The 72089-nt window shown below is 40.7% G+C and overlaps 1 protein-coding gene across 2 annotated transcripts; it reads left to right on the top strand.

Moving 5' to 3' along the window:
- Positions 1 to 11909: 11909 nt before the first annotated feature.
- On the top strand, positions 11910 to 32238 carry SDR16C5 (short chain dehydrogenase/reductase family 16C member 5). 2 transcript variants are annotated; one of them, XM_055284817.2, is made up of 7 exons: positions 11910 to 12382; positions 16074 to 16420; positions 20130 to 20261; positions 23200 to 23299; positions 25426 to 25570; positions 26527 to 26652; positions 30668 to 32238. In XM_055284817.2, exons 2-7 carry the CDS (start codon positions 16088 to 16090, stop codon positions 30759 to 30761), a joined length of 930 nt encoding a protein of 309 aa, XP_055140792.1. In that variant the 5' UTR covers positions 11910 to 12382; positions 16074 to 16087; the 3' UTR covers positions 30762 to 32238. The 2 variants fall into 2 exon arrangements, with proteins under 2 accessions (XP_055140792.1, XP_055140793.1); XM_055284818.2 differs by lacking the exon at positions 20130 to 20261.
- The last annotated feature ends 39851 nt before the right edge of the window (positions 32239 to 72089 follow it).

A 72089-nucleotide genomic window follows, 5' to 3' on the forward strand; every position in this document is an offset into this window, starting at 1 on the left:
ACAAAAAAATTAGCCAGGTGTGGTGGCGGGCACCTGTAGTCCCAGCTATTCAGGAGGCTGAGGCAGGAGAATCCCTTGAATTCAGGAGGCAGAAGTTGCAGTGAGCCAAGATTGTGCCACTGCACTCCAGCCTGGGTGACAGAGTGAGACTCCATCTAAAAAACAAAAAAAAAGAAAAAAAACAGTCAAAAATTCAGGAAACTTTGGACACACTTTTAGAAATGCGAAATGCTCTGGAAAGTCTCAGCAACAGAATTGAACAAGTAGAAGAAAGAAATTCAGAGCTCAAAGACAAGGTCTTTGAATTAACCCAATCCAACAAAGACAAAGAAAACAGAGTAAGAAAACGTGAACAAAGCTTCCAAGAAGTCTGGGGTTATGTTAAATGACCAAACCTAAGAATAATCAGTGTTCCTGAGGAAGAAGAGAATTCTGAAAACTTGGAAAACATATTTGGGGGAATAATAGAGGAAAACTTCCCCAGCCTTGCCAGAGAGACCTAGACGTGCAAATACAAGAAGCACAAAGAACACGTGGGAAATTCATTGCAAAAAGATCTTCACCTAGGCACATTATCATCAGGTTATCCAAAGTTAAGACAAAGGAAAGAATCTTAAAAGCTATGAGCCAGAAGCACCAGGTAACCTATAAAGGAAAGTCTATCAGATTAACAGCAGACTTCTCAGCAGAAACCCTACAAGGTAGAAGGGATTGGGGACCTATCTTCAGTCTCCTCAAACAAAACAATTATCACCCAAGAATTTTGTATCCAGTGAAACTAAGCATCAAATATGAAGGAAAGATACTGTTCTTTTCAGACAAGCCACCACTACAAGAACTGCTAAAAGGAGCTCTAAATATTGAAACAAATCCTGGAAACACATCAAAAGAGAACCTCTTTAAAGCATAAATCACACAGGACCTATAAAACAAAAATTAAGTTAAAAAGCAAAAGCAAAAAAAACAAAAAAAGTCTAAGTACACAGGCAACAAATAGCACGATGAATGCAACAGTACCTCACATTTCAACACTAACATTGAATGTAAATGGCCTAAATGCTCCACGTGAAAGATACGGAACCACAGAATGGATAAGAAGTCACCAACCGACTATATACTGCCTTCAGGAGACTCACCTAACACATAAGGACTCACATAAACTTAAAATAAAGGGGTAGAAAAAGGCATTTCATGTAAATGGACACCAAAATTGAGCAGGGGTAGCTATTCTTATATCAGACAAAACAAACTTTAATGCAACAGCAGTTAAAAGAGACAAAGAGGCACATTATATAATGGTAAAAGGTAAAATATCACAATCCTAAACATATATGCACTTAACACTGGAGCTACCAAATGTATAAACAATTACTAACAGACCTAAGAAATGAGATACAGAGCAACACAGGAATAATGGTGGACTTTGATACTCCATTGACAGCACTAGACAAGACATCAAGACAGAAAGTCAGCAAAGAAACAATGAATTTAAACTATACCTTGGAACAAATTGACTTAATAGATACATACAGAACATTTCCTCCAACAACTACAGAATACACGTTCTATTCAAAGTGCCTGGAACTTTCTCTCCAAAATAGACCATATGATAGGCTATTAAATGAGACTCAATAAATTTAAGAAACTTGAAATTATATCAAGCACTCTCTCAGACCACAGTGTAATAAAACTGGAAATCAACTCTAAAAGGAAACTTCAAAACCATGAAAAAACATGGAAATTAAATAACCTGCTCGTGAATGAGCATTGGTCAAAAACAAAATCAAGATGGAAACTGAAAAATTCTTTGAACTGAATTACAATAATGACACAATCTATCAAAACCTCTGGAATACAGCAAAGGCAGTTCTAAGAGGAAAGCTCATAGCCCTAAACACCTACATCAAACAGTCTGAAAGAGCATGAACAGACAATCTAAGGTCACACCTCAAGGAACTAGAGAAACAAGAACAAGCCAAACCCAAGCCCAGCAGAAGAAAGGAAATAATCAAGATCAGAGCAGAACTAAAGGAAATTGAAACAGAAAAATAATACAAAAGATAAATGAATCAAAAAGCTGGTTCTTTGACAAGATAAATAAAATTGATAGACCATTACCAAGATTAACCAAGAAAAGAAGAGAGAAAACCCAAATAACCTCACTAATAAATGAAACAGGAGATATTACAACTGACACCACTGAAATACAAAAGATCAGTCAAGGCTATTATGAACACCTTTATGCACATAAACTAGAAAACCTGGAAGAGATGGATAAATTCTTGGAAAAATACAACTCTCCTAGCTTAAATCAGGAAGAATTAGATACCCTGAACAGACTAATAAGCAGCAAGATTGAAATGGTAATTAAGAAATTACCAACAAAAAAATAGTTCTGGACCAGACAGATTCACAGCAAAATTCTACTAGACATTCAAAGAATTGGGACCAATCCTTTTGACACTATTCCACAAGACAGAGAAGGAAGGAATCTCCCCAATTCATTCTATGAAGCCAGCATGACCCTAATACCAAAACCAGGAAATGACAGAACCAGAAAAGAAAACTACAGACCGATATCCTTGATAAACATAGGTACTAAAGTCCTTAACAAAATACTAGCTAACTTAATCCAATGACATATCAAAAAGATAATCCACCATGATCAACTGGTCTCATACCAGGGATGCAGCAATGGTTTAACATAAGCAAGTCAATAAATGTGATACACCACATAAAAAGAATTGCTGATGACATGATCGTTTACCTTGAAAACCCTAAGGATTCCTCCAGAATGCTCCTAGAACTGATAAAAGAATTCAGCAAAGTTTCTGGATACAAGATTAATGTACACAAATCAGTAGCTTTTCTATACACCAACAGCAATCAAGTGGAGAATCAAATCAAGAACTCAAACCCTTTTACAATAGCTGCAAAATAAATAAATAAATAAATACTTAGGAATACACCTAACCAAGGAGGTAAAAGACCTCTACAAGGAAAACTACAAAACACTGCTGAAAGAAATCATAGATGACACAAAGAAATGGAAACACATCCCATGCTCATGGATGAGTAGAATCAATATTGTGAAAATGACCATACTGCCAAAAGCCATCCACAAATTCAATGCAATTCCCATCAAAATACTACCATCATTTTTCACAGAATTAGAAAACACAAATCTAAAATTCATATGGAACCAAAAAAGAGCCTGCATAAGCAAAGCAAGACTAAGTGAGAAGAACAAATCTGGAGGCATCACTCTACCTGATTTCAAACTATACTATAAGGCCATTGTCACCAAAACAGCATGGTACTGATATAAAAATAGGCACATAGGCCAATGGAACAGAATAGAGAGCCCAGAAATAAACCCAAATACTTAACAGCCAACTGGTCTTTGACAAAGCAAACAAAAACATAAAGTGGGGAAAGGACACCCTTTTCAACAAATGGTGCTGTGATAATTGGCTAGCCACATATAGGAGAGTGAAACTGGATCCTCATCTCTCAGCTTATATAAAAATCAACTCAAGATGGATTAAGAATTTAAACCTAAGACCTGAAACTATAAAAATTCTAGAAGATAACACTGGAAAACCCCTTCTAGACATTGGCTTAGGCAAGGATTTCATGACCAAGAACCCAAAAGCAAATGCAGTAAAAACAAAGATAAATAACTGGGACCTAATTAAACTAAAGAGCTTTTGCACTGCAAAAGGAACAGTCAGCAGAGTAAACAGACAACCCACAGAATGGGAGAAAATCTTCACAATCTATACATTTGACAAAGGACTAATATCCAGAATCTACAATGAACTCAAACAAATCAGTAAGAAAAAACCAAACAATTCCATCAAAAAGTGGGCTAAGGGCATAAATAGACAATTTTCAAAAGAAGATCTACAAATGGCCAACAAACATATGAAAAAAAATGGTCAACATCACTAATGATCAGGGAAATGCAAATCAAAACCACAATGTGATACCACCTCACTCCTGCAAGAATGGCCATAATCAAAAAATCGAAAAACAGTAGATGTTGGCAAGGATGCAGTGAACATGGAATGCTTCTGCACTGCTGATGGGAATGTAAACTACTACAGCCACTATGGAAAAGAGTGGAGATTCCTTAAAGAACTAAAAGTAGAACTACCATTTGATCCAGAAATCCCACTACTGGGTATCCGCCCAGAGCAAAAGAACTCATTATTCGAAAAAGATACTTGCACATACATGTTTATAGCAGCACAGTTCACAATTGCAAAATTGTGGAACCAACCCAAATGGCCATCTATCAATGAGTGGATAAAGAAACTGTGATATATATATATTTATATGTATTTTTATATATAATATTTATATATATTTATATATATATTTTTATATATTTATATATATTTAAATATATATTTATATATATTTATATATATATAAATATATATTTATATATATTTATATATTTATATATATTTATATATATTTATATATTTAAATATATATTTATATATATATTTATATATTTAAATATATATTTATATATATATTTATATATAAATATATATTTATATATTTAAATATATATTTATATATATATTTATATATAAATATATATTTATATATATATTTATATATTTATATATATTTATATATATAAATATATATTTATATATTTTCATATATTTATATATATTTAAATATATATTTATATATATTTAAATATATATTTATGTGTATTTTTATATATTTCTATATATTTAAATTTATATTTATATATTTTTATATATTTATATATATTTAAATATATATTTATACATATATTTATATTTTTATATAGGATGGAATTCTACGCAGCCATAAATAGGAATGAATTAACAGCATTTCCATTGACCTCGATGAGATCTGAGACTATTATTCTAAGTGAAGTAACTCAGGAATGGAAAACCAAATATTGTATGTTCTCACTGATATGTGGGACCCAAGCTATGAGGACACAAATGCATTAGAATGATACAATGGACTTTGGGGACTTGGGAGGAAGAGTGGGACGGGGGTGAGGGATAAAAGACTAAAAATATGGTGCAGTGTATAATGCTCGGGTAATGGGTGCACCAAAATCTCACAAATCACCACTAAAAAACTTACTCATGCAACCAAATACCACCTGTACCCCAATAACTTATGGGAAAAAAAAGAAAGAAAATGAATATAGTAGCTCAAGGAAAAACAAAAACAAAAAGATAAGTTCAATGGTCCTAGCCTTTCACTCTTTCTGTACATAATATCTGACAGGATTGACGATTACACCTCTGTAATCTATAACCAGATGTACTCTTGCACCCAAACTTTGATGAAATTTTGCTGTAATGTAACTTCGTAGCACATGCAGAATCTCCACCACCTAATACACAAGCTATGGACTGAAACACTGGTTTGGAGCCACGTAGAAACCCTCCGTGAAACACTCCTGGGTTGCAGTCCTCAGTAAGACTGAACAAAATGAACTTTAATTGTTTGAAAGCCTGATTTTTTCTTTAGTTCACAGTCAGGGGGCTGGAAGGACTTGGAATATGGGAACTTTTATTGAAATAGAACATACATTCAAACAAAGTGCATAGAAATGTATACAACTAGATACGTTTTTAGATAGTGAACATAACTGTGTAACCACTGCCCAGGTCAAGATGTAGAACATGGATGCCACCGCAGAAACTTCCCATTTACCCTCTCGGTCACAACTCTTCAGAGGTAACCACTGTTCTGACTTTATCACATGGATTATTAGTACTGCTGTTTTTGAACTTTATGTAAGTGCAATCACACAGTATGTACTTAGGTGTGTCTTTTTTTTTTTTGCTCAGTAATATGTTTGTGAGAGTCATCTACAAATTGTGTGTAGCAGTGGCCCATTCCTTTTCATTGCTATATAGTATTCCATTGTGGAAATCTACAACAAGTTATTTGGGTATTCAGTCCAGTTTTGGGCCATTACAAATAATGCCAAAATTAGCACTTTGTATAAGTCATTCAAATGAAGTGGACCTTGAATTACTAAAGCCTCCTTCAACTCAGAACTAATTTCTAACCATAGCTTTATTGTATTTGGCAACTGGATAGGCCCTCTGCTAATTTTTTTTCACAGTTTCCGGCTAGGTGAAAAAGTTTTGCAGAATAAGAACTGTCTCTATAACAAATAAAACAAAAACTCAAAGAAAATGTTTACAAAGATGACTAAGATGACAGCCATTTCTGGCTGTAGGAATTACTAGATGTTCAGAGAAAGTGTTTCAGTATAGATCTAAAAATTATGCATAAGAATTTTTGTTTAATCCTCTAAAGTAATCAATTAACTGTTGGGGAAAGAAGTAAGATCTGTACCCTAGATAATAAGAAACTAAAAATCCTGAGAGTTAATCCTGAAAGTTAAGGCATTATTAGCTAATGCCAGATTGCCATCCGTATAGGACACACCTCCTCATTGTCAGGAGGTAGTGACAGGGGGTATATTTTTTATCCCAGATGCTCATGTGATGGGGAGAACAGACAAAAACATGAAGCCAAGAGGATGGACTGGAAAACCACATGACACCAGAATCCCAGAAAGGTTGCACTGTCAGAGGCTTGACCTGGGAAGTGGTGGTAAGTGAGGGCAGGAAGGAGGGTTCTAGAGAAAACAATGGAGAAACTTACTAATCATCTTTAGATCTAAATAAAAAATAAAAATGAGAGGTGGGAATCCTTGGAGAATACCTAACCACAAGTTTGTTACCACATGGGTTGGGGCCATGGGGGCCATGAGTGGGGCTATCTCCACTCTCCAATAAATCTAAGTCAAATATTTTGTTAAAAATATTCCCAGGCGTGATGGAAGCATTCTGAAACTGGAATAAAGTAATGCACAACTGCACAACTCTGTAAATTTACTACAACACAGACTATACACTTAAAATGGGTACATTACAGCATATAAATTATACTTCAGTAAAACAGAGTAAGGGAGAGAGTATGCCTGTCATACTCCTCATCCTAATCATGTATCCACCAAAAGTTTTTTTCTATAACTGTATAAGCAAAAAATGCCCTTCGCAAATAGTATTTCCACTGATCCAGAGAGAATCAGAAGGGAAGAGAAATTCCTGATGAGAAAAGCAGAACGAAAATGAAAAGAGGAGAAAATTTATCTGGGCCCGTAAGTCTCTGGCTGTAAGTAACCTTGGCACAACAAGCCAGGTCAAATCTACATAAACGAGTGGTAGCTCATGCTATGATTATTCAGGGGAAAAAAATTGTTAGAGGTGATAATGACCATAGGATAAACAGAAGAGCAAGAACAAACATAAAACAACACATCCTTTTGTCTTTTCAGCGAGAGATGGAATGAGGAGTGTCGGGCTTCATGCCCAGTTGTTCTGAAAAATGTAGTAAACAGGGAATTTCAGTAATGTGCCCAGTCCTATCACTGTCTTGCTTGAGTCTTGGCTTTCTGAAACTTTTGCATTTCTTTGGTATGCAGTTACTTTCCCCAACAAAGTGACAGGGCACATGTCCCCTTTCTCCTTCAACTCTTGGATTTATTATCAGTATACATTATTCATCCTGCTCTTTCACATGTTTGTTTACTACTTCTGTTCCAGCCTAACCCTGATGTCTTCCTGTCATTGAACAAATAAGTCTACCTTTACACTAATCAGGTACTTCTCTGAGGATTTCACAATCTCCTTCTGCCAAATAATGCATTTGTTTAAACATATATATTTGTGAAAGTGTCATCTGCTTACTGTACTTATTCTAATATTTTACCAAGTAATCCCCAAAGACAACATGTTCTTTAAACGAGTTTTTTAAAAGTAGGCATTTTTTCATCTTTTTTTGATTTTAATATAACAAAATATTGCATGCCATTTATAAAAAGTCAAATAACACAGAAATATGTATCATAACAGAGGCAACTCTCCTTGCCTCTTACTCAATTCTGTGCCCCTCCAGAGGTAACCACTGCCAACGGTTTGGTGTGTAGCCTTCCAGATCCATTCTTCTGTGCATTTCCATCTGTTTTACACACATGTGAACACACATGCGCATGCACAATGCACAGTAATCATCAATTTAATTTCAGTGGAATAATTCTGTACTTTTTTTTCACTGACCACAGCCTGGAGATTTCTTCCTGCCAGTAAATATATTTCTAACTTCATTCTTTTTTTCAGCTTCAGAGAATTCTATTACATGACTATAGCATGATTAATGGAATAGCTGTGCATTCAAGTAGCTTCTCATTTTTTGCTATCACAAACAATCTTCAATAAAAAAGCGTCAATATTTTTTTTCTTTTTTTTTTTTTTGAGACAGAGTCTCACTCTGTCACCCAGACTGGAGTGCAGTGGCGTGATCTCCGCTCATTGCAACCTCTGCCTCCCGGGTTCAAGCGATTCTCCTGCCTCAGCTTCTTGAGTAGCTGGGACTACAGGTTTGTGCCACCACACACCCAGCTAATTTTTTGTATTTTTAGTAGAGATGGAGTTTCACCATGTTAGCCAGGATGGTGTCGATCTCCTGACCTCATTATCCACTGCTTCAGCCGCCCAGAGTGCTGGAAGTGTCAATATTCTTATGTGATAGATTCCTAGATGTGAAATAGCAGTCAAAAGTTATGATAGCTACTGCCCAATTACTGTCCATAAAAGACTCAAAGACGAATATCCCCACATTGTGTGAGAATGCCTGTGTTCCCACACCCTTGCCAATCCTGAATTCTTTTTTTTTTTTTTCTCCTGAGATGGAATCTTGCTCTGTCACCCAGGCTAGAGTGCAATGGCACGATCTCTGCTCACTGCAACCTCCGCTTCCCGGGTTCAAGCAATTCTCCCTGCCTCAGCCTAGCGAGTAGCTGGGATTACAAGCGCCCGCCACCATCCACAGCTAATTTTGGTATTTTTTAATAGAGACGGGTTTTCGCCATGTTAGCCAGGCTGATCTTGAACTCCTGACCTCAGGTGATCCGCATGCCTTGGCCTCTCAAAGTGTTGGGATTACAGGCATGAGCCACCATGCCCAGCCCCAATCCTGAATTCTTAACTGACTTTTTAACATGTGGATATTAATGAATGAAAAAAAGGTTATTCCTTTTCTAATTTCCTTTTCCTGAATATGAGTGAAATTTAGCATCTTTTTAGGCATTTTCAGTAATTTATATTTATTTGCCTATAAATTTCTTTATCAATTTTTCCCACTGTCTTATTTCAATCAGTTTATAGAAATGCTATATATTATGGCCAATTATCAATGGTCAACTCTTTATGCAAAACTATTTTCTCCTAGTCTGTTGTTTATCATCTTATTTTGCTTATGATATTTCATTGCCTAGTCCCAAATTTCAAAACAATTTTTCAATACTGTATTTCAATACCTTCAGAGTTTTGTTATGTTAACACTCTTATTCCATCTGAGTGTCCCGTGTCCTATTTACACTCTGTGTTTGTTTACTAAATTGTGGTTACTCAGGCTTTCTGTTGGGAAGAATGACTCATTTTTGCAGTACCTTGCGTGTGTCATAGCTTAAGGTATCTTTTGCTCTGGTTTCTGGAAATAGGATCCATCTGCTTAACGAAGTCAACCCTCACTGGTAGCTCCTTTCTTTTTTCTAGCACAAACATGTGTTTATTTGCATTTTTATATTTTCTCTTTTATTTCAATGGAATTTTGGAAGAAAATAGGATATGAATGCATATACTCACTGTGCTATCTGGAATGGAAGCATTTTTGTATGCATGGCCACAGAAACATTTTTATTATGAGATAAAGATATACGCATAATGGAAAATTTGGAAAATACAAAAACATACAAAGAAATAAATTAAATTCAACCAACATTCCACTACTATATTACAAAAAATGTTAAGATGTTGGTGAACTCACTTCCAGTGTTTCTAATGCATGTACATAAAATTTTTGCAGAAATTAGGATCATAGCATATATGTCTAGTCTTGTACCGTGTTTTTTAAACTCATATTCTGTGAAGTGTACTTCATACCCTTGAAAAACATGATTTCATAAAGATGACTGCAGAGTACTCCATCTGCACATGCTTCTTAGGAATTAAAGATCAATTTATTTTGATTAATATACTTATTTCCTAAAAAGGTACCACTTTACATGATTCAGTGGAGTGGAAAGTCTCTTTCCCATCCCTGACTCTCAGTGACCCAGTTTCCCTTCCTGAAAGGCCACAGACAATACCTGGGTATTTGGTAAAGATAAAGGTGGAATTGGGTCAGAGGGTATATCCCTTTCTAATTCCTGATACATATTTGTTTTCCAGAAATGCATAATTTATACCCCAATATGAAGGTATTCTTTTAAAAAAAACTTTCAATTTGCAAAGCAAGAAGTGTTTTAATATGCATCTCTTTGGCTCTAAGATCAAAGAAATTGAGAATAAGATTAAACTTTTCATGTTTATTAGCCCATGACACATGTTCTATCATAAACTGTCCATTCCTAGCCTTTGCCAAAAGAGACCCTTTAGAAATCCTTTCCCAGCTTTCAGGATTATGGTCAGTGCTCTGAGTTTCCCCCACATCAAGTCAAAGCAGGACCCTTTCCAACCAGCAGGGCCTCCGGCTTCTTTCACTGCATCACTGGTGCATCCCCCACTACTCACTCTCATATTTTGTACTGATGAGATTTCTAATAATGCTCCAAATTTCTTTCTTGAGGTCCACCCAGGGCTTCTGACCAGAAAGAAGAGTGACAGCCCAGGATTCTGCTCAGAGAAGCCATGAAGATAATAGGAGGCTGGTGTTTCCCAGTGTCCACTCATATGAACTCTTGCAGGCAGGCTGCACCATCAAGGGCCCATTACCCGACATTTCTCTGCCTCAGTTCACTCTCACTCCCAGGTGCTGCTCACCTCCACACCTTAGCCCATTCTGGAAGGCCCTTTGAGTCCAAATGCCTCTCCTCCTGCAGGCTGGTTGTGGACTCTGGAGGCACCTGGTGTGCATGTCTATCACCTGCACTGTTCATGAATGTATCTCCCTTCTCCCTCAGAAGCCCTGCAACTCCCCAGAGCCCCACACAGCAGAGTCGCTGGATGGTGACGGCTGACCTGAAACCAATGCACACACATTTACCCCACTCACCTTCCCACACGCCTCGCATAGCTTGCTGCAGCTCGCTGCTGCTGCCTAAAGCACATAAGTAACCTCTTAAGTACTGAAAAGACAGTCGAGGGTCTCCCCTGCACCTACTTTTCCAAGCTTATACGACCTGCCTGTTTCTTCTGTCACCCAAATAAAGAACAAATGTGCAGTTCCTCTACTCCAGATCTGCCCCAGATATAGGCTGGCTAACGCTGCTCTTCGACCCCTCGCTACTTTTCCTGTCCTACTCAGACCCAGGATAAATTTCAGACCCAATCTCATCCTGACTCCCCTGTTTTTCTTTCAACATCCCATAATTTATTGTCATTTCTGCTCCTCATTTCCCCCCAGAAAAGTTCACCCTCTATTATTAGCGTCTCAGTGGTGTCTTGCGCTTATCTTAACTCTTTTATTGATTTATTAATGAATGTTTATCCTTTTTTTTTCTTGACAGATATATCATCGCTGTATCTTCTGGATCGCTGTACACCCAGGTGCTTAATATATCTTGATTGGGTCAGAGCGCCTGGTGACTCTTACGCTATCCTCATTTCTCGACTTCATCTTGTTAGAACAAATTTCCTCGCCCTCTTCTTCTAGGCCGCCTGCCAGCGCCGCACCCACTCCCGCCCCTGCCTGCACCCCACCAACTTCCCGGGGACTCCCGAGCCCACGCCCACATCCCTTACCTCCAAGGTGCAAGGAAGCTGTTGACTTAGGATCCCACGTGGAGCAATCAGCTGCTGCTGGAGAACTCCCCGCACTGCAGGCTCCAGACACACGACCTGGCCCCTCCCCCATGGACGCCTACACTGCTGTGTTCTCTAATTCCAAGGTTCCCAGTCTCGGGGTTGTGCCTTGCAAATACCTGGGAAACTTTTCTAGCTAATGCTTAGGCCCCTGCCAACCCAGAAATTCCCATCTAATAATCTGGGATACAGCCTAGGCATTGAAACGTTAAGCCTAAGAGAAATGCGGCGCACGCATCCAGTTTCCACCACCGAATTTCCAGCTTCTTAAATCGGCCGGTCCAGAAAAAGAAGATAGGAGTGCTGCCCACGTCGCGAGCTGGGCTACGGCCGGCCCCACCCCCGGGCGCTGCCACGGCCGTCCCGCCCTTGGACTTGGGCGGCGCCTGGATAAACACCTGAACCTCACTGAGCTCCGAGCCAGGGACTCTGGTGCCTGGGGCAGACGAGGCCGGTTTCTCCGCGGGCAGCTAGGGAGAGTGTCCTGGGTGAGTTGCCGAGGTCGTCGGTCCTGGGCGCTGGCTCCCGGAGGAGGTCGCGCTGGCGGGGGTCGGGCGAGGCGGCCCTTTGGGCTGGTTTCACGCTGGGTCGCGCGCAAGGGGGCGCGGGTCGCTGAGCTGCGGCAGGACCCACCCGCTAGCTGGTGAGAACGCAGCTCCACCAGGTAGCGCACGGCTGCAGCCTTCCGGAAGCTCAGGCTCCCGTGGCTACGGCTAACGCAGACCCCTCGCCCCCGGGGGTGAGCTGCCAGCCTCCCTCCCCACCCGGAGCAGAGGGCAGGATGCCTCCCTGGACCCTCTTCTTCGGTCCGTTCTGCCCAGGTTCCCTGCCCTCTGCCGCTCAGTGCATCCACCTCCCCACCACCCCCATATCACCCCTTTCAACCCAAGCTGTGATTGTCAGTCTGTCTGCCCTCCCGTTTCGTCCGGGTGCCCTCACCAGAGCCGACTTGCTGCCGCGCACTGGCCTGGGAAGCCGAGGGCGCCTGTTTGGATTGGGTAGGCCGCGAGATAGGGACACCTAGAAGCCTTCTGCCAGATTAAATTATATACGCTCCGTAACATTCTAGGAAAGTCTTTGCAGTAAAATGGAAGCGTACATTCACTCTTGTTTGTAAGTATACTATAACCATATTTCATTGGTATAGCCAGGGATTATTAATTCATATGCTTAACAGGAACGCCAGTGGAAGTTCTAGCCATTAATTATTTTGCTGTCATTCTGTGCCTGGCACTTATCTAGAAAGGCCTCCATGTTTTGTGGCTGTGCCACATTATTATGGGGATTGAGGAGCAGAGGGGGAGACATGTAAGCTAGCGGTGTTGAAATCCAAACAGCTCCTCTTGCACCCCTCCCCAACCCTGTGCACCCCGCAGAGGACTTTGTGCAGGGCAATGCCTTTTTTTTTTTTTTTTTCTAATTTGTTCAAAGGTTTCACACAAGCTAGTAGTGACCACATAATGCTCCTTAATACTTTACCTATATAAACTGGTTTAATTCTCACAGCTCCTCTGTGTGATAATAGTACATATTCGTATGTACTATTAGAAACTCTCTTTTTTAGAGGAGGAAACTGAGGCACAAGAGATTAAATCATTTCTACCAAAGTTGCAGGGAAAATCAGTGATATATCTGGAATTCCAACCCAAACTTTAATCTCTAGACCTCATTGCCTATGTGGGTACCCAGCAGGCACCCTAAACTTCAATTGGGGATTGGGGGTAACTCAGGCTGACAAGCTCTTAGAAATCTAGTAAGCATCTGCCAAGACAGGGTTAAAAGGTGGACATATTTTAGGTCTTGCATCAAGCCAACATTGAGACAGTGGAACACTGAAATCTAGAATGTCCTGACATTAAGAGCGTTCATGTCACCCAGGTCAGTGTTGAGACGTCTGGCCACTGCTGAGGTGCTGGAGCCCTGTGATGGGAGAAGTAGACCTCTGTCCCTCTGTGTGAATTCATGTAGTGATATAAAAGGGAGTGTGGTGGTCTGACCAACTACTCCTGGTGTGGATTTTCCAAAGTTGGCGATGCCCAGGTGGCTGTCTGAGAAGGGTGCCTAGGGTTTCCCATTACTGTGTGCACAGTCTGACCCTCATCCTTGCAGATCCACAGGTACAGGCTCCATGGCTGTGTATTTGACATGAGAGTCCTCTTTCAGGACACCTTCTTTCCAAATTCTGCAGTGCCTGGGAGGCCTGATCAATCGCCCAAAAGTTACTCTGTGAATGTAAATCAGAGCAAAGATCACAGAGAGTTGAGGTCTATTTCATCAAAGCATGGATGAAAATGTTCTTCATTTGACCAGAGCGTCCATGTTCCTTAGAGCAAGCATTCTTATTCTCTGGAAAGCCCTGGACACACAGGTCAAACCTGCCTTAAAACAAACAATTTTGTCCCTCTGCCAGGAAAGCTACTGCTCAATATCCCTACCTCCCACCATCATCATTTGGATATCCACTCAAAGGGTTACTTTCTAGCTTCCTCTCCCAAGCCCAATCTGAATCAGCTCTCCCATCATCCTCTCTATAGCACACTGCACTTTTCTTTAGAACACTATGGCTTATAACGATCTATTTATTTGTTGAATATGTCTCTTCAACTAGATTACTTGGCTCACCTGCACAGAGATTATGAGAGGCTGCCCATCCCCTCAGCCCCAGTGCCCAGGTAGAGCCAGCACAGGGTGGATACTCAATAAACATAACACATGAACCAATCTGGCCCGCACCACCTAACCAGCACAGAGACCCTGAAAAAGTCACATACATCTTCTCTCAGATCCTCAGTCTCATCTGTACAATAAACCAGGAACAACAGCCTGGGTCGCATCGACTCTTGACATTTCCTAAGGGTGTGACCACATACCAAGTCCTCCTGTAGATGAATCTATCCACCCTTACTCATTAACCGTAACTAGGCTGACTTCAGCCAAACTGTGAAGACCTGCTGTTTTTTCATTACTACCCTCCCGTCTCCTCACACCTGTGCCTTCGTCTGAGCCCCTCAATTAAACACCCCATTCAGAGAAGGTTCCCACCCCCAGCACAGTATGTTCTCTGCTAAATATGCCTCCTGTTCTCATCCTGAGGGAAATAAGACCTTCCCTTCTTTCTCAGCTAGTGGTTAGTAAAGCACATCTTGTATACTCATTCACACTAAAGTGTGAGTAACTGGTAGCAGGATGTAAGCACTAAGCTTTGTATGAGTTTGTCAAGGGGAGGCCTTTCATTCATTCAGCAGACCTAGTGGATGTCTTCTTGGTGGGCAGCACTATGAATCTGAGAAATGTGATAACGTCTGTAAAGCACTGACTATAAGCCAGGCATTGTGGTCATACGTGGAACATTCTCATTTCATCTGCAAAAACACCCTATGCCATGGGACCAGTATAGATGAAGAGACCAAGGCCCAGTGTAAGGCCAAGAGGCCCCCCCATGGGGTTCACAGGTGGGCAGAGGCAGTGCAGGACAGGAGTCCAGGTCTGCCTCCCCCGTGACCTTTAATCACACAGAGTGGTAAGTGCTATGGAGCTGCTGGTGTGGGGACCTCAGAGCCTAGGGAAGGGCTATCTGGTGCTGATTGCAAATCTGTCGGAAAAGGTCTAGAACACCTGGTTACTTCCTGTCAAATGCTTTCTACAAATAGGACTTTACATTTTCCTCTTCAAATCTCAGGTTTTAAATAGTAATGCAAAATTAACGAGAATGCAAATGAGAAAGCACAAACATCAAAGGAGAGAAACATAAAGCCAGAGAGGTAGTAATGATGTTATAAACATTGTGATGTGGTCAAGACTTTGAACATAAAATCAGCCAACAGGATTCATGATTATTATGAAGAAAGGCTAACTATGAGGAATAATGAACTTATTCTTTGTGTTAAATTTGGGTGTGGTGGTTACAGTTCCTGGTTAACAAACATTTCTGTTGTGTACTGCACATAGCAGGCATGCAGATAACATGCTGAGCTTGGGGCCAAGTAAGAAAGCTGAATAAGTATAGTCCCTGTGGCTTCCTCCTCCCCCTTTCTGAATTTGGAGTCTGCTACCAGGAGAGCTGTTTAAATCTCAGATCTCAGTTACTTTCACTGTTTCAGAAAGTAGGAGCTCCGTGGAGTAAACAACTGAGAGGAAATGGACAAATAAGTCTTCATGTGAATCTGTCTTTTTTCATAGGTGTCAGCCAGAACATGTCTTTCAACCTGCAATCCTCAAAGAAACTGTTCATTTTCTTAGGAAAATCACTGTTTAGTCTTCTGGAGGCTACGATTTTTGCCGTACTCCCAAAGCCACGGAAGAACGTTGCTGGTGAAATAGTCCTCATCACAGGTGCTGGAAGTGGACTCGGAAGGCTCTTAGCCTTGCAGTTTGCCCGGCTGGGATCTTTTCTTGTTCTCTGGGATATCAATAAGGAGGGGAATGAGGAAACATGTAAGATGGCTCGGGAAGCTGGGGCCACAAGAGTGCACGCCTATACCTGCGATTGCAGCCAAAAGGAAGAAGTGTATAGAGTAGCCGATCAGGTAACTGTTGTGTGTTTACTATTATAATTTGACATACATCACGCTCTTTTTCACTTGCCTTTCTCAGTGCCCATTAGCCTGTCTCCAGTGTCCCTTTAATGTAAACAAGATTATGGGAGAATGGGAATTGGGATTTTTGAATCCTTATTGTATGCAAGACACTGTACTAACTACCATGTATGTATTATAACCTTATAAAGTAAAACCCATTATTATCCCCATTTCACAAGTAAGGAGACTAAGGCTTAGGGCAGGTATGTAGCTGCCCTAAGAAACACAGTTAGTAAGCAGCAAGACTATAGCTGCCACTTGCGTCTATTGACACCTGAGTACCTGCTTCTAACATTACACTGCACTGACCATACCGGCCCCTATTACAGTATAAGTTAATGGAGGGATAGAGGCATCGTTCTTTAAGGATAAAGAATCAAGATACAGAGACATTAAATAACCTGTCCAGGGGTCACAGACCTGGTGTGTGATGGAAGCAGGATTTGAATCCATATTCTGTCTGATTTAAATTTAGGCTGTGTCCACTCCATCACAGTACCCTACGTTCGAATGTGTATTGCTCTTAAGTAGTCATAAGACAATCAGAATCTTTTATTAATCCTAAAGACTCAGCTACATTTTCTTCTTTGGGGTTTATACAGATACACACGTAAAGCTTTCAGGAAACCAAAGCTCCGACATGAAGATGGTAGGGATTTTCTTGCCATCATAGAGGCACGTGCCCATCCCTCACAAGGAATTTTTTTTTTTTTTTTGAGATGGAGTTTCACTCTTGTTGCCCAGACTGGAGTGCAATGGCACCATCTTGGCTCACCGCAACCTCTGTCTCCTGGGTTCGAGCGATTCTCTTGCCTCAGCCTCCTGAGTAGCTGGGATTACAGGCGTGTGCCACCGTGCCTGGCTAATTGTTTTGTATTTTTAGTAGAGACGGGGTTTCTCCATGTTGGTCAGGCTGGTCGAACTCCCGACCTCAGGTGATCCACCCACCTCAGCCTCCCAAAGTGCTGGGATTACAGGCATCAGCCACTGTGCCCGGCCTAAGGATTTTTGTGTCCTCACATTGGCTTGAGTACTTCACTCATCACTCTCCTGGGACACTTTGTGCCTCCCAGAATTGCCCAACTTATTGAGAAGGGAAGAACCAACCAAGCCTGCTGTGACCAGCCTGACTACATTGTAAAGTTGCTCCTTAGCTTCTAGGCTCAACCAGGATTTCCTTGCTAAAGTTTGCAGGTCCCTGGCAGGTAAGTTTATGACTTTCAAGTTTGTCTTTACATTTTACCTCTCTGCCACCACCATCTCCAAACACAGGCTGCCCAGTACAGGCTGGAGATCCACACCTGACAAGTTTGCTTGGGCCTACGCTGGGCCCACTCTTCCAAGCACAGCTGATCTCACAAATTCAGCCACTTAGAAGTTAAGCACTGATCACCTGGCATGTTGACTTACACTGACTACAATTTATCTGGCCAGCCTTAAGCAATAACCGGTTGATATTCAAACAATGAAGATTGTTAGCTATGGGATAAACTAGTGTGAAGCACTCTATAAATAATTACTTCCCTTTCCCTTGTAACTGTGATTTAGTTCTGCCCCAGGTGCTTGACTTCAGAAATAGCCACACGTGTCATATTACTAGCTTATTATTCGGGTTTTATCACTGTGGGGTCTTGGAGGGAATTGCTTATGTGCTCCTCTGAATTCAGGGGAAGGAAATTACTCCCCATCTTTATAAACCCACCATTTCCACTTTTTATTCCGGATAGAAAGGAAAGTACCAGATAATTTTTTTTTTTTTTTTGAGACAGAGTCTTGCTCTGTCACCGGGCTGGAGTGCAGTGGCATGATCTTGGCTCACTGCAACCTCCACCTCCTGGGTTCAAGCAGTACTCCTGCCTCAGCCTCCCAAGTAGCTGGGACTACAGGCGCACACTACCACGCCCAGCTAATTTTTGTATTTTTAGTAGAGACAGGGTTTCACCATGTTGGCCAGGATGGTCACCATCTCTTGACCTCATGATCCACCCGCCTTGGCCTCCCAAAGTGCTGGGATTACAGGTGTGAGCTACCGCGCCCGGCCAATACCAGAGAATTTTTAAGAAGTAGCCCTTAGACAAGCAATCAAAGAGAAAGCTTTCAGAGTGATATGACAGCGTTTTGTCTCTGCTGAGTCTCCGATAACTTTGAAAGCTTGTATCCCTAGGCCAGATTTCTTCTCCCTTGGAAAGAAGAAAACCAGCCAGTTGATGAAAACAGGACAGGCAGATTCTAATCTGTGCTGTGTGTTTAAAATATATACAGTCATGCACCATATAATGACATTTTGGTCAATGATGGACCATATACAAAATGGTGGTCCCACATTATGGGACAGATTATTACAGTATTTTTACTGTCCCAATGTTCTATGTTTAGATACACAAATACTTACCAATGTGTTAACAGTTGCCTAGTGTTCAGTGTAGTAACACACTGTACAGGTGGGTAGCCTAGGAGCAATAGGCTCTACCATATGGCCTAAGATGTGTGGTAGGCACACATCTAGGTTTATTAAGTACACTCTGTGATCTTCACATAGCAACCAAGTCACCTAACAATGCACTTCTCAGAATGTATCTCCATTGTTCAGTGATTTATGACTGTATTTTCTCTTTTCCTCCATTTATTCCCTAACCCAGCCCCTTCTCCATGTGTGCAAGGTCTTGATCTATGTCACATTTGGCTATAATGAAGCTATTCTTATGTCCCATCATATTGATTAAAATGAAATGCCACATACAGAGCACAGAACAAAGTTACTAACCATTGAGTAGAAGAACAGCTCTAACTGTAAACAGAAAGTAGCATTTTGAACATGGACTCATTTTAAGAAGAGAAAAATGGGAAAAGCACATCAAAACTTGATCTCTGAAGGCCAGGCGCAGTGGCTCACGCCTGTAATCCCAGCACTTTGGGAGGCCAAGGCGTGTGGATTACGAGGTCAGGAGATCGAGACCATCCTGGCTAACATGGTGAAAACCCGTCTCTACTAAAAATACAAAAACAAAATTAGCCAGGTGTGGTGGCAGGCACCTGTAGTCCCAGCTACTTGGCAGGCTGAGGCGGGAGAATGGTGTGAACCCAGGAGGCAGAGCTTGCAGTGAGCTGAGATTGTGCCACTGCACTCCATCCTGGTCGACAGAGCGAGACTCCATCTCCAAAAAAAAAAAAAAAAAACTTGATCTGTGGTGCATTGTAGACTCAGCAACGGAAATAAACCAAACCGTATTTATTTATTTATTTAGACGCAGTCTTGCTCTGTCACCCAGGCTGGAGTGCAGTGGCATGATCTTGGCTCACTACAACCTCCACCTCCCTGGTTTAAGCAATTCTCCTGCCTCAGCCTCCTGAGTAGCTGGGGCTAGAGGCACGTGTCACCATGCCTGGCTAATTTTTGTAATTTTAATAGAGACAGGATTTTGCCATGTTGGCCAGGCTGATCTCAAACTCCTGTCCTCAAGTCACCCCCCTGCCTCGGCCTGCCAGAGTGCTGGGATTACAGGTGTGAGCCACTGCGCCTGGCCCCAAGCTGTATTTTTAGAGTGCATAAACTCAGTATGAATTAACCAGGATAAAAAAAACATAAAACTCTGGGAAAATAAAACCTAGATCATATAAGGAATTTCTACATTGGTGGTGTTGCTCTTATTCAATTCAGGTTAAAAAAGAAGTCGGCGATGTTTCCATCCTAATCAACAATGCCGGAATCGTAACAGGCAAAAACTTCCTTGACTGTCCAGATGAGCTTATGGAAAAGTCATTTGATGTGAATTTCAAAGCACATTTGTGGGTAATAATTGTTTCTTCTCATCATAAATGTAAAATTACTCTGGCATTTAGAAGTACTTTCCTCTTGCTTTTTTACAATATTATTAGCCTCTAAGTAAAGCAGAGACTTCTCAGTTTTGGACTTGTCCTGGTCTACGCAGTTGTCCTCTTCTGATGCCACTTAATCTACAGTAGCCCCCCGGACCTCTGCTTAGGGAATTCTACAAGGACAGAACTGTCCTCATGATCCTGTTACCATGTATTGATTAGCTGCAAATGTTAGGGAATACTCCAGGTGGCTCACATATTTTCCTTAAAACAGCTCGGTGAGACAAGGGATCATAGAACTTAAAAGATTTGCTCCAGGCTACATAGCGAGTAACTGCACTTAGACAGGACCAGGGTAGCTTTGTAATTTGCCTAAGCTGGGACACTTTTGGAAGTGAAATTCAGCATTATTAATGAGCAAGTGTTAATCAGGTCTGTTATGGGCAAACCAAAACCTATAGTTACCTTAGTTAGTACCCAACCAGAGAAATTAGAGGTTCCACCAGTAACCCGGGTTACCACCTGCTACCAGCGCTAAAAGCACAGTCCTGACTTCTAAAGCCACCCACTCAATTCCAGAAGTTGCATGTTTCTGGCCTTTGCTGAGACCAGCCATCTCAGGCCTCCCCACACTATGCATGCACCCTCTTGCTGCCTCTCCCAGCTTTTATTAAAAGTTGTATTTTTATTTTACTTTATCATTTTATTTTAATTTTTTTGAGACAGAGTCTCATTCTGTCTCCCAGGCTGGAGTTCAGTGGTGCGATCTCAGCTCACTGCAACCTCCAACCTCCTGGATTCAAGCGATTCTCGTGCCTCAGCCATCTGAGTAGCTGGGATTACAGGTGCACGCCACCACACCCAGCTAATTTTTTGTGTTTTTAGTAGAGACGGGGTTTCATGATGTTGGCCAGGCTGGTCTTGAACTCCTGGCCTCATGTGTTCCGCCTGCCTCGGCCTCCCACAGTGCTGGGATCACAGGACTTTTGACCTGTTTGGTTCCAGCCCTGCTCGTAGCTCGTCATTCCTGGGCAAGGCTCTCTCCTGGGAGTCTGCTGGAGATTTCTGAGCTTCTCCTCTGTTCTCCTCACACCTTTCCATCCAACTCTTCTTTAGCAGCCTTCAAATGTAATTTGGAATTTGTAGATTTTCTGTCCTCTATTTTCACCAAAAATGTAATGGTGCTGGTGCTATTCTTGGTGTTTTGTAAAGTTTTCAGGAGAAAAATGGAAAGATTCGGAATTTAGTGGCTACCATGTTCCTACAGGAACTACTGCAAATGATTTTTCTTGTCCCAAATGTCCCTCTCCTTGGTGCTTGCTTATACTCATATATAGTTGGAATGAAGATAAAGACCATGGTCCCTGGAAGTCTCCACTCCCATGGCTTTGTGTTCTTTTTTTTTTTTTTGAGATAGAGTCTCACTTTGCCACCAGGCTGGAGTGCAGTGGCGCAATCTCAGCTCACTGCAACCTCCACCTCCCGGGTTCAAGCAATTCTCCTACCTCAGCCTCCCGGGTATCTGGGACTACAGGCACACGCCACCACACCCAGCTAATTTTTGTATTTTTAAAAGAGATAGGGTTTTGCCATGTTGGCCAGGCTGGTCTCCATCTCTTGGCCTTGTGATCTGCCCGCCTCAGCCTCCCAAAGTGCTGGGATTACAGGTGTGAGCCACTGCGCTCAGCCTGGCTTTGTGTTCTTTTCCTACCTCTGTTTTTCCCCAGGTGCCTTCATGGTATCTGTCTGTATCTCTCTCTCTCTCTCTTTTCTTCTTCTTTTCTTCTTCTTTCTTCTTCTTCCTCCTCCTCTTTCCTCCTTCTCCTCCTTCCTCCTCTTCCCCCTTCTTCTTCTTCCTCCAACTCCAACTCCTCCTCTACCTCCTCTTCCTCTTCCTCCTCCTCCTTCAATGCTGGTGTTTCCGTTGCTCCTACCACTCCTCATGTCATCTCACTCCCTTTACTTCTTCTGGGCAAGTTCATGTACATTCTTTGAGCATCTGCACATTGCCAGGCACAAAGACAGTGACTTAACTGCTAGAGCGTCTGAGAGCTACCTGAAGGCTGGGCTCTCAAAGGCAGTGTCCCTACTGAGAAGTGTCCCAACTCATGGCAGACCCCAGATTGTTCGCTGCACTGCTTCCTTTTGCTTTGCTTTGATTTCCCACCTCTCTCTACCTGTTAGTTTCTCTCTGAGACTTATTGCAATGCAGGCAAACAAGTGAGGTTTGGCCTTTGTAAGAGATCCCTTTTCTCACCTCCCTGTCTTTGGCGTGATTAGTTACTCCTTTGTTGCAGAAGAGATCTTCTTTAAAAGCTCATTTCTGTCTCTTTTACCTTCTTTCTCCAGGCCCCCAATCAAGGGTGAAGGTGTTGGACAATATATAGATGTGCCCTCTTTCTAATAGATATTCTGTTTTACGAAATGGAACAAAAATAAGAGATGAGTTTAAAACAAAGTACTCTTTTAAAATTGAAGTCAACAGCCAGATGTCCTGTGAACAATGTTCAGGGAAAATTTGAAACTCAAAATCAAGCTCAGGAGAGAGAAGGCAATCTAAATCTAAAGCATCATGTTTGTGAGGTTGGGGGTTGTGGCTGCCACAACAAAGATTTACTCCTTCAATTCTTGTCTTAATATTGTGTTGTTAAAAGTCAAATATGAGCAAAAACGTAAGTCTGAATAAATTATTTTAATAATACTGGAATTACCATAAAAAACTGATTTAACAGGTTAAATAAGTTAAACTGATTACTTTCCAGATGTTTAAGTTTTTATATCCCCATACCTTCAGATATTTTACAGGCTGAAAAAAAAAGATTTTTTAATCACAATGAGTTTGTGATTATAAATATCTGAGAAAATTATACAATGTGGCATTAAACATTAAAAGTTTTTCTTTGTATCCTTAGACTTACAAAGCCTTTCTACCTGCTATGATTGCTAATGACCATGGACATTTGGTTTGCATTTCAAGTTCAGCTGGATTAAATGGAGTAAATGGGCTGGCAGGTAAGAAAAACATAGCAATTTACAATTGCAAAATTCCCTATAACTTTAATTTACATAATAGCTCTGAATAATTAGCACTAACTTGATGCCTTAAGATAAAGGATAATAAACTAAAAAGTATAGTCAATAAGTGGTTGATAACTTCATCGTGTCGCAAAACTGCACATCAGATAGACTTACATGAAATTGGACTATGCCCTTTGGAATCATTAGGTCTTATGCAGCCCCCTGTGTTTAAAAGAGAGAGAGGCTGATAAATTTTTTGCACAAGTGATCAACATAACAACTGTCCCCCAAACTTCACACTGACACTGTCACAGAATGGTAAGGAGGATGACCCTGTCTTCCCCTGAAGTTTCCTTTAAGTGGTCTCCCCACTGCTGTGAGTTTGGATAAAGTTTCTACACCTCAAGAAACCTAAAGTTAACTGCTCTGTTTTCCCACTGGTTGAAGACCTGCAGGAAGTGGTGGGCATTTTCATCTCCCTTGCAACAGCCAACTGACTTGACAGTAGCAGTGGGGAGGGGGCAAAGAGATCCTTCAAGACCCTCAACCAAGGAGGCACAACTTGGGAGCTGGCTCTAGAAGGAACAGAAACCTTGACCTAACCTACCACAGCATCCTCTAAAGGAAATGTCCCAGGTCCTGGCTTACAAGGATTGCAAAAACTCATCCAACAGAACTGTAGCAGCAACGTTCGGATAACAGATAAGCCAGTTTGCCAGTTGGGTGGTCCCTAATGCTTTTGAAGCAGAGTGGCGTAGTTCAAGATTCACAAAACCAGTCTTAGCTCAGTATATCTATTACATGAATAGGTTTTTCAGGACCACCAGTCACCACCCCAAATATCACCAGTCTATCTTCCTTATGACCCAGGACTTCCCTTCCTCTCTCCTTCTTAGAACTTATCAGGTATTATTCTTACCTCCCTCTTATATATCTGTGGTCACGGGCCTTTGAAATCATTCAGGTATATTTACAGCTCCTTATCAATCCTTTTCAGACAGAACATTCCTGTCTTGAGATACAGGACTCTCGCACCCGCAGCTCATCTTAGAAACAAGTATAAGCCTTTTGTATTTCCCACCATGTGAGTCTTTACTCCCCATACGTCAGAACCACCAGGGGTGCCAGTTTAGCATGCAGATTCCTTGGGTCATGGGCCATATCTGCTCATCAGAATCTCAAGGATCAAGGGACTCAGCTGCATTTATACCTGATGACTCCAGTGACCCTAGAAGCTGCTCTGGACTCCTCGTCCCCCTTCCCAGTCTCTAGCCTCTGACCCACTGTCTGGACAGCACTAGGGCTGGACAACCCCACGCCTAGCACTTACAAACTGGCTCTTGCCAGTTGCAGTAGCTGCACCATAACATAGCAAGTTTAAATATGCCTCCTCTGAATGTGTGGGACAAAGGAAAGTGTTAATGCACCTCAATGCCATTTCTTCTCCAAACTTTTTCACTTAGTCAACTGAATAGTCAGATGTTTTGTTAAAACAGGTGTGATTAAAGACAAAAAGCTCAAAATGGACACAAATGCTACTTTCCACTCCTCCCTCTGCCCCCACCCTACATTTTCAAGATATTTAAGAGGTGGAGGTTGAAGCTACCAAGCCCTTTGTTTTTTTTGGTTTTTTGGTTTTTTCCTGGAAGTGAAGGAAAGAGTTATAGTTGGAAGAAAACTTGATCTGAGAATCACAACCCATGCTGGCCTCTCTTGCCTAGATTCCTATATCAGCTAGTGTTTTATTTCTTCTTTTGAATGTCTTCATGCCCCAATGGGATTGCAATTTTTTGAGACAAGGCCCCATGTAAGAACTAGCACAGGGGCTCATAATGCATTGACTTGTAAGTAAAGTCCAGCAGTGTGACCTGAGACAGGATCTCTGCAGCCCTTCTTGTGCTGGGCTCTACTTAGTCATTGTCAACTGACCCTGATCTTCAGTTAACCATGTCCCTTCCCACTCCCTGCTCACTTCTTCCAGTGGGAGTAGACCAAGATTACACAAAAGGAGAACTCTGAAATTGTCTTATTTTCTGTTGCTCTTAGCATTATGGGTAAACCTTAATGTAATGCCATTTTAAAACTTTGGAATATACATTATCATGCTTTGTCTTTTTCAGATTATTGTGCAAGTAAATTTGCAGCCTTTGGGTTTGCTGAATCTGTTTTTTTGGAAACATTTGTCCAAAAACAAAAGGGGATCAAAACCACGATTGTGTGCCCCTTTTTTATAAAAACTGGAATGTTTGAAGGTTGTACTACAGGGTAAGTATGTCCTTTAATTTCAAAGAATCTACACTCTTAAAAATGTTTTGCTATTTTGTTTTGTTCTTTTTTTTAAAGTTGTTTAAAATATATTGTTCTGGGATTCAGTATGATCTATAAATGGTTTTAGAATTCTGTCTTTCTTAGTATGTGTTTGTGTGAAGGATACCAAGTTGAATGGGAATGGTTTATCAAGGCAGTGTCTCTCAGCCCCTCAGGCCCTGGATCTGCTCCTCCATTTCCCAGGCTCTCAGGGCCACATCCCCTTCCTGCCATCCAATCCCATTCTGCTCCCTCTCTGATTCCAGGAGGACTAGAGATAATTGGAGAGACATTGTCTTGGTCATATAGAAGGAGCTGCTATAATGAGGTATCGTACACTAGGTGGCTTAAACAAGAAAAATGCCTTTCTCACAGTTCTGGAAGCTAGAAGTCCAAGACCAAAGTACTGATAGGCTTTTCTCAGACAGGCACTAATCCCATTCGTGAGGGCTCCACACTGGTGACCTAGCTACACCTCAAAGGCCCCACCTCCAAATGCCATCACATTGGGAGTTTAGGCTTCAACATGTGAATGTTTGAGGAGACACAAATACCCAGTCCATAGCAGTCACAGATGCCCAATTCTGTATCTCATGGAGACTACAGGCAATGTGTTTTCAACAACTTGCCTTACAAATATTTGGAATATTTGTTTAATATGGTTTCACGTATATGTATATTGTAATATTAGTGTATTAATAAGAATCATTTTTCATTTCATATTTTAGTTATGTTACTACTTACTGCATTGACACATTGATAATAAAGGAGTAAATATAAAAATAAATGAAATTTGAAAGGAAAGAAATAAGTGATAACATCTTAAAACCTTTTATCCCTAATTTGAAAAATTATCTTTATTTGTGAATTTGGCCTTTGGGGTTTCTTTTAATTGTTGTCATTTTATATCCTAGCTGTCCTTCTCTGTTGCCAATTCTGGAACCAAAATATGCAGTTGAAAAAATAGTAGAAGCTATTCTACAAGAAAAAATGTACTTGTATATGCCAAAGTCGTTATACTTCTTGATGTTTCTTAAAAGGTAATTACATCAGCTTCTATTACTTCCCTAACATGCCAGTCTACAGTTTACTCCAAATCCCACCAGGAGAAGCCACTTTAAAAATACCTGATAAATTAAAATTCATTAATTTAATTCTATTAAGTCCTGTTAGTCCTATCATTGTGCCCATTGCTGACACAATACCAAATTTACACAGTTGCAGTGCCCACCGTCAGTCAAGAAAATGGGGTCTAACCCTTCCTGCCACCTTAGTATCGAATTATTCTGAAAAAGAAGTGGATGTAATGATAGATGGAAAGATTGAAATGATTTTTTAGGAGAGATTTTCTTGTGCTCATGATAAAATAATCCTGTTGGAATAGATATTGTATCCATGCCTCCTCAAGTACAGGGTCCCAAAGTCAAGGCCAGACAGTAAGCCAAGTGCTATAGAAATTTGTGGTATGGGTACAATTAACAATACATAATAAATCTGAGCTCTTAGGATGGTTAAAGAATTTGAGGGAAAAAACTTAAAACCACCTCTTAAAAGCAAAAGAACAGGCTGGGAGCAGCGGCTCACGTTTGTAATCCCAGCACTTTGGGAGTCCAAGGTGAGAGGATTGCTTGAGGCCAAGAGTTCAAGACTAGCCTGGGAAACAAAGCAAGACCCCATCTCTCCAAAAATAATAAATAAATAAGCCAGGCATGGTGGTGCACGCCTGTAGTCCCAGCTACTTAGGAGCCTGAGGCAGGAGGATTGGTTGAGCCCAGGAGTTTGAGGCTGGTATACACCTATAGTCCCAGCTAGTCAGGAGGCTGAGGCAGGAGGATTGCTTGAACCCAGGGGTTTGAGGCTGCAGTGAGCCATGATCAGACCACTGCACTCCATCTTGGCAACAGAGTGAGACCCTGTCTCTTAAAAAATAAAAAAAAGCACATGGTGGTGCACACCTGTAATCCCAGCTACTCAGGAGGCTGAGGCAGGAGAATTGCTTGAAACAGGGAGGCAGAGTTTGCAGTGAGCCGAGATCGCGCTATTGCCCTCCAACTTGGGCAACAAGAGCAAAAACTCCGTCTCAAAAAGAAAAAAAAAGTACAAAAAGCATTCTTGTGCACCCTTCCCTGCTCTCTGTGGAGTTTCAGTGCTGAAATTCGTAGGCACTGAATGAACATTTGACCCAGTTACAAGGATAGTGGTGAGCTGCTGATTCCTGTTATCTCAATTCATTTTCTAGACTGTAACAGGTCATCTAATTAAATCTTTCCTCACTGGGCTTTCTGCTATGTGAGGAAGCACCTTGAGTTGAAATCTGCCTCATTTGAACTTCCCCTCATTGGTTTGTGCTTCTCCCCCAGCTCCATGTGCAATTCCATCAGTCTTGCCAATGACAATTCCTAGTTATCTGAAAATAGATATTATACCTCACATCCACTACATGGCCAGCAGCCATTGCCCATCCTGTGTACAGAAATTTCTTTTCTCATTAGCTAATTATATCTACTTTGTGCAATGAACCAAATGTCATTCTTGCATACTATCATTTTTCCAGGCTTCATGTGGCACAGGATGGGTCAGAATGCTTGACTGAGGCTATGTGGGACAGAGCAAAGGATCCTTGACAAGCAATTCGAAATTCAGGCTTATGATCCCACTATTCACTAAGTCTGTGACTCTGAGCATGCCCTTTATTCTCCAGGTCTTGGCTTCTTCATTTACAATGTAGAGACAATGTTTGTCGTAGCTTGTAGATTCGTGTAATGCACTGTTTATTGGGCAGGGTGTGCATTCACAACACACTAAGTTCTTTTTGCTTAATAGATAGCAGATTATAGTATAGTAATGCCAATGGTAAGAACACGGAACTTAATTTTTCTACTTTGAATAACTGTGGAGATTATGTTTAGTTTTATGACATACTAGTTTTGGGACATGTTTTGAGAGAGGGCTAGATAGCTGCTGAGTAAGCTAAAGGCAAAGTGAAGAAGCTCAGTAAAGGCAATCATATCAAACACTCCACCAAACATTCATTCAGCAAATATTCAGAGAGTGCTGTGTGTGTCATGAATCACCCAGCACCCAAGGATCTGCGCTTAAGGTTACAACAAAGAACAAGACAAACAGTGGTCCCTGCCCATGTGGAAATCACTTCCTGTGGGGTGAGGGGGCAGAAAAGAAACAAACAAAAAAGTAAGGTAAAAGAAAAGACCATAAGTGCTCTGAAGAAATATAAAGCAGGAAAGGGAAAAAAGGAAACCCCACAGTGGGAGGTGGATGGGTGCAAGTTGAGTTTTACTTTTGTTTTTCTTTTTTATTTTTTTTAAGATGGAGTTTCGCTCATCACCCAGGCTGGAGTGCAATGGCGCAATCTTGGCTCACTGCAATCTCCGCCTTCCCAGGTTCAAGTGATTCTCCTGTCTCAGCCTCCCAAGTAGCTGGGATTACAGGTGCCCGTCACCATGCCTGGCTAATTTTTGTGTTTTTAGTAGAGATGGGGTTTCACCACATTGGCCAGGCTGGTCTCGAACTCTCGACCTCAGGTCATCCACCCACCTCAGCCTCCCAAAGTGCTGGGATTACAAGCGTGAGCCACCACGCCTGGCCAAGATTTACGTTGTTGTTTCTTTTTTATTTTACTTCTTCAATTTTTTTTGGAGACAAGTTCTTGCTCTGTCACCCAGGCTAGAGTGCAGTGGCATGATCATAGCCCACAGCAGCCTCAAACTCCCAGGCTTAAGCCATCCTCCCACCTCAGCCTCCCAAATAGCTGAGACTATAGTTGTGCACCATTATGCGCAGCTAATTTATTTTTATTTTTTTAGAGATGGGGCCTTGCTATGTTGCCCAGGCTGGTCTCAAATTCCTGGCTTCAAGCAATCCTCCCACCTCAGCCTCCCAAAGCACTGGGATTACAAGCATGAGCCACCACATCTAAGTGAGATTTAATTTTTTTTTTTTTTTTTGAGACAGACTCTTGCTCTGTTGCCCAGGCTGGAGTGCAGTGGCGCGATCATGCCTCACTGCAACCGCCACCTCCCGGGTTCAAGCAATTCTCCTGCCTCAGCCTCCTGAGTAGCTAGGATTACAGGCGTGCGCCACCACACCTGGCTAATTTTTGTATTTTTAGTAGAGATGGGGTTTCACCATGTTGGCTAGGCTGGTCCCAAACTCCTGACCTTGTGATCTGCCCACCTTAGCCTCCTAAAGTGCTGGGATTACAGGCGTGAGCCACTGCGCCCGGCCGGTGAGATTTAATTTTAAGAATGGTGTTTGGTGGGTGGAGGGAATCTCATAAAGAAGGTAGTACTTGACCAGAGACTTGAAGCTGTGGAAGGGATGAACCACCTGGAGATCTTGGGGTGCCCAAACAGGTAAACAAGGAGCATGGGGTCCTTTCCTTTACCCCCACCTTAGGATGAGTCTCAGGTTTCCTGTGCCTGCTTTGTTTCCTTGCTCTGCAGTATTGAATGCAAAGGCCAGTGGCGCAGAGTGCTCTGTTGGGATGATGATCATGCATGTATATGGCTTTGCAGAGGAGCAGGCGTGGATGGAGAGTGTTAGCTGGGTCTTGCCCAAGGTTTGAGGAGCTATTGCATCTCATCCTCACAGTAGTGCCAGAAAGGCAGACTGATGACCTCATTTTACAGCTGAGGAAACTGAGGTCTATGAGCTGAGTCGATTGCCTAAGGTAGCACTGCAAATGACAAAGCTAGGATTCCAGCCAGGCTTATCTGCCCCCAAAGCCCATGCCTACACGACAAGACTTCACTGCTTCCTCTGTGTCATTGTACAGTGGAGCGATGCTTTGGAAACCAAAATGAGAAGTGAATTGAATAACTTAAGCCACAAGACCTGTCAAGGCCCTGGGCAAGTGTCCTCCGATATACTGAACAAGGCCCAGTGACCCTGAGGCGGGTAGCACTCAGGCTGCATAGTGTGTGCATGAGTGAGTGACTTCATCTGCCACGAAAGGTGACACTGCTTTTCAGTAGAGGTGGTAAAGAGGCTTTCACGAATGATAATAAAGAAAGTTTATTCTTGTGTTCTCTTCAGCTTTTTGCCCTTCAAGACAGGACTGCTTATAGCTGACTATTTGGGCATCCTTCATGCAATGGATGGCTTTGCTGACCAAAAGAAGAAACTCTAAAGACCAACTCTATGGCTAAGGTCATCTGATACACAATGTTACATAACGCGTACTTCAGTGAAGAAAAGTATTTTTGTCTGACAGTGGAATATATCTGGAGACCACAAGTACCACTCCTATTCTGTTATCTGGACTAGAATTTTCAACCAATGTGTTTGAAAATAATGTTGCTATCACCTGTTTGGTTGAGTTTTGGTTTTTTCTTTTTCTATTTTTTTCCAAAAATAAAGACAGCCCATTTTTGTCATTTCCATTACCACAGATGTAAGAAAGTGATAAGCCATGGCCACGAGCTGCCCTGAGCTTTGGTCATTGGGGAGGTGGCTCAAATGGAGCCAGCGGCTGTGGTTGACCTGCCTTGGGGAGCAGGGCTGAGGGACAAAGAGGACATGTGGGTATCCAGCCAGAATGCCCTCTCTCCAGAGGACACACAGCTCTGGATCCCTACCCCCTTGCTATCCTCTCTGGCCTTTTTGAACCTGTACCACCTAATGTAGAAAAGGCCCGCCTCCAGTGCCCTTCTTTCCAAAACAGCTACACAAATACTACTGAGTGCCCTGGATACTCAGACCGAGTGGCAGTCTGGCTAAAGGCCCATCCAGCACTGTTGTGCCCAAGAGCCTTACTGGGCATTCCCTGAAGCCCCCTCATAGGCAGTGATTCTAGACCAAACTCTTAAATAGAATCACTTTTGTTTCCTAGAAGAGATCAAAGAGTGGTTGCTTCTTACTTTGAAGATGAAATTCTACCAAGTTAGATTTTTTGCTATCTATTGATCCAAAAAATATATTCGTGCAACTAATGTTAAGTGTTCAACTTAGTATTTCAAGTTGGGATTCAGGTTGAGGCATTTTCCTGCAGAATGGGCAATTTTATGCATTTATATTCATCAGTGCTGCCCTCACTTTGCATCTATTGTATTCTTACAGTTTAATCAACTGGTAAAGTGCTTTCATGCTTTGGAGATTAACTATAAAAGCAAGATTAAGAAAAATATGTTAATTACCATATCCCTGGAACTCCTTCTCAGGCTGGTGGGGGCAGCCTTGCAAGAGAAACAGCAGCCTTTGTCTCTTCTCTCTTGTGGGGAGCAAGGAAGGGATGAGCGGTACCTTGGGAGACCCTGGAAAAGTCTAAAGAATTGAGAATTTGACTATCTTGGGGGTAAGATGCTGTCATAGGGGCAGTGGTCTCAGGCAGTGTAAACTCTGGAATCCACTGTAGTCTGATTTACCTTGAGTGGCCTGCACAAACCTGACAGCCCTGACCTGCATTTCCTTTCCATTCAGAAAGCCTTAAAAAAAAAAAAAACTTGTTTTATGATAATATAACAATCATAACTAACATTTACTGTGCCCGGCAGCAAATTAAGTATTTGACAAACGTTATTTCATTAAACAAACAAGACTGTCAATCATTACTCAAAGAATGATGAAGGTATTTGGTGTATGCCAAAGAATAAAGGCGTTTTATTTCACAGAGTGACATCTTATTCCACTGTAGATGTGTACTGAGAGGATCAAAGGCCCTCTTAGAGTCACCCACTGATGTTCCAAATCCTTGGTTAACAAGGTTAATTAAGAGAGAAGCACAATTTTGCTGTAATATTACAATTCCAGAAGCGTATCTTCTAGGGTCCCGTCTATTTAGTTACAGAATAAAGCTCAGATTCTTCGGCGATTCAGTACAACAAAGGTCCAGGAGCACTGCAGGCATCCGCCACATCATAACAGCATTAATAGCAATTATTTCTAATTGGAGTGCATCTTGGCTGGACTGTGACAAAGTCTTGAAATTCAATTGTGGTTTTACAATACCCATAAAATTGTCTAAACAAATTCAGATTTACTTGAGATGCTTCTATGAGAAGAGACCACATATAAATTAGTGGATTCTAGAGGGCACTAAATAACAAGGTGATTTAATGCCCTGGGGAGCAAGGAGTGCTCTCGGCATGTGTGTCATGCCCGTTTCCATCTGAAATTTAGTCCTAATGAAGCCATGACCAAGAGCCCAACACCTAAGCCAGCCTGAGGAAACGGAAGGACACAGGGCCAGGGCTATGCCCCATGCCTGGGCATTCTGCCCTGCAGGGCACATCTTCCAGTATCTTGTACTCACTGAGCTGCTCCAAAGCAGAGAAGAATTCTTGATGTAAGATGGAGTTTTGCTGGGTAAAAATGTGTGTCATGCCATGTGTGTGTGTATGTGTGTGTGTGTGTGGTTTTACATTGTGATGCTGTCTTAGTCCATTGGGGCCACCATAACAAAATGCCACAAATTGAGTACTTTAAACAACAGAAATTTAATTCTCAGAATTCCGGAAGCTGGCAGTTCAAGATCAAGGTGCCAGCTGATTCATTTTCTGGTGAGGGCTCTCTTGCTAGCTTGTGGACAACTTCTTGCTGTGTCCTCACAGAACCTTTCCTTGGTGTGTGTGTGTGGAGAGAGAGAAAGACCTATTTCTTCTTCTAAGGACACCAGTTCCATCATAAGGGCTCTACTTTCTTGACCTCATCTAACCCTAATTACCTCCCAAAGTCCCACATCATCCCATATGAATTTTGGGGTAACACAGACATGCAGTCCATAACAGATGCCAAGATAGAAAAAGAAACCAGACCACAAATGACATTTACACTCCTTAGAGTCCTCATGCTGAGATGGTCACAGTTCATCAGATGAAATAATTCTGAATCTTGGAGGCAGAGTGAATTGAGAATGCCTGAAAGAAACGAATTCCAACCTCCCAGAGTCAGCACTTGAGAAAAACATGACTGAGAATCTGGGCCACCAGACAAAAACTGTTGTGAAGCTAGACGTCCCGTGCAGAGCAGCTCTGGGATGAACATGTCTGGTGCTAGGCACCCTCAACATTCCAGCCTCATGAACCATGTTGGACCGGGAGCAGGGCTCATGCATGTAATTCCAGCTCTCTGGGAGGCCAAGGCAGGAGGATAGCTTGAGGCCAGGAATTCAAGACCAGCCTGGGCAACACAGCAAGACCCTGTTTCTACAAAAAATTTAAAGATTAGCTGGATGTGGTGGTGCACACTTGTAGTCCCAGCTACTCAGAAGGCTAAGGTAGGAGGATTGCTGGAGCCCAGGAGTTCAAGGCAGCAGTGAGCTATGATCATACCACTGTACCCCAACCTGGGTGACAGAGTGAGACTTTGTCTCTAAAATATTAAATAAAAAATAAGTAAAATGAAGCCCCAGGTAATTTGTCCATCTCTTTGATTCACATTGGCTTCTAAGCCACCCAGCTTTCATGTCTACCATGTCATGGTGATTTTTATGAAAAGATCCCCAGGGATTTCATTCCTCATGAGATTTTATTTCTCACGACTGACATTATTAATTTCTCAACCAGGTGGTCCTGGTGACACCTCTACCTACTGGTCTCTTCTGCTGTTCACTCCTTAAATTGTTTGTGTTCTTCAAGTGTCTATCTTTGGATTTCTTTGACTTTGTAGATTCCTTCCGAGGACTCTTAACCATGCCCATTGCTCCTCCACACCATCCAAGCTAGAAACCCAGGTATAATGCTCTACTTTTACTTTATCTGTCATCTCCTTGTCCAATTAGTAATTAAATCCAGTCTGTGCTACCTCCCAACCTCATTAGCATGTTGTCCTCACCATCCCAACTGCTATTGCCTTAGTTCAGGCTCTCATTGTCAGGTCCCTGCCGGGGCAATAGCTTCCTGGCCACTCTTTCTGCACCAAGGCTTGCTTGCTCTGTCAGCGAGGGTTTCATTCAGCTGGGGTAACTGAAAACTCCAGTGTAATAAAGGCTTGAAGAAAGCAGAAGTGTGTTTCTCCCTGATGTTTAAAAGCCTTGGGATAGCCATTAAGGGTTGGTAGGGTGCTCCACAGAGTCAGGGACCCAAGCTCTTGTGCATTTGCTCGGCTATGCAGGCTCACGTCCTGAACATCAGTGATAAGTGTGGTCTACAGTGACCACTGAAACCTCAGCCATTATGCTCACCTTCCAGCCCACAAGAACCCAGAGGGCGTAAGGCACCCCTGCACTCTTTCAGTACAATCTGTGGGCATTGCACACCCCAAAACACCACATCTTATTGGTCAGAATTCATCACATGACTAAAGTAGCCCTCAAATGATGCTGAGAAATATGGTCTTTATTTTGCACCACCCTGAGCCACCTAAACACCAGGGATCCTATTACTGTGGGAAAAGATAAGTTCCAGATGTTGGATGTTAATTTACAGTTTCTGCCACAGTCTTCCCCATACGTTTATGTATTCTCTTCTAATCAGAGAGAATGCACAGACCCTCTCCACTGTAAAGATCTGCTCAGTCACTGCAGGTCACCAGAAGTCCAGAACCTATGGCACTAGGCAGCACCCTCCATCAGATCCTAATATGACTCCTCATGGTCAAATGACCAAGAAGAGACAAGGTGAGTGATTCACCCCCATCTCACTCTACATACAGTGGTGCATGAGAAGCAGGATAGCCACGATTAGAGTCAGAAATGAGAAGGAAAGGAGACGGGAGGAGAGAGAAAGGGAGGGGAAGGAAGGGGAGGAGAGGGGTAAAAAAAGAGAAAAGAGAAGGGGAGGGGAAAGAAAAGAGGAGAAGACAGGAGGGGATTTGAGGGAAGGGGAGAAGAGGAAAGGGCGGGGGAAGGAAGAGGGAGGGGAGTAGAATGAAGGGAGGCCTTCAAAACCAGGAAGGGGACAGAAGAAACACAGTGATGGTCCACAATGATGGGATTTTGCTGGGCGGGAATCACAAGTGCTTCCTTAAACAGGCAGCCCTGCCTGCTTCTACTCTGTGATATGCCATCTTGTCCATTGTCCTCCATGAACCTAGAGGGTTCTTTGTTGTTTAACATTTTCCCCGCAGCTGAGGTGAGCTTTGCAGACTATATTCTCTCTCAAGGCTACACAGATTGTATAGTCTCAAACTACAGGGAAGAAGAATTATAGCCTGTGTCAAGGCTGTCTTCACTTTTGCAATACAATTGCCTCCAATAACTCAATTGGCTTCTTGTGTATTTATTTCATCCTCCTCATTGGCCGTTTAAACCACTGCCACAGATCTTGCTTGGATGAAGATTAAAGACTGAAAGCCGCTCTGTAACTGGCACCTGTGCTCTGCCCATGCCTGCCTCTGTCTCTGTTTGGTGGATGTGGTGGGAAAGGTTAAGGGGAAAGGCCACACCCATGGTGTGATGTTTATTGCTGACTGGATCCCAGGTCTGGCAGTCAATCCTTAATGGAAGGTGCTGGAGAAAAACTTAGGACCACAGTATTTCTTCCCCTAAGGCCACTGTCTGGGATCTACACTTCTGAGGGCCTCCCATCAGGCACAGAGGGTGTTGGCTGTTTCAACCCTCCAAGGCTCCAAATTGCCATGCTCTCAGTCAACTTGGTTTGCAGGTAGAGAAGGCTGGGTTCCCTCCCTCCTCTGCTCGCACACTATGCTCTCCAGACTTTGCTCCCTTCTGTGAGTCTCTGCTCAAAGCTGAAGAGCACCCAAGCCACAGAAAAATTCTGAATTTGTCTTACCTTTTCCCTTCATGCTACAGTCATACTCAGCAGGTAATACATTTTCCAAGGTAGAGTAGGATCCATCTGAGCCAAATGTTTCCACTGCCAAACAAGTATGCCCAGATTTCTGCAGAATCTGGAAGATTCTGAACACTTACCACCTCTCACCTACGACACGACCTTCATTATATCACATATTTCCATTTCCATTATGGGCAGCACTTCCTGTATGGTACTAAGTTCTATATTCACTATAACTGTGGCCCCAAGTAAACAGCCATGTAAGAGCTATGAAAGTCTGCTCTTGTCAGGTGAAAGTCCAGAGGAAGACAAACCATGTCTTCTATGTTGGTTCTGCTATAAGAAGAAGGAACCCAGGCTACTGACAGCTCCTCGCTCTGCCATCCCAAAAATGTGACCATCATCATTAGGGTCAAGACAGCAGCAGACCTAGGAAGGGATAAAGACGAAAGCAATCAAGGCACCGATTTGCCTTTTAAGAATATTTCTATTCCCTAGAAAGCAGACCCATATTAAAAAAAAAAAAACACACACAATAAAAAGACTATTTCTAGAAGCTCACACAACACTCTCCTCAAATACTATTAGTTGAGATGCAAGGATGCGAGGGAGACGGGCAATTGTAGTCTCTAGAACAGTAGCCATGATTCTGTCCAATGACTGTGAAGATTTCTAAGAGTAGGAAAGCAGGCATCAGTAATCTTGGCCATGGGCTCTCTCAAGTCACAGATGTGGATTCAAATCAGTTTAGCTGCAACTAAACTGATTGAAGTCAAGTGATTTGAACTTTCTGAGACCCTTTTCCCGTATCTGTAATTGGCTGCAGTTCTTCATATGACTGTCCCAAGGATTAAATGAGTTCATAATTGTAAATTGCCAAATGCAGGGTTTGACACATGCTAACACTCAACAGACATCAGTATCTACTGTGTCCCCTAACTAAACTCTGACCTTGAACTTCTGGTATCATTTGAAATCTCTTTATATTAACATTTATATATCTATTCACTTTTTCCCTCTATATGTTAAGAATATTTTGATATTTCACTGTGGGAAGTAGAATTGCTTAAAGCTATGGATTTTAATTCTTTTTAATAGAAAAGTGTTTGCCTCACTCTTTTTTTAGTATGTTTATTTACAAAAGAGAAAATATAATGCCTCACTTTGAACTTCTGCTTATGCTGCTATTCAACATACTCTATGTATGCCATTTATGTTGATATAATTTTTGATAAATTTTGAATCTTGGCCCTCTTTGCCCTTATGCTTCCTATTTTATCTCCATTTCTTCCTCACCTGCTCCCTTCTCACTGCCCTGTCTCTTTTCCTCTCCTTATTTTTCCATTCAAAAATATGCAGTGAGTGCCTGTTATGTTTCAGTCCCTTTACCATGTGTTACATAATAGGTATATAAATATAGGTTACGGGATGTCAAATGGAACTTTTTCGATGTCTTGAAATTTTGGCTGAAGCCACAAAGCTGAGAAAGAATATGGATGGTAAGTACTTTTATGTTCTTAAAAAAAGGTGCTGGCCGGGCACGATGGCTCATGCCTGTAATCCCAGCACTTTGGGAGGCCAAGGCAGATGGATCATGAGGTCAGGAGTTTGAGACCAGCCTGATCAATGTGGTGAAACCCCATCTCTACTAAAAATACAAAAATTAGCCGGGCGTGGTGGCATGTACCTGTAATCCCAGCTACTCGGGAGGCTGAGGCAGGAGAATCGCTTGAACCCAGGAGATGGAGGTTGCCGTGAGCCAAAATCGCGCCACTGCACTCCAGCCTGGGTGACAGAGCAAAAAAAAAAAAAAGTCCTAGACATATCTGTGAAAGGACAATAAAAATCTGAGGACCCCAAACTCTGCCAAAAGGAAAGTGAAGCTTGATAACTGAGTCATGCAAAAACCGTCTTCCTTTTGTTCCCAAACAGCTGTGATTTCACATGCTTACTTTATCTAACCTAAAATATAGATCTACTGAGTGCAAGATGAATGTGTAATTGACACCCCCCTCCCAACTCCGTTCTTTTCACATGTAAACTGTAGGTCCATTGAGTGTTAATCAGAGCCTCACAAGAATGCAATCATTGACGTCATTGCCTACTCACCTCTTTTTTCCTTTCCTCCTTCCCCTCTGCTCACTCTTCCCCCTTTAAATATTGAAGTCCTCAAAACTCTCTTTGGAAAAAGCCCAGGACACAGATTGTGCTGTGTGTGTTTCTTTTTCCTGGTTGCATTCTCAACCTGGGCAGAATAAATTTCTAAATCGACTGAGGTTTGCTTCAGTCACCTTTGGGTTACTTATCTGTGTAGAGCTTGTGAAAAACATATCAAAACCAGACTTCGGATTTCATTTCCAACATGTAAAGGACTTGAAAATCCCACTCCTTTCCTTACAATAATAAAAAGCCGAATAAATGGAAAATAAATCACTTTTCTTGGACCCATCAGAGAATAGAGGCCATAGGACAAACTGCCAACCAAAAAAATCTGGGGAAACAGGCTTGTTTAGAAACACACAGCCAAGATTTGCTCATCTGGAGCAGAAGCTGCCTGGAGCTCTTGACTGGTGGGAGCCTTGACATGAAGATTTCAACAAATTGCTGGAGGAGTGTGAATTAGCATAAGAGTGAGAAGCTCTTGGGGATCAAAGTCTTAGTAGGACCTCCACAAAAATGTGGGCTTCACATCCAGGAATCCCAGCAGGTTCTCACAGGAAAGCTCTGAGAAAGATCCCCTCCTGGCTCTGGAGCAATCACTGTGAAATAGAGCCAGAACCTTCCCCATGCAAAGGTTTACCCTCCAGGAAAAAGGAGTCTGCCAGCCTTAGCCCAGCTGCAGGAAGGGTATTCCTCCCTGCTGGCTCTCTTCAGCCCTGCTGTCTCACCTAAGGGGAAACAAGATTCAAAATGGGCCAGGGCTTCAGGAGAGGAAGAGGAGATGGGAAAAGCTACACACCTGGACAAACACTTGTGAATGTCAGCTCTCAGAAGCAGGGCCTCCAAGGCTAAGGTTTAAACAAAAGATAATACAATATTATCCCTCCCCCTGCACCTTGCCTCTTCACCAACAGAGCTCCAGTATAACAGTGGATCGCAGCTGCAAAAGCTACAAGACATAGGCTCTCTCTGAAAAGAAACACTTATGGAAACCCAAAGACAATACAGTAGGCATAAACAAGCACCCAAGAGGAATTTGAAACCTCTGGCATTTAAAGCTACAGCAAATATTAAATATCGCCCAACTCCTAGCCAGATTAACATAAATCCCCACACCGAGGGCCTATTTACCTCAGTTCCTATAACCCAATAAAACATGTTCAGCTTTCAAGAAAAAGTTACAAAGCATACCAAAACCAAGAAAAAGTACAGCCTCAAGAGATAAATTGTCAGAACCAAACTCAGATATGACACAATTGTTTGATTTGTCAGACAGGAAATTTAAAATAACTATGATTTGTATTTTAAGGACTGTAATGGAAAAAGTAAATAATATTCACAAGCATATGGATAATGAAAACAGGGCAATGGCAATGCTAAGAAAAAAATCTAGAAATCGAAAATGCCATAACAAAAATGAAGAATACCTTTGATGATATTCTCATCAATAGACTAGATACAGCTGAGGAAAAATTTTAAACTCAGTGAGAGTGAAGACAGGTCAATAGAAATTTCCCAGAGTGAAACACAAGAGAAAAACATAGTGAAATTTTTTTTTAAAAGCAGCAGAACAGAACATCTAAGAACTGTACTTCAAAAGCTGTGTCAGATGTGTAATTAGAATATCAAAAGATAAAATAAGGCAGAAGGAAGCAGAAGAAATACTTAAAGTAATTATAGCTGAGAACTTTCCAAAATTAATGGCATACACCAAATCCTTACTACAGTAGAAGTGGACTAGAAACAAATAACAGAAAAATAGCTGGAAAGACCCTAAATATTTGGAAGTTAGCCTCACACTTCTAAATAACCGATGGATCAAAGACCTCTCAAAAGAAACTTAAAAATATTTCAAACTAAATAAAAATGGAAATACAACTTACCAAAATGTATGAAATCCAAGAAAAGCAGTGCTTAAAAGGAAATTTATCTCATTAAATGTATTGAATAGAAAAGAAAAAAGCTCACAAACCAGTAACCTAAGCCTCCACCTTAAGAAACCATACAAAGAGAGCCATTTAAGCCTAAAGCAAACAGAAAAAAAAATAATAAAAATTGTAACAGAAATCAATGAAATTGAAAACAGGAAAACAATTTTTTAAAATCAATGAAATGCTAAGTGATAAAATTGTATCATATAAAATGCTCAATTAAAACCAGAGAAGGCAGAAAAAGTGATCAATAAAATTGATTGTCCTCTAGCCAGATTAAGGGAAAAAAAAGAAGACACAAATTACCAATGTCAGAAATGAAAAAGGAGTCATCACTACTAATCCTGTGGAAATTAAAAGGATAATCAAAGACAGCAAAGCCAGTTCAGCAACTACTCTTCTCAGCAACCACAAAAGAGAACTGGAGCTTTAAAAGGAGCTTGAACGAAGAGGCACTTTGAAGTGTGAGTTCCTCAGATCAGAGAGCACTTTACATTTCTCCTCCCCACCACTTCCTGCACTGTCCTTCCCCACCACCACGTTCTGACGGCATATTCTCTAAACAGGTTATTGGTGGCAAACTAGGAGATGTCCATGAAGATAGGGAATTTACAATTTCATGGTCCAGCTGGAGGCTTGCTAAGCTGCCAGGATCATAGGCAGCATTTGGGTAGAAATGCTATTGAGAGAACTTGACATGTGTCCACAGGGGTTTCAGGCCTACATGAAAAAGGGTCTTGCCTCTTGGTTGAAGAATTCTAACTCCAGAAGACTGATTAGAGCTGCTCAGTATGGCAGGATCCTGGGAAGCGATTCAGCAGTTGGTCAAGCAGAAATGTAATGTGGTGGGTCAAGAAGCACAAATGGATGTTTAAGCCCCCTTAAAGCAAAGGGGGTTGCCAGCCAGGTAAAAGAGACCCCTGCAGAAAGAATTTGTAAACATTTACTACTGGTGTACAGGAGATGGGATATGCATGCAACTCAATGAGAAATCTTACCTCATTGGATAATGGTGGCATAAAGGGGCAGGGCTTCCCAAGACTGCCAAAATCGAGCCCCTAAGAGAGAGAGCATTTGGACACCTGTTATTGCAGACATTGACAGCTGCATCACATCAGCAGCCATCCCACCGTTCTTATGACTTTATTCCTGCCTGTTTCTTTCCTCCTCACCACTGAAGCGTGCATGGAAAGCATCAACAGAACAAGATATAAGAAGAGAAAAAGTAGATCATACCTCCCCACCCATCCTCTCCAGGACAGATCTTAAAGAGTCTTTGATTTAGAGTGGATTCAACTTTACAATCTCCAAAAATGAGATTAAAAATGACTGAAAACCATGAGATCTGCTAATTATGCTATTAAAAGTTGGGAAAGGGTGCTCTGGCAGAACACAGGAGTGAGAAGAAAAGGCAGCTGTCTGCTGACCTGTCCCACTGAGTGGAGCCACTGAATAATCACGTTACCAATCATTGCTTAAAGAATAGTAGAGGGAGTTGGACATCTGAAAACCAAGGGCTGTAGCTATCACATAGTTGATTCTCATTATTCACAGTAGTTAAGTTCTAGAAAATTGTACAAACCCTGAATTTGTGAATACTGAACCATTGCTCCCAACAGGAAATACAAGTTTAGGTTCCTAAAAGCCTCTGGTGATACTTTTGTCAACCCATCAGTACTCAACCTTGTTTTATGTGTGTTTCTGTTTAAAGGTACCTTATTTTATATTATATATGTATATATGTATACACATAAACACACACATGCACACATATATATGTATAGTTGATACATATGCACTGTAACTCATTCCTGAAGGAAGCTTATGTAACACACATATTTTCTCCGCAAGGCACATCACAGTCTCTTGGCTTAGCAATATTAGACAGCACTTCACCTGGAGGCCATTTTAAACACCAAAATCACCAAACAAACATTCCAAAAATGCAAAAAATTGATACTAAATAGATTGTCAAAAGGACAGTTGTTTACAGTATGGGAGCACAAACAAGAAAGCACAGAGTTCAATCTTGTTCAACCTCAGCTAAAAACATGCATGTTGGGAGACTCAAATTTTTCATTGCTTTTAGCATGTCCACAAATGACCATGAAAGCACCATAAGTGTCGATTTGGGAGTTATAGATAAATTTTAGCAAGTAGGCAAATTCACAAATACGAAATTCATGAATAATGAGGATGAACTGCACACGCTGGATCTGGGGTGTGGGAGGAGACCTGAAACCCCACACTTGCCATTATCCTGGTTTTCAGTATTCTCTGTCTAATAATGGTCAAGTCATATCATTGTTTAAATAAATTAACATTTCTCTAATTTTTTAGCATCTCTGATATGCTTATTAGCCCTTGGTGATTCCTCTTCTGTAAATTGCCAGTTCATATTCTTTCCCTTTTTGTCTGCTAGGATTGTTCATTTGCAGTTCCTTCTCTATGCCAGGCACTAACTGCTTATTGATATTACATACAGCCACCTATGACCATACCACCCTGAATGCACCCTATCTCATCTGATATTGCATACAGCAAATATCTTCTCCCAGCTTACTATCTTCTTAATTCTGTCGTTTTGATGGAATCAAGCCACTAGTTTGTTTTCTAAGTTTTGATTAAGAAGTTCCTCCCTCTTTGGGAGGCCGAGGCAGGCAGATCACCTGAGTTGGGAGTTCGAGACAAGCCTGACCAACATGGAGAAACTCCAACTCTACTAAAAATACAAAATTAGCCGGGCATGGTGGTGCATGCCTGTAATCCCAGCTACTTAGGAGACTGAGGCAGGAGAATCACTTGAACCCGGGAGGCGGAGGTTGCGGTGAGCCAAGATCATGCCATTGCACTCCAACCTGGGCAACAAGAGTGAAACTCCATCTCAAAAAAAAAAAGAAGTTCCACCCTGCCCATAGGTTATAATAATATATTTTTCTGCTTTTAATTTATATTTCATGTAGGCTTTTAATCCATCTAGATTCCACTTTTATATGTGGCATTGAGTACTAATCTATTTTTTATATTCTCTGCATGTTGAGCCTATCTGTTTGTTCCTCATTAGTCCTCCTTCATCATATTTTAAGTGGTTATATCTATGTGAGTCTGTCTCTGGACTCACTATTTTGTTCCATTGGTCTTGTCTGTCCATGCACCAGTACTAATGGTTTTTCTAAGTAGAGCTTTGTAGTTTTATTAATGCCTCATAGAAAAGGCATTGTTTTTAAGATTGAGTTAAACGGACTTTAGACTTTAATTCCATCATATAATTTTTACATGTATAAAAGTTCACTTAAAAATCTGGGTTTTAGGGGTATTGAACACATTTATGAGTTATTTCAAGAAGATTTGACATCTTTATGACATTAAATCACCCCCTCATCCTATGCAAAAGAATAGAGTGATAATTTATTTGAATGATTTTTAATGTTTATTAATAGTTTTAAATTTTTTCTCCATAGAGGTCTTGTGCATTCTTGGTTAATTCCTAGATATCTTTACAGTTTTTGCTGCTATTGTGAGTACAATCTTATTAACAATTTTTTTTAAGTTGATTATTACTTATTAGAGAAATGCTTTTGATTTTTATAGGCTGTTCTCGTATCTGAGAAAGTTGCTGATTTTTCATTAGTTCTGATAGTTTATCTGTTGAATATGTCAGGTTTTCTAAGTAGGTGATCATATCATCTGCATCACCTCCAATCTTCACCTCTCTCTTTTTGTTTTGTTTTGTTTGCTTTGAGACGGAGTTTCACTCTTGTTGCCCAGGCTGGAGTGTAACGGTGTGATCTCGGCTCACGGCAACCTCCGCCTCCTAGGTTCAAGCGATTCTTCTGCCTCAGCCTCCTGAGTAGCTGAGATTACAGGCATGCACCACCATGCCCGGCAAATTTTGTATTTTTAGTAGAGATGGGGTTTCTCCATGTTGGCCAGGCTGGCCTCAAACTCCCGACCTCAGGTGATCCGCCGGCCTTGGCCTCCCAAAGTGCTGGGATTCCAGGCATGAGCCACCGCGCCTGGCCCAATCTTTACATCTCTTATTTCACTTTCCTTTCAATATTGGTTAGGATCTTCACTAGTGGTAATAGTGAGCATATGTATCTTCTTGTTTTTAAAAGAAATGTGCATAAAGCTTCTTAATTAAGTTTAAACTTTATTATAGGTCTTTTGCTATATAAACTTTATCAAATGAAGAAAGTTTCCTCCCAGTCCAAATTTTCCAAGGGTTTCTAAACTTATAAATACGATTTTTCAACTTTGTGATATAACTTGTATAAAACTGGAATTGGGACAAATTTACCAAATTTGTACATGAAAAGTTTGGCAAACTTTACTGCATGGGCTTGTAGGCTTTTGAGTGGGAGGTACTTTGATCATTATTTTCACTCATTTAATTCACATTGGTTGATTCAAGTTCTCTATTTTCTCTTGCATAAATTTTATTTTTTAATTTTAGACTCAGGGGTTACATGTGCATGTTTGTTATGTAGGTATATTGCCTGATGCTGAAGTTTGGGCTTCTAAATGATTCTGTTGCAAAATAGCGAACATAGTACCTGATAGTTTTTCAACCCTTACCCCTTCTCTGCCTCCCCCATTTTGGAATCCCCAGTGTTTATTATTCCCATTTTTGTGTCCTTATGTACCTTATGTTTAGCTCCCACTTATAAGTGAGAACATGAAGTATTTGGTTTTCTGTTTCTGCATTAATTTGCTTAAAATAATGGTGTCCAGCTGCAAAGTACGTGATTTTGCTCTTTTTTATGGCTGTGTAGTATTGCATGGTGTATAGGTACGACAGTTTCTTTATCCAATCCACTGTTAATGGACACCTGGGTTGATTGTATGTATTTGCTATTGTGAATAGTGCTGCCATAAACATATGAGTGCATGTGTCTTTTTGATAGAATGATTTATTTTCATTTGAGTATATACTCAGTAATGGGATTACTGGGTCAAATAGCAGTTCTATTTTTAGTTCTTGAGAAATCTCAGAACTTGTTTCCACAATGGCTGAATTAATTTGCATTCCCACCAACTGTGTATAGGTGTTCCCTTTTCTCTGCAATCTCACCAACATCTGTTTTTTGCTGACTAATAATAGCCATTCTGACTGGTATGAGATAGTATCTCATTGTGATTTTGATTTGCATCTCTCTGATGATTAGTGACGTTGAGTATTTTTTCATGTTTGTTGGCCACTTGTATGTCTTCTTTTGAGAAGCGTCTTTTCATCTTTTGCTCACTTTTAGTGAGGTTATTTGTTTTTTTCCTGTCGATTTGTTTAAGTTCTTTATAGATTCTGGATATTAGTTCTTTGCTGGACACATGGCTTGCAAATATTTTCTCTCATTCTGTAGGTTGTCTGTTTACTCTGTTGATAGTTTCTTTTGTTGTCTTGCATTAATTTTTAAATTGTATATTTTTCTAGGAATGTAGTAATTTCATTCCAGTTTTCAGTTATCATATAGCTATTTATAATACTCTTTTATTAATTTTAAATCTCTTTTTTTCTGTAATTGTTTCCCCTTCTTCTGTATTGAAAATGATGGCTAATGCAGCTCTTTCTTCTACACTATATTGCCCTTATTAGAAGTTGACGTTCCCGTATTTATTTTAACATGTACATAGTTTTTTTCTAGAAAAAAAAAAAAAAGCTTGACCTTGTTAAAGAGGCTGCCTTTTCAACAGGGATGTTCACTGTTGACCCTCCCAAGGCAAGTAGCGTAGCCAGGTCCTGAGACTTAATTTGAAGCTGAGGTAAGGGTTAAGGCTGCTGCAAGAATGATTCGATAGGGCCAAAATTCAGAAAGTACTGAGATTAAAAGATTAGAGACCCAGATGCTGTGATTGTACAACCTGATTTCTTAATCTATCATCTGCATGCAGCATATGAGGCTTCTGAGTGTGAGGACAGCATTCTGTGACTGCTGCCAAACAGCACAGAGTTCAGTGCACACATCTGAACTGAGGCTGCCACTCACTGCTGAATGTGACCTGAACCCTGTCTGAAGAAAATGGGCCAATCCTTAAAACTCAAGAGGTTTCATACACATCACATACACAATTCTTACTCAAGTCATCAGAAGGCACTGCATGGCAGTATTTGCTTCAGCAACTATCCTTTTGGGGCATCTTTCCTTTCTGTTGGTATGACATCGCACCTGTTAGGGAGGAGTCTCTCTTTTTCTATTGTTTGGATTCATTTCAGAGGAATGGTACAAGCTCCTCTTTGTACCTCTGGTAGAATTCAGCTGTGAATCTGTCTGGTCCTGGGCTTTTTTTAGTTGGTAGGCTATTAATTACTGTCTCAATTTCAGAACTTGTTATTGGTCTATTCAGGGATTCGACTTCTTCCTGGTTTAGTCGTGGGAGTGCATACGCGTCCAGGAATTTATCCATTACTTCTAGATTTTCTTTTTCTTTTTTGGGGGGGAGCGGGGCAGACAGAGTTTCCCTCTTGTTGCCCAGGCTGGAGTGCAATGGCACGATCTTGGCTCACCGCAAACTCCGACTCCCGGGTTCAAGTGATTCTCCTGCCTAAGCCTCCCGAGTAGCTGGGATTACAGACATGTGCTACCATGCCTGGCTAATTTTGTATTTTTTAGTAGAGACAGGGTTTCTCCATGTTGGTCAGGCTGGTCTTGAACTCCCAACCTCACGTGATTTGCCCATCTCAGCCTCCCAAAGTGCTGGGATTACAGGTGTGAGCCACCATGCCTGGCCAATTTTCTAGTTTATTTGCATAGAGGTGTTTATAGTATTCTCTGATGGTAGATTGTATTTCTGTGGGATCAGTGGTGATATCTCCTTTATCATTTTTTATTGTGTCTATTTGATTTTTTTCTCTTGTCTTTTTTATTAGTCTGGCTAGTGGTCTATCTATTTTGTTAATCTTTTCAAAAAACCAGCTCCTGGATTGATTGATTTTTTAAAGGGTTTTTCGTGTCTCTGTCTTCTTCAGTTCTGCTCTGATCTTAGTTATTTCTTGTCTTCTGCTAGCTTTTGAATTTGTTTGCTCTTCCTTCTCTAGTTCTTTTAATTGTGATTTTCGGATGTTGGTATTAGAGCTTTCCCGCTTTCTGATGTGAGAATTTAGTGCTATAAATTTCCCTCTAAACACTGCTTTAGCTCTGTCCCAGAGATTACGGTAAGTTGTCTCTTTGTTCTCATTGGTTTCAAAGAATTTCATTATTTCTGCCTTAATTTCGTTATTTACCCAGTAGTCATCCAGGAGCAGGTTGTTCAGTTTCCATGTAGTTGTACAGTTTTGAGTGAGTTTCCTAATCCTGAGTTCTAATTTTATTGCACTATGGTCTGAGAGACTGTCTGTTAGGATTTCCATTCTTTTGCATTTGCTGAGGAGTGTTTTACTTCCAATTTTGTGGCCGATTTTAGAATAAGTGCAATGTGGTGCTGAGAAGAATGTATATTCTCTTGATTTGGGGTGGAGAGTTCTGTAGATATCTATTAGGTCTGCTTGGTCCAGAGCTGAGTTCAAGTCCTGAATATCCTTGTTAATTTTCTGTCTCATTGATCTGTCTAATATTGACAGTGGGACGTTAAAGTCTCCCACTATTGGCCGGGCGCGGTGGCTCACGCTTGTAATCCCAGCACTTTGGGAGGCCGAGGCGGGCAGATCACGAGGTCAGGAGATCGAGACCACGGTGAAACCCCGTCTCTACTAAAAATACAAAAAAAATTAGCCGGGCGTGTTGGCAGGCGACTGTAGTCCCAGCTACTCGGAGAGGCTGAGGCAGGAGAATGGCGTGAACCCGGGAGGCGGAGTTTGCAGTGAGCCGAGACTGCGCCACTGCACTCCAGTCTGGGTGACGGAGCGAGACTCTGTCTCAAAAAAAAAAAAAAAAGTCTCCCACTATTATTGTGTGGGAGTCTAAGTCTCTTTGTAGGTCTCTAAGAACTTGTTTTATGCATCTGGGTGCTCCTGTATTGGGTGCATGTATATTTAGGATAGTTAGCTCTTTCTGTTGCATTGATCCCTTTACCATTATGTAATGTCCTTCTTTGTCTTTTTTGATCTTTGTCGGTTTAAAATATGTTTTATCAGAGACTAGGATTGCAACTCCTGCTTTTTTTTGCTTTCCATTTGCTTGGTAAATATTCCTCCATCTGCTTATTTTGAGCCTATGTGTGTCTTTGCACATGAGATGAGTCTCCTGAATACAGCACAGCAATGGGTCTTGATTCTTTATTCAATTTGCCAATCTGTGCCTTTTAATTGGGGCATTTAGCCCATTTACATTTAAGGTTAATATTGTTATGTGTGAATTTGATCCTGTCATCATGACACTAGCTGGTTATTTTGCAATTCATTTATGCAATTTCTTCATAGTGTCGATAGTCATTATATTTTGGTGTGTTTTTGCAGTGGCTGGTACCAGTTTTTCCTTTCCATATTTAGTGCTTCCTTCAGGAGTTCTTGTAAGGCAGGCCTGGTGGTGACAAAATCCCTCAGCATTTGCTCACCTGTAAAGGCTTTTATTTCTCCTTTGCTTATGAAGCTTAGTTTGGCTGGATATGAAATTTTGGTTTGAAAATTCTTTTCTTTAAGAATGTTGAATATTGGCCCCCACTCTCTTCTGGCTTGTATGGTTTCTGCAGAGAGACCCACTGCTAGTCTGATGGGCTTCCCTTTATGGGTAACCTGACCTTTCTCTCTGGCTGCCCTTAACATTTTTTCCTCCGTTTTAACCTTGGAGAACCTGATGATTATGTGTCTTGGGGTTGCTCTTCTCGAGGAGTATCTTGGTGTTCTCTGTATTTCCTGAATTTGAATGTTGGCCTGTCTTCCTAGGTTGGAGAAGTTTTTCTGGATAATGTCCTGATGTGTGTTTTCCAACTTGGTTCCATTCTCCCTGTCACTTTCAGGGACCCCAATCAATTGTAGGTTTGGTCTTTTCACATAGTCCCATATTTTTTGGAGGCTTTGTACATTCCTTTTCATTCTTTTTTCTCTAGTCTTGTCTTCACACCTTATTTCAGTAAGTTGGTCTTAAAACTCTGATATCCTTTCTTCTGTTTGATCAATTCATCTATTGATACTGTGTATGCTTCATGAAGTTCTTGTGCTGTGTTTATCAGCTCCATCGGATCATTTATGTTCTTCTCTAAACTAGTTATTCTAGTTAGCAGTTCCTGTAACCTTTTGTCAAGGTTCTTAGCTTCCCTGCGATGGGTTAGAACATGCTCCTTTAGCTCAGAGGTATCAGGGGAACCAGCCCCCAATATTTCAATATAGGTTCCTTCTATTTTTCCCTAAGTGTCAGCCGGTCTGAGACATAAAGAGAAAGAGTACAAAGAGAGAAATTTTACAGCTGGGCCTCCTAAGGTGTCATCACATATTGGTAGGACCGTGATGGTGACCTCGAGCCGTAAAACCAGCAAGACTTTTTTAGGGATTTTAAAAGGGGAGGGGGTGTACAAACAGGGAGTAGGTCACAAGGATCACATGCTTCAAAGGGTTATAAAGATCACAAGGCAAAGGCAAAATTAGAATTACTGATGAGGGTCTATGTCCTGCTGTGCATGCATTGTCCTGATAAACATCTTAACAGGAAACAGGGTTTGAGAGCAGACAACTGGTCTGACTTGAGAGCAGACAACTGGTCTGACTAGAATTTACCAGGCTGGAATTTCCCAATCCTAGTAAGCCTGAGGGTACTGCAGGAGACCAGGGCATATTTCAGTCCTAATCTCAACTGCATAAGACAGACACTCCCAGAGCGGCTGTCTACAGACCTACCCCCAGGAATGCATTCCTTCCCCCAGGGTCTCAATTATTAACATTCCTTGCTGGGAAAAGAATTCAGCGATATATCGCTTCTCGGCCTTTTGGCTAAGATCAAGTGAAGAATTCAGCGATATTTCTTCTACTTGCACATCCATTTATAGGCTCCCTGCAAGAAGAAAAATATGGCACTATTCTGCCCGACCCCACAGGCAGTCAGACCTTATGGTTATCTTCCCTTGTTCCCTGAAAATTGCTGTTATTCTGTTCTTTTTCAGGGTGTACTGATTTCATATTGTTCAAACACATATGTTTTACAGTCAGATTTCATATTGTTCAAATACATGTGTTCTACAATCAGTTTGTGCAATAGTGGTCCTGAGGCAACATACATTCTCAGCTTACAAAGACAACAGGATTAAGAGATTAAAGTAAAGATAGGCATAAGAAATTATAAGAGTATTGATTGGGGAAGTGCTAAATGTCCATGAAATCTTCACAATTTATGTTCAGAGATTGCAGTAAAGACAGGTGTAAGAAATTATAAAAGTATTAATTTTGGGAACTGATAAATATCCACAAAATCTTCACAATTTATGTTCTTCTGCCTCGGCTCCAGCCAGTCCCTCCATTCAGGGTCCCTGACTTCCTGCAACACAGAGGAGTTTTTATTACCCACCTTCTGAAGCCTACTTCTGTCAATTTGTCAAACTCATTCTCTGTCCAGTTTTATGCCCTTGCTGGAGAAGAGTTGCGATCATTTGAAGAAGAGGCATTTTGATTTTAGGAATTTTCAGCCTTTTTGCACTAGTTTTTCCTCATCTTCCTGGATTCATCTACCTTTGATTTTTAAGGCTGATGATCTTTGGATGGGGTTTCTGTGTAGGGGTGCTTTTTGTTGATGTTGATGTTATTGCTTTCTGTTCATTAGTTTTTCTTGTAGCAGTCAGGCCCCTCTTCTGCAGTTTGCTGGAGGTCCACTCCAGACCCTATTTGCCTAGGTATCACCAGCAGAGGCTGCAGAATAGCAAAGATTGCTGCCTGCGCCTTCCTCTGAAAGCTTCATCCCAGAGGGGCACTGACCTGATGACAGCCAGAGCTCTCCTCTGTGATGTGTCTGTCGACTCCTGTTGGGAGGTCTCTCCCAGTCAGGAGGCACTGGGGTCAGGGACCCACTTGAGGAGGCAGTCTGTTCCTTAGCAGTGCTCAAGCACTGTACTGGGAGAACCCTCCTTGTTAGGATCCACTGTTCTCTTCAGAGCACAAAGGCAGGGACGTTTAAGTCCACTGAAGCTGCGCCTTCCCCCAGGTGCTCTGTCCCAGGGAGATGTGAGTTTTATCTTTAAGCCCCTGACTGGGGCTGCTGCTTTCTTTCAGAGATGCCCTGCCCATTGAGGAGGAATCTAGAGAGGCAGTCTGGCCACAGCCACTTTGCTGCACTGTGTTGAGTTCTGCCCAGTCCGAACTTCCAGGCCTCCTTAGTGCTGTCAGGGGAAAACTGCCTACTCAGGCCTCAGTAATGGTGGATGTGCCCCTCCCCCACCAAGCTTGATTGTACCAGGTCAACTTCAGACTGCTGTGCTGACAGCGAGAATTTCAAGCCAGTGGTTCTTAGTTTGGTCAGCTCCATGGGAGTGGGACCTGCTGAGAAAAACCACTTGGCTCACTGGCTTCAGCCCCCTTTCCAGGGCAGTGAACGGCTCTGTCTCACTGGGGTTCCAGGCACCACTGGAAACTCCTGCAGCTAGCTCAGTGGCTGCCTGAACAGCTGCCCAGTTTTATGCTTGAAACCAGGGCCCTGGTGCTGTAGACACACGAGGGAATCTCCTGGTCTGTGGATTGCAAAAGCCATGGGGAAAGTGTAGTATCTGGACTATATAGCACAGTCCCTCACAGCTTCCCTTGGCTGGGAAAGGGAGACACCCCTACCCCACTCCTTGCTCTTCCCGGGCAAGGTGACACCCCACCCTGCTTCTGCTCACCCTCCGTGGGCTGCACCCACTGCCTAACCAGTCCCGACGAGATGAAGAGGGTACCTCAGTTGGAAATATAGAAATCACCTGCCTTCTGCATTGGTCTTGCTGGGAGCTACAGGCTGGAGCTGTGCCTATTCAGCCATCTTTCCCAGCAATTCAAGAATGTATTAAATGTGATCTGGGTACAATGGTGTGAGCCTGTAATCTCAGCTACTTGGGAGCCTGAGGTGGAAGGATCACCCTTATTTGCTCACCCTTATTTGCTCACCCTCATCCTTATAAGGATCACCCTTGCTATGTTTGAGTCCAGCCTCACAACATAGCAAGACCCCTTCTCAAACCAATAAAATCATGTCATATATTAAATGTGAAAGCAAGGAATACTATATTCACTTTTTTAAAGGTAACAATTTGGGATTTCTCAGGCATCTTCATTATAGCTAGAACAAGTTTCAGATTAAAAGACAACTCTTCAGAATTGTGCTGTTGAAAATGTTCTTCACTCTGAGCTTCAGCACTGTGAAGGATTAAACTACTATTCAGCAAATATTCATTCCCTTGCTCTTTGAGGTTCAGGCAGAGTATAATTCCATGCTTCATTGACCTTGGACTTGGTTAGGTAAGGTGTCTTGCTTTTGCTTTGGACAGAGGAGCTTCAGTGAAAATGATGTAAGCGGATGTCTTAAGGGGCATGGCAATAGGCTGACTCACACCCTAAAGCAAAGCCTCTCCTGTAAGCAAAAAAATGAATACATAAACAAATGCTTATCTTTGTAATCCCTAGAGTTTTGGGGTGGTCCCTTGTGCAATGTTATTGGGCAATAGCTGGCAATTACAAATATTATTTACATTGTCTAAGTATGATTCTAGGTAAGTATTTACATTGTCTAAGTATGATTCTACCTGAAAGTAGCTGAACTGTCAAACCAGAAGATGTGGAGCTCCACCTTGAAAAGACTTGGATGAGATTATTCACCTAGAGAATGACCTGTTTTGTAAGCCTGGAATTATATAGATTACACTGAATCTTATGAAACTGAAGGCTCCATAGATTACCATTGGCTTAGCTTGATTTTTTTTTTTATTATTGTACTTTAAGTTTTAGGGTACATGTGCACAATGTACAGGTTTGTTACATATGTATACATGTGCCATGTTGGTGTGCTGCACCCATTAACTCATCATTTAGCATTAGGTGTATCTCCTAATGCTATCCCTCCCCCATCCCCCCACCCCACAACAGTCCCCAGTGTGTGATGTTCCCCTTCCTGTGTCCATATGTTCTCATTGTTCAATTCCCACCTATGAGTGAAAACATGCGGTGTTTGCTTTTTGTCCTTGAGATAGTTTACTGAGAATGATGATTTCCAGTTTCATCCATGTCCCTACAAAGGACATGAACTCATAATTTTTATGGCTTCATAGTATTCCATGGGGTATATATGCCACATTTTCTTAATCCAGTCTATCATTGTTGGACATTTGGGTTGGTTCCAAGTCTTTGCTATTGTGAATAGTGCCACAATAAACATACGTGTGCATGTGCCTTTATAGCAGCATGATTTATAGTCCTTTGGGTATATACCCAGTAATGGGATGGCTGGGTCAAATGGTATTTCTAGTTCTAGATCCCTGAGGAATCGCCACACTGACTTCCACAATAGTTGAACTAGTTTACAGTCCCACCAACAGTGTAAAAGTGTTCCTATTTCTCCACATCCTCTCCAGTATCTGTTGTTTCCTGACTTTTTAATGATGGCCATTCTAACTGGTGTGAGATGGTATCTCACTGTGGTTTTGATTTGCATTTCTGTGATAGCCAGTGATGATGAACATTCTTGCATATGTTTTTTGGCTGCATAAATGTCTTCTTTTGAGAATTGTCTGTTCATGTCTTTTGCCCACTTTTTGATGGGGTTGTTTTTTCTTGTAAATTTGTTTGAGTTCATTGTAGATTCTCGATGTTAGCCCTTTGTCAGATGAGTAGGTTGCAAAAATTTTCTCCCATTCTGTAGGTTGCCTGTTCACTCTGATGGTAGTTTCTTTTGCTGTGCAGAAGCTCTTTAGTTTAATTAGATCCCATTTGTCAATTTTGGCTTTTGTTGCCGTTGCTTTTGGTGTTTTAGACATGAAGTCCTTGCCCTGAATGTTCTATGTCCTGAATGGTAATGCCTAGGTTTTCTTCTAGGGTTTTTATGGTTTTAGGTCTAGCATGTAAGTCTTTAATCCATCTTGAATAATTTTTGTATAAGGTGTAAGGAAGGGACCCAGTTTCAGCTTTCTACATATGGCTAGCCAGTTTTCCCAGCACCATTTATTAAATAGGGAATCCTTTCCCCATTTCTTGTTTTTGTCAGGTTTGTCAAAGATCAGATAGTTGTAGATATGCAGCGTTATTTCTGAGGGCTCTGTTCTGTTCCATTGATCTATATCTCTGTTTTGGTACCAGTACCATGCTGTTTTGGTTACTGTAGCCTTGTAGTATAGTTTGAAGTCAGGTAGCGTGATGCCTCCAGCTTTGTTCTTTTGGCTTAGGGTTGACTTGGCAATGCAGGCTCTTTTTTGGTTCCATATGAACTTTAAAGTAGTTTTTTCCAATTGTGTGAAGAAAGTCATTGATAGCTTGATGGGGATGGCACTGAATCTATAAATTACCTTGGGCAGTATGGCCATTTTCACGATATTGATTCTTCCTACCCGTGAGCATGGAATGTTCTTCCATTTGTTTGTATCCTCTTTTATTTCATTGAGCAGTGGTTTGTAGTTCTCCTTGAAGAGGTCCTTCACATCCCTTGTAAGTTGGATTCCTAGGTATTTTATTCTCAGCAGGTTGTTCAGTTTCCATGTAGTTGAGCGGTTTTGAGTGAGTTTCTTAATCCTAAGTTCTAGTTTGATTGCACTGTGGTCTGAGAGACAGTTTGTTATAATTTCTGTTCTTTTACATTTGCTGAGAAGAGCTTTACTTCCAATTATGTGGTCAATTTTGGAATAGGTGTGGTGTGTTGCTGAAAAAAATGTATATTCTGTTGATTTGGGGTGGAGAGTTCTGTAGATGTCTATTAGGTCCACTTGGTGCAGAGCTGAGTTCAATTCCTGGGTATCCTTGTTAACTTTCTGTCTCGTTGTCTAATGTCTAATGTTGACATTGGGGTGTTAAAGTCTCCCATTATTATTGTGTGAGGGTTTAAGTCTCTTTGTAGGTCTCTAAGGACTTGCTTTATGAATAATCTCAAGCACAGTAAATAAAATAAATCCACACTTAGACATGTTGTGGTAAATGTACTGAAAACTAATGACAAAAGTAATCTGCATCGTAACTTGAAAAAAGATACCTAAACAGAAATGACAATTAGTCTGGACAATTGAACTCTCAAAGGCAGTAACTGAAGTCTGAAAGAGTGAAATAGGATATTCAACATGAGAAAAATTAACTGTCAATATGAAACTATACAAAATATGTTTGCAATCTACTCATCTGACAAAGGGCTAATATCCAGAATCTACAATGAACTCAAACAAATTTACAAGAAAAACACAAACAACCCCATCAAAAAGTGGGCAAAGGACATGAACAGACACTTCTCAAAAGAAGACATTTATGCAGCCAAAAGACACATGAAAAAATGCTCATCATCACTGGCCATCAGAGAAATGCAAATCAAAACCACAATGAGATACCATCTCACACCAGTTAGAATGGCGATCATTAAAAAGTCAGGGAACAACAGGTGCTGGAGAGGATGTGGAGAAATAGGAACACTTTTACACTGTTGGTGGGACTGTAAACTAGTTCAACCATTGTGGAAGTCAGTGTGGCAATTCCTCAGGGATCTAGAACTAGAAATACCATTTGACCCAGCCATCCCATTACTGGGTATATACCCAAAGGATTATAAAACATGCTGCTATAAAGGCACATGCACACGTATGTTTATTGTGGCACTATTCACAATAGCAAAGACTTGGAACCAACCCAAATGTCCAACAGTGATAGACTGGATTAAGAAAATGTGGCATATATATACCATGGAATACTATGCAGCCATAAAAAAAGATGAGTTCATGTCCTTTGTAGGGACATGGATGAAACTGGAAACCATCATTCTCAGCAAACTATCGCAAGGACAAAAAACCAAACACTGCATGTTCTCACTCATAGGTGGGAATTGAACAATGAGAACATATGGACACAGGAAGGGGAACATCACACACCGGGGACTGTTATGGGGTTGGGGGAGAGGGGAGGGATAGCATTAGGAGATATACCTAATGCTAAATGACCAGTTAAAGGGTGCAGCACACCAACATGGCACATGTATACATATGTAACAAACCTGCACGTTGTGCAGATGTACCCTAAAACTTAAAGTATAATAATAAAAAAAAAAATTACAGGAGAAAAGCAGTAGAAAATAAGAGATGAAAAAGGTCCAGGTGAAAGAGATGAGAGGAAGAAAAAGTCAGGAAATCTTGGAAAGAAAGCTACTAATTTTTAAACACTCCAAAACAAACAAACAAACAAACACGAAAAGGAAAGTTTGGAATTTAGAAGAGCTACCCTGAACATCACCACCTTCTAATATGCAAGAAATATACTTTCTCATAAAAAAAAAAATACAGGAGAAAACTCTCAAAGTTAAATCTCATGCAAAGTTATTTTAAGAAAAAAAAAGGGAACAAAACAACACCTTTAACACAATAAAAAGAAGCATGGCAAAAGAATTGCCCATAGAACAGGTCAAACTGTAACTTTCTATTTTAAAATTAGTCAAAAACAACCAGGCATGGTGGCTCAATGCCTGTAATCCCAGCACTTTGGGAGGCCGAGGCAGATGGATAACCTGAGTTCAAGAGTTTGAGACCAGCCTGACCAACATAGTGAAACCCCGCTTTACTAAAAATACAAAAATTAGCCGGGTATGGTGGTGCATGACTACAGTCCCAGCTACTTGGGAGGCTGAGGCAGGAGAATCGCTTGAACCCAGGAGGCAGAGGTTGCAGTGAACCGACATCATGCCACTGTACTCTAGCCTGGGTGACAGCGTGAGACTCTTATCTCAAAAAAAAAAAAGAAGAAGAAGAAAATAATACAAGAAGGAACATGACCCAGAAACTAGAACTAGAAAAAGTCAGACATAAGTTGACATAACTAAGGAAAGAATCCAAAATAAAAGGAAAACTGATTTCAGAAGTGAAGATTAAGCTAGAAGTAACACAAGAGTGAATAAGCACAACAGGTAATACCTTAAAAGAGATAGTTAAAAGGGGGAAATGATAAAAATCAAAGCTAAATGAAAAATTTTACATGAGTATTTATAACAGCATATTCATCATAACCAAAAAGTGGAAACACCACAAATGTCTAGCAACTGATGGAAGGATAAATAAAAAATAGCACACCCAAGGAAACATTATTCAGCAATAAAAACAAATAAGTGCATGCCATGATATGAATGTATCTTGAAAACATACTAGGTGCAAGAAGCCAGTCACAAATGCCCACATATTGTATTATTCCACTTATATTAAATGGTCAGACTAGGCAAACTCATAGAGAGAAAAGTTACTGATTGCTGGGGACTAAGAGAGTTGGGAGGAAATGGGGTATGATTACTTATGGGTATGGATACCTATGGTATGGGGCTATTAAAATGTTCTAAAATTGATTGTGGTGATGGTAGCACAACTCTGAATATGCTAAAAACCATTGACCTGTCCTCTTTAAGTGGGTTAGTTACATCATATAAAAGTTATATATCAATTTTAAAAGTAAGTAAATGAAAAAAGGGATTTGAGAGAAATTGAGACTAATATTGAAGATAGGCTAAGAAGATTCAACATATTACATGAAAGGAGATTGTGAAGAAAACCAAAACAAGGGAGCAGAATATTTAAACTAAAATTCTAGAAAACTTTCCTAAAATATAAAATAGATTTGAAAATGTATGTTGAAATAGCATGCCATATACCTGATAATATTTATCCAGAAGACTTGACACCAATAATTATTCTAGAAAAAAAATTACTGGGCTTTCAGAAAACTAAAAAATTATTTGAATATCTAGACAAAAATATCAAGAAACTTACACAGAAACAAAAATGAATTATCTCGACTTTTCTACAGCAACATTTATGCAGGAAGTAATTATGTAACATATTCAAGATACCGAAGGAAAGAAAGTGTGAGCCAACGATTTTTATATTGAGAAGAATATTAAGTATATAATGCACAGATAAATATGCAATCACATTCTCAGGGAATACTGTTCCTATGAATCCTTCTTGTGGAACTACTAGAGCACAAGCTTCAGTCCAGGCGTGGTGGGCTCATGCCTGTAATCCCAGCGCTTTGGGAGGCCAAAGCAGGCAGCTCACTTGAGGTCAGAAGTTCAAGACCAGCCTGGCCAACATGGAGAAACCCTGTCTCTACTAAAAATACAAACTTAGTTGTGGCGGCATGCACCTGTAGACCTAGCTACTCAGGAGGCTGAGGCACTTGAATCACTTGAACCCGGGAGGCAGAGGTTGCAGTGAGCTGAGATCGCACCACTGCACTCCAGCCTGGGCAATACAGCAAGTCTTGGTCTTGAAAAAAAAAAAAAAAAAGGAACACAAGCTTCAGACAAGCAAAAAAAAAAGGCTATTAAAAAACTGTGTAGTAAAGAATTTAGTCTTGCCCAAAAAAAGGTCTGGTCCTTGCCCTCACATTCTGGGAAGCAATATCTAGGCCCTTGGCTATCATGCCTGATGGTAGTATCTTTGTTTGCCTGGGGGGATGGGGTCACACTGGATTGTCTAGCAATATGACTTAGAGGGTGGGTTGGACCTAAACTTAGGGTAGGAGCTGGCCACTCCAGAAAGAACAACAATGTGATTTAAGGTAAGGGCTTTGAGTCATCTGGTATCAGTTAAACTGGAGATCAATCACATGGGCAATCAATCAGTGATACCCTTGTGGTGGAGCACCGATAAGTACTCTGAACACCAAGGTTGGGTGAGCCTCCCTGGCTGACAAAACTGCATCTCGTCACACATCAATGCCAGAAAAGTAACACATCCTGACACCATGAAGAGAGGCCAATGGGAGCTCCATTTCTGTTACTTCCACAGATTCCACCCCATGTGCTTCTTCTCTTGAGTGACTTTAATCCACATTCTTTCCCTATAATAATGATAATTGTAAGTATAATAGCTTTAGTGAGTTTTATGGGCCCTTATACCAAATCATTGAACATGAGTATGGTTTGGGAAACTCTTCTACATTTGCAGTTGGTGTCAGAAGTGAGGGAGGTCTTGTGTGAACCATGTACTCTCCAACAATTGTAGCTGGCCAAGCCCTTGCAGACCACAACATAAGGATTTGTCAGGCCAGGCACAGTGACTCACTCCTGTAATCCTAACACTTTGGGAGGCTGAGGTGGGAGGATCACTCGAGGCTAGGAGTCCAAGACCAGCCTGGTCAACATTGTGAGACCCTGTCTCTACTAAAAATATAAAAATTAGCCAGGCATGGTGGCACACATCTGTGGTGCCAGCTACTTGGGAGGCTGAGATACAAGATGGTGCCACTGCACTCCAGCCTGGGCGACAGAGTGAGACTCTGTCTCAAGAAAAAAAAAAAAGGATTCATGGTAAGCATTAGAAATATAATTACTATTAGAAGATTAAGTAGGAGTTAAAAGGGAAAAAGTCTGGTTCGTAATGTCTGTTTGCTCAATGTAGATATTGTATAATTATAAAAATAAGGGGAAATGGGAAGAGCATATACCAAAAATGTTCACTCTTGTCAATAGATATATTGAGATTGGTAATATTATTATTATTCTAAAACTTGTGTGTGTGATGTGTGATTTGAAAAGAATGAGTAATTATCATTTCAATTCTATAATCTTCTGTGTCCCTTAGAACCAGGATTCTGAGTGTGAAGAAAGGACATGCAGATATAACAAAGAAGAAATTTCTGGAAATATTTTCTAGTCCTATTTGAATGTGTGTTTGAGGCCTAGAAAAAGTAGCCCAGTAGCAATGAATATCCCAAGTCACCAGAAGGTGGTCTTATGTGGTCTTAAAATACCATTCACCTAGTTACTAAAGGAAACAAGGGTTTCTTGGAGCTGATTGCAAGACTGGAATATGAAATACATAAGATGTGCCTGGAAAAGTTATCATACCAGATAGCAGGGAAGCTATTTATTAAAGACTGCTAGAGTTGTGTCAAAGGACTTGAGAGACAACTTGAAGAGGCTCCCATTGGCCAGATTAACCTTTAAAAAGCTCAAATTCATCAATAATTTGTCAATTAATAATTCATCAATAGTTTAAATTCATGAGTTCATGATAACACTGTTTTGAACAAATGTGTTTTCCTTAGAGGAATGATATAGAAGAAATTATTATCTTGAAAACTAGTTCAGAAAGAGAAAGAATCAATAATTTCTCCTGCATTTTCAACATGAACTATACCACTGAGAAACCACAGAGTAAATGGAGAAACTGATAGGCTAATCCTTGTATTTACTTAATAATGTATTCTCAAAATAGGTAAAGCTAATAAAGTTATAAGTAACAGAACTAAAAGGAGCAATACACAAATTTATAATCATAAGAGATTTAACACACCCCATTCAATAATTAATTCCTTAAGGAAACAAAAATTAATGAGTAGTAATCAGTAGTCCTGAAGAAAAAATAAATAAGCTTAATCTCCTGGTTGTTTCTAAAGCATTGCAATCAACAAGTGGTATATTAATTATGTATTGCCATGTAACAAATTATCCCCAAATTTAGCAGCTTAAAATAACAAACATTTCTTATCTCACCATTTCTATGGGTCAAGAATCCATAAGCAACTTAACTTGTTGGGTAATTTCATCTGAAGGCTCAACTGGGGAGGATCTGCTCACTCACAGGGTTGTTAGAACTTTGGTAGGCCAGAGACTTCACTTTCTCACCATCTGGGCCTCTCATAGCCTAGCAGCTTGCTTCCCCCAGACCAAGCAGTCTAAAAAAGGCGGGGAGTGGGTGAGAACAAGTGAGAGCATCCAAGATGGAAGCCATTTTCTTGGTAATAGCTTTAGTGATATATAATACACATACCATTCCAGTCACCCATTTAAATGTACCATTTAATGGTTTTTAGTATATTCACTATTCATAGAGTTGTGAAATAATTACCACAATCAATGTCAGAACATTTTCATTACCTCAGTATATTACCCCACATACCCTTTCACTGCCATCCCGTTAGCCCATCCCTCTTCTCCATTCCTAGATAACAACCAATCTACTTTCTGTCTCTGTAGATTTTCCTATTCTGGACATTTTCATATAAATGGAATCATATAATGCATGGTCGTTTGTGACTGGCTTCTTTCCCTTAGTATAATGATTTTAAGTTTCATATATGTTGTAGTACATATCAACACTTCATTTCTTTTTAAGGCTACACAATATTCCACATTTTGCTTATCCATTCATCAGCTGATGGACTTTCAGTTGTTTCCACTTTTTAGCTATTATGAATACTGCTGCTATGAACATTCAGGTACAAGTTTTTATGCGAACATATGTTATTGTTTCTCTATCTGGGTATATGGCTATAATAGAATTTCTGTGTTGAATTGTAACTCTATGTTTAATCATTTGAGGAAATGCCAGACTTTTTCAAAGCAGCTGTATCATCTTACATTTCCATCATCAATGTATTAGTGTTTCAATTTCTCCACATCCTAACCAACACTTACTATCTGACTTTTTTATTATAGCTACCCTAGTGGGTGTGAAGTGGCATTTCATTGTGGTTTTTATTTGCATTTTTATGATGACTAATAATGTTGAACATGTTTTCACAAGCCTATGGCCATTTGTGTAGTCTTCTTTGGAAAAATAGACATTTTTCAGATCCTTTACCATGTTTTAATTGGATTATTATTTTTCTTATTATTATTGAATTATAAGAGTTTTTTTCAGAGCTAGTCCATAAAGAGGAAGAAGTTCTCTATGTAATCTAAATGGAAGTTCCTTATCAGATATATCATTTGCAAATACTTTCTCCCATTTTTTGAGTTGTCTTCTCACTTTATTAATAATGTCCTTTGAAATGCAAAAGCTTTTAAATTTTGGTGAAGTTTAATTATTTTTTCTTTTGTTGTTTGTGTTTTTGATGTCATATATAAAAATACTTTGCCTACTCCAAGGACACAAAGATTTACTCCTATGTTTTCTTTTAAGTAGCTCTTACATTTAAGTCTTTCATCCATTTTGAGTTAGTTTTTGTATTTGGTATGAGATAAGGGTCCAACTTCATTTTTTTGCATTTGGATATTCAGTTGTCACAACATCTATTGAAATGACTATTCTTTCCCCTGTTGTATGGTCTTAGCATCCTTGTCCAAAATTAATTGACCACAAATACATGGGTTTATTTCTGGATTCCCAATTACTTCAATAATAAATATGTCTATCCTTATACTATTACCACCTCATCTTGATTAGCTTTTTAGTATATTTTGAAATTGGAAATTGTGCATCTTCCAAATTTGTTCCACCTTTTAGAATTGTTTTGGCAATTCTGGATCCCTTGAGTTTTCATATGGATTTTAGTATCAGCTTGTCAATTTCTACAAAGAAGGCAAGTAAAGAGCCAGAATTGGTGGTGGACTACTGTAATCCTAGCTACTCGGGGGGGTGAGGTGAGAGGATCACTTGAGGCCAGGAGTTCAAGACTAGCCTGGGCAATACAGCAAGATCTCCGTCTCTACAAAAAAGAAAAAGAATGCAACTGGGTTCTGACAGGGATTTCATTGAATCTATAATTCAACTTGAGGGGTATTTCCATCTTAACTATATTAAGTTTTTTGACCTGTTAACATGAGATAGAGAAATTATAAGAAAATAAAGAAGTTTAATTCTTTTCTATAATATTTTGCAGCTTTCCTAGTACAAGTGTTGCACTCCTTTGTTAAGTTTGTTCCTAGGTGTTTATTTTTATGCTATTGCAAATTTTTTCTTAAATTCATTTTGAGATTGTTCATTGCTAGTGTATAGAAATACAATTGAGTTTTATATGCTGAGCTTCTATACTGCAACCTTGCTGAACTCATTTATAAATTAGTTCTGATAGGTTTTTTAGTGACTTTTATTCCATTTTCTTGCCTAATTGTCCGTGATAGAACCTTGAGTACAATACTTAATAGAAGCAGTAAGAGTGGGCGTCCTTGTCTTGTTCCTAATCTCAGAGGAAACCATCTATTCTTTCGCCATTAAGTACAATGTTAACAGTGAGATGTTTGTAGATGCCCTTTATCGGGTTAAGAAAATTTCCGTCTTTTCGGAGTTTGTTGAGTATTTTATCATAAAATGTTGTAGGCTCATCTACGCCACAAGGCAGCACTGTCCTTCACACAGTTCTTTGTGCTGTTGCTGTGGAGCCAAAGGAAGTTGAGGAGGCTGGGGTGCCACCACAGAGGCCTGGAGAGGCATCTTTTCAAACTGGAAGGAAAAGCCCACAGCAGCCTGGCATGCTTCAGAAGTGATACAGGTGTCAAATATGGCTTGACGGGAATGGAGCCCACCAAGGTGGCCCTGGATATGGAGCACTTCAGGGAGTGGGCAGTGGTGCTGGCACACACTGTGGTCTCCAGTGGCAGATGCTACTGGGAGGTGGCAGTTCTGGTGCATGGGAGCCGGGTCTTTGTGGTCCACATGCTACAGATTTCCAGGGTCCAGTGGTGTCTGCCTTTGCTCTTTAGGATGGAGAGCTGCTGACCCATTCAGGGCTCAAGGCACCTGAGGACCTCTAGTATGTCCATGACTGGAGTCCCTAATTATGCTCTTGGCCAGCCACCTTTTGAAAGGGTCAGAAGCCTTTTTACTTTGCCCCAAGCAACCTCTAACTCCCGCAATTGAGTGCCGGGCCCCCTGGGCAGTATCCTAGTCATCTTCCTCTTTCTCACCCTGTGAAATTAGGGATACAGCCAGGCCTTCCTCCCCTCGTTTCCCAACTACTGCAAATTTCCTAGGCTATAATGAGTGTATCTTCCCTGACGTGCTTCCTTCAGTGCCTCTGCCCAGGCCTTTCTCAGAGCTTATTCAGTCCTGGGGTCTTATCCTCCAGCTTTATTTGAATTTATTCATTATTTTGATATCTCTTCCTCCTTTTGTCCACATGTAACTTGCTTGTTCTTGGAGCTCTACCAAATCTCTCCAGAGTAAATCCTTTCTACCTCTGGGTCAAGTAGTGGTGCACTCAATGACTTGGCCCTTTCTCTATAGTACAGAGTCAGGGCTCTGGCTTCCTCCAAGAGCGCTTTATTGACTCTAGGTCAGAATGAAAACAGAGCCCCGCTTCCCCAGTACCTCAGTGCCACAGACCCTCAGCCCCACACAGCTGCAGCTATCCTCATCCCGAGTCCACCTACCTTACTCTATACCTCTGACAGACACCTAGGGGATCTGTCATGATCAATATCCCAGTTATAATCATGACCAAAGGGGAAGGGATACTTGGGGGATGTGTAGGGGATTCATGCTAGAAGCTGTTGATTCTTGAGAAGTTCCATCTTCATTTCTTCCACAGTTGGAACTTCCAGAGGAAGGAGGGAGGCCTGAGGTTTTGCACAATCCATTTTGGAGCCTGTTCAGACTCAAACCTTCACTTCCCTTGGCAGCCAAATACCTAAAGCAGTATTTTGGGTGAGAAAAACCTAGTGCAATAAGTGAACATGTATGTGAAGTATGTGTTGTTGAGGCTCACTCTGGCCCTGTGGTTCCACCTTATTCTACCTTCTGTGATGAGACTGGATACCCCTAGGGGAGAAAGAGAAGGACTGGATTTAGCAAAAATGATTTGTGTCATTAAATTTTATTTGAGCATATGCACACACATAAAGCTGTCATATACTGTAATATTGTAACATGCTTTTCAGTATTCTATTGAAATGCTCGTATGGGTTTTTTGTTTTTTATTCCATTGATAGGGGACAACACTTGCTGATATTCATGTTTAAACAATCACGCATTTCTGGCATAAACTCCACTTGGTCATGGTGTATAATTCTTTTCATACGTTTCTGTATTTAGTTTGCTAGTATTTCACTAAGTACTTTTGCATTTGTATTCATAAGAGATATTGGTTTATAGTTTTCTTTTCTTACGATATTTTTGGTTTGGGTATCAAGAAATATTGGTCCCATAAAATGAGTTGGGCAGTACTTTCTTCCCCTCTATTTTTTGGAAGAATGTGTGAATAATTGATATTAATTCTTCTTTAAGTGTTTATTAGAATCCACCAGTAAAGCCATCTGGGCCTGGGCTTTTTTTCATGGGAGTTCTTGATTGCTAATTCAATTTTATTATAAGTCTATTCACTATTTCTTCTTGATTCAGTTTCAGTAGTTTCTGTCTTTCTAGGAATATATTCATTTCAACTAAGCTGTCTACTTTATGGGCACACAATTGTTTATAGCATTTCTTTATAAATCTTCCAATTTCTATAAAGTTGGTAGTAATGTCCCCTGTTTCCTCTCTGATTTTATTATTTGAGGCTTCTCTCTTTTCTTCCTAGTTAATTTAGCTAACAGTTTGTCAGTTTTGTTGATAGTTTCAAAGATCCAATTTTTGGTCTCATTGTTTGTCTCTATTTTCCATTCTCTATTTTATCTCCTCTGTAGGCTGGAGAGAGATCTGCTGTGCTGAGGTGGCAGATGCAGGGGGGTGGGAGGGGTCATGCTTCAAATGCTACAGACTCTCACTGTTCTCAGCAAGTTTTAGTGATTTTTATTGGATAAATGTTTCTTCAGTTGTAGTATATCCTTAGGATCATTTTTAGAGACTTTAGTTAGAGTTTTTATTATAATTTCCATTCATTTCACTGGGAAGTTGGTCTACAGAGTTCCTCACGTTGTCTTGCTGGAAGCAGAAGTCCTTCAGTCTATTCATGAGCTAATACTGAAATGTTGTGCTGTTTTGCATATTGCCATACTTATAGAAGTAAGTCACTAAGTCCAGCTCACACTTAAGGGGAAGGGGTTACACAAAGGTATGAATACAGAAGTTGGGGATTATTGGAACATACTTTAGAGGCTGGGGAATATAGATTAATTGTAGTATCATGAAACATTTCTGAAAATTTTCCACTAGCTAGACCATAAATTTAAGATTCAATGTATTTCAAAAGACTGGGTCTTATACAAATCATATTCTCAAACCAGAGGTAATTAAGTTAGAGATAATAACAAAAAGATTGCAAGGAAAACTTTGTTTGAAAATTACAAAACATATTTATAAATAATATGTTGGTCAAAGACAATTATAATAGGAATAGGAAATTACCTATACCTGAACATTAATGAAAATATAAAGATTGCAACCTATATATGTATCCAAAGAAAGTCCTGGATGGAAATGCATAGACATCAGTAATTATGATAGAAAAGAGAAGATTAAATAAAAATTAGTAAGATAATTATCTAACTTACCAAGTTAGAAAATAATTTATAGAATAAACATAAAAACAGCAAAAGGAAGAAAATTATAAGGATAAGAGCAGAAATTCAAGAAATAGAAAACCTAAAATTGAAAGGATAAAAAATATCAGGAGTTGGTTATTCAGAAAGTCTAATAAAAAGTGGAATGTAACTGCCAGATCCTGCAAAGACTTGAAAATTACTCAGAGAATATTTTGAGCAACCTCATGTCAATAAACTTGAAAACTTAGATGAGACAGCCAAACGATTAGGAAACTATAACCTGCCAAACAGTACTTCAAGATGAAATGGAAATCTTAAGTGTATCTATAACCCTTAAGGAAAATAAACTAGCTAAATATTTTCCCATAAAGCAAACATTAGGCACACATGGTTTTATAGGTGAGTTTGACTAATCATTTAAGAAATACAAAAGAAAAGAAGATTCCACAACTCATTTCTTGAGGTTAACATAACTTGTATAACAAAACTGACAAGTACATTCTGAAAAAGGAAAATTATAAGCCATTATCACTGATTAGCACAGATGCAAAAATCCTGAATCAAGTGATGGCAAACTGCATCCAGCAATACACAGAAGAAGAAGGAGAAGGAGAAAGAAGAAGAAGAAGAAGGAGAAGGAGAAGGAGAAGGGGAAGAAGAGGAAGAGGAAGAGGAAAAAGAAGAAGAAGAATCAATCAAGACTAACTTAAAGTTTCTAGGAAAGCAAATTTAAAGGATTTATGGTTGTCTCAATATATGCAGAAGAAGTATTTAATTATAATAAAATATCAAAGAAAATCAGCAAACTATGGACAGGATGGTATCTTCTTTTTTTTTGAGATGAATTCTTGCTCTGTCAAACAGGCTGAAGTGCAGTGGTGCTATCTCGGCTCACTGTAACCTCCACCTCCCGGGTTCAAGTGATTCTCCTGCCTCAGCCTCCTGAGTGCTGGGATTACAGGCATGTGCCACCACACCCGGCTAATTTTTTGTATTTTTAGTAGAGACGGGGTTTCTCCATGTTGATCAGGCTGGTCTTGAACTCCTGACCTTGTAATCCACCTGCCTCGGCCTCCCAAAGTGCTGGGATTACAGGCGATAGCCACCACGCCCGGCCAAGAATGATATCTTCTTAATAATCTGCTAGTTATGTTTCTGTTTCCTCCAAACAAGTTCAGAGCTCTTTAAAGGCAAAGACCATAACTCATGCATCTTTACATCCTTTGAGCTTAACAAAGCCTAGCACACAGTAGGTACTGATTGAATGATTGTTGACTGATTATTATTATTATTCTGCCATTACTTTTAATAGCAAAACTGCAATTACTTTTGCATCAACCTAATGAATGAATGAATGAAAAAGTGAAGGCTTGATCTTCTTGATAAAATAGTAGATGGGTCATCTGTCTAGAGTAAGAGATCTAGTAAGTCAGCATGTTGGAAAGAAGAGAATATTTAGGAATGTGGCTGCAAGTCATCAAGGGATAGACGAATCAAATTTTGCAAACACTAAAGTAAAATACAGGAGTAAACCTCTTTACTGTAGTTGAAATATTGACTTACCCATGCATTTCGTTGTTTGTGCAAGGTGTAGGTGCTGTATAGGGCTGCAATTAATTAGCTAATTCCCAAAGAGGATTTAGTAACTGTTGTAATGGATTATCAGCCCTTTACACCTTAGTGTAAATAAAAGCTCTGAAGGTAGGGGAAGAGTGCCATCTACTGAGAAAATGAAGCATAACAGAGCAGTGAAAGCTGAAATTTCCCATTTTTAAATTGTTTCTAGTTGCCCTATCTAATTTCTTGCTCTGTCCACTACATATTTTATTAAGTATTTTCTTCCAGATTATTTTAAAGCATTAATGTTTAAAAAAACTATGTCTCTTCAATAAATATTTCATGCCCTTTGCAAATACATCACACTTTGTTCATATCTTTCCTAAAATTTGTAAGGTGCTTTGTCTAAATATCTGTAATTAAAAATTTAAAAATAAAATCTAGTGAATACTACATCTCCAAAGTCCAGACTATTATTTATTAACAAACAAAACTACCACTTGTTTTGTTAATAAATTCAGGAAAAGTTTTGTTAATGCGAGGAAAACATTTTCACACAAAGTGAGGACAAGGTATGTTCACATTATTTAATGCAAAATGCAAACAAGGTGCAATTATTAACAAATGCCGAGGTGGAGGCTTTGGCAAAAAGGCATGATTGGCACTGCCATAGACACAGGAAAGCAGATGAAATCACCAGATCAGACAAATGAGTTATCAGTCTGAACAGACAAATAAACAATGCCACTTAAAACACACTTTAGTTCCTAAGGGCACAGCATGGACAATACTCTCTTTAAGTTGCATGAGATATTTTGTCAAGATCCTTCCTTGTACACAGAGACTCAGTTATTATTCACCTAGGGGCTGAGCCAAACACACAGACTTTGGCTCCATGGCATTCAAGCTGATCTCCCCTGAAAGCCCAAACATAGCAGAAATTATGTTTATTGAGCACTTTCTATATGCCAGTCACTCAGCTTTTCACCTTATATATGGTGTATCATTTACTCAAGTAACTCTATGGGGCGGGTTTTACATTGAATTTAATGATGAAGTAAGAGACTCAAAGAAACTGAAGAAACTTACCCAAGTTCTTACATTTAGTAAATGGTTGAAATTCTAAGGCTAACCTCTTTGATTCTTAAACCTCTAATATTGTTTTGCACTTGTCCAGGCTGCTTAATGAGGAAAAAGTAGACAATCTAGCCAAGAAAAGTACAGTAGGCAACATCAAAGTAGACACTCTAATTCTTACATTGGGGAGATAGAGTTGAGTGAATCCCCATTAATTGGAACTCTTTGCAATATATACAAGGTAGTGTTTCTCCAAGAGTTTCCATTGAAATGCTAATTCCTCACAGTGCCCCGTGAAAAAGGAATTCTGCATGTTCAGTTGGGTTTGAGAAATGCTGCATCTGGTATCCTCTCTTAAAGAGCCAAAATGGGGCTACTCTGGGCACACTGCCTGTGGGGTAGCTCTGCTCCGTGAGGAGCAGAAAAAAAAAAAAAAAAGCAGCCAAAATGTACATTCATGTGTTAAGAAGTCCAAGAGGTAAAGAACTCTGTCTAAATGTGTTTATCCAAAGTTTCATGCAGAATTTTCCTGTAGCACATCTAACATCCCAGTGATCACCGGGTAGAAAATGCTGCCCTGGCCAGAAAGGAGTCATTGATGGGTTGAAAGTAGGGGAGTGCTAAGGTTAGATTTTTGTAATTTTTTTAAGACACAGGGTCTTGCTCTGTCACCCAAGCTGGAGTGCAGTGGCACAACCATAGCTCACTGCAGCCTCAAATTCCCAGGCTCAAGCAATCCTCTCACCTCAGCCACCCAAGTAGCTGCCACCACAGGTGCACGCTATCATGCCCAGCCTAGCTTTTCATGTTTGACATAGGATTCTGGCAGCTTGGGCTTGAGGATAGAAAAGATTGAATGTGAAGGGAAGCCAGAACCTGAAATAGGGATATTTAGGGGAATAGAGATGGAGAGAGAGGGACAAATGAAGAAATGATTAAGAGATGGAATCAATAGCACTTGGAGATGGATCAGACATAAGAGAGAAATAAACTCACAAATTGCTAGATTGGGCAACTGAATAAATGTTGTAACATATGAGATAGAGAAATTGATTTAACTTTTTTTTTTTTTTTTAGATGGAGTCTTGTTCTGTTGCCCAGGCTGGAGTGCAGTGGCGTAATCTCAGCTCGCTGCAACCTCCTTGTCCCAGGTTCAAACGACTCTCCTGTCTCAGCCTCCCAAGTAGCTGGGATTACAGGTGTGCACCACCACGCATGGCCAATTTTTGTATTATTGGTAGAGACGGGGTTTCACCATGTTGGACATGCTGGTCTTGAACTTTTGACCTTGTGATCTGCCCGCCTTGGCCTCCCAAAGTGCTGGGATTACAGGCATAAGCCACTGCCCCTGGCCTAATTTGACATTTTAAACGCATCGTTTTCCAAATGTGTTTACCCTTTCCCCCCCCCCCCCCCATGAGATATCCCATGGAACTAGTGTTCTATAGAACACACTTCTGAAAACACTGCTGTGGGAGGATCATGCATCAGAAAGCCAACTGCACCATATCATCCAACTCCTATTGGGAAAATCCTAAGAAATACTGTGTGGTGACAAAGGAATTTTGCTGTGAAAGGAACAATGTAAACATGATTTAAAGGGATATACACAGCCATCCCTTAGTATTCATAAGGGATTGGTTCCAGAACTGCCCAAAGATACCAAAATATGCACATACTCAAGTCCCAAGGTGGGACTTAAGTACATAAAGTATCTATATGCAGGTTTCAGATCCCAGAAATACTGTATTTTCCATCCACAACGTTTGATTGTGGATGTGGAACTCACTGATAAGGAGGGCCAACTTTATTTATTGAAAAAAAATCCATGTATAAGTAGGTCCTTGTGGTTAAAATCCATGTTATTCAAGAGTCAACTGTACATCTAACTTAAAACAAAAACCTAACTTTTTTTTTTGAGACAGTCTTAGTCTGTTACCCAGACTGAAATGCAGTGGTGTGATCATAGTTCACTGCTGCCTCGAATCCTTTGTCAGCCTCTCAAGTAGCTGGGACTACAGGTGGGCACCACCACACCCAGCTAATGCTTTATTTTTATTTTTTAGAGATGAGGACTCACTATGTTGCCCAGGCTGGTTTCAAACTTCTAGTCTCAAGTGATCTTCCTACCTCAGCTTCCCAAAGTGCTGGGATTACAGGTGTGAGCCACCACACCCAACCCTAACTTTTTTGTTGTTGATGGTGGTGCCACTATAAGATCTGGAGCAAAGGGTTGGCAAATAGTTCTCACACCAAATCCAGGCTGCGGGTTGTTTTTGTAACCTTTTATTGGAACACAGCCATCCTTCTTTCTGTAGATATTGTCTGTGGTTGCTTTCATGCAACAATGACAGCATTGAGTGGTTGAGGCAGAGACTGAATGGTGAGCAGAGCCCAAAATATTTACTATCTAGACTTTTATAGAAAAGGTTTGCCAAACCCTGATCTAGTGAACTGTTAAGCACATAGTGGATTCTTGGAAAGAAATGAGCTGGCTGGATGCAGTGGCTCACAACTATAATCCCAGCACTTTGGGAGGCTGAGGCCGGCAGATGACCTGAGGTCAGGAGTTTGAGACCAACCTGGCCAACATGGTGAAACCCCTTCTATACTAAAAATACATATTAGCCAGGTGTGGTGGCACATGCCTATAGTCCCAGCTACTTGGGAGGCTGAGGCAGGAGAATCGCTTGAACCTGGGAGGCAGAGGTTGCAGTGAGGTGGGATTGTGCCACTGCACTACAGCCTGGGTGACAGAGTGAGACTCCAAAAAAAAACAAAACAAAACAAAACAAAACCTAATTGATACATTAAAATTCATAAATGTGAACACCAAAAAATTTGCAACTCAAGTTTCCTCAGGCTATAC

Source organism: Symphalangus syndactylus, chromosome 7, assembly GCF_028878055.3.
Source record: "Symphalangus syndactylus isolate Jambi chromosome 7, NHGRI_mSymSyn1-v2.1_pri, whole genome shotgun sequence".
In the NCBI taxonomy this organism is placed as follows: Eukaryota; Metazoa; Chordata; class Mammalia; order Primates; family Hylobatidae; genus Symphalangus; species Symphalangus syndactylus.

Bases quoted from the DNA above. Each gene is read 5' to 3' on its own strand.
- SDR16C5 (XM_055284817.2), top strand. From the start codon at position 16,088: ATGTCTTTCAACCTGCAATCCTCAAAGAAACTGTTCATTTTCTTAGGA. The intron at 23,300-25,425 runs GTAAGAAAAACA...TGTCTTTTTCAG, and splicing joins TGGAGTAAATGGGCTGGCAG to ATTATTGTGCAAGTAAATTT. The intron at 26,653-30,667 runs GTAATTACATCA...TGTTCTCTTCAG, and splicing joins TTCTTGATGTTTCTTAAAAG to CTTTTTGCCCTTCAAGACAG.